This window comes from Spinacia oleracea, chromosome 3 (assembly GCF_020520425.1).
Source record: "Spinacia oleracea cultivar Varoflay chromosome 3, BTI_SOV_V1, whole genome shotgun sequence".
In the NCBI taxonomy this organism is placed as follows: Eukaryota; Viridiplantae; Streptophyta; class Magnoliopsida; order Caryophyllales; family Amaranthaceae; genus Spinacia; species Spinacia oleracea.
The window spans coordinates 4,580,424-4,637,836 of NC_079489.1; the positions used below are offsets into that span (position 1 = coordinate 4,580,424).

Genomic DNA, 57,413 nt, shown 5'->3' on the forward strand with positions numbered 1-57,413 from the left:
TTGTAGAAGGGTTTGCCAGAACCTCCCGTGTTCCTGCTGATATAACTTTTTAAGAACCCCTTGGTGGCTAGGCCATCCAATGCCCTTTTCAAGCTCTTACATTCATTGGTGTCATGCCCAATGTCACTGTGAAAGTGACAGTACAGTTTGGGGTCCCTACTTTCTGGTGGTGACTTCATGGGAAATGGACGATCAATGTCATATTTGGACCCGACGTCCATCAGGATTGTGTACATGTCTGTGTTATACTCGAAACGCTCCCGATCATAAGTTCTGGGCCGTTTCTGACCTGCCGCTCCGGGGGCCCTGTCTGATTCTTTTGCAATAGCCCACGTCCCGTTAGGCCGGTTCTTCTTTTCAAATTTCTCCTTTTTTGCCGCTAGCTCGGCGGTATCACTTCCTCTGGGGTCTTTCGGGACGCTGCAAATCTCTGTTGCATGAATGAAGGCCTCCGCCTCATCCAGCACTTCTGCCATTGTTCGGACGCTTTTCTTTACCAGATCAAACTTGAAAGAGCCCTTTTTAAGCCCTCGAATGAAGTTATCGAATGCAACACCATCTGGCAAATCCGGAATTTGCCCTGCCTCTAGATTGAATCTCTTCACATAACTCCTCAGGGACTCGTCCTTCCCTTGCTGAATCCTACTCAGATGCATGCTCGTCTTCTTCTCTTCCTTGTGAGCCATGAACCGAGTAGAGAACAATAGCTCGAGCTCCGAAAAAGAGCGAATAGTTCCGGCTGGAAGTCTCTCGAACCACTTAGAGGCTACTCCTTTGAGTGTGCCCGGGAAATACTTACACCAAGTTGAGTCAGTTGTTCCTTGGACATACATGTGATGCCGGTAAACCAAGAGGTGCATGTCCGGATCTGTGGTACCATCGTAAGCATCAATGTTGGGCGGCTTGACTTTGGGTTCCCTCGGGGCTCTCATGATGGAGTCTGCAAAAGGGGTGGTGTGCCCTAGGGCCATGTTGGACACCCCCTCCTGAATGTGATATACAGGGTCTTGACGCCTGGAGTAAGGTAGCCGCAGGGAGGACTCGCGTCCGCGAGTTTGACGGGTTGGACGGGTGGCCCCTGGACGTGCCTGGCTCAGATGCGTATAAGTTGGATGAGGGAGAGGTCTATCCGGCATGACGGGGGTTGACCCAGTGTCAGAAAGTTCCGACTCAGAGTCGGGCAACTGCTCTGCGCGTGGCTGCTCACGTCCTCGGGACGTTTCTCCGATCAGCCGCCGTGGCATTCGGCGTGGTAGGTAAGACATGGTCTGATTTGGCTGACTTGTTGGCGGCTGTCTCCTTAGGTCCTCGCCTGTCAGCCTGGTCCAGACATTTGGGGGGCGCAAAGAAAGTGTTGGCCTATTGCTTGCCGGCCTCTCATGATTTGCAGCCACAGCAGTGATGTAAATCAGCATACTCTTCTGTACCTCAGCATTAACTGTCTTCCCTACATCAGCTTGGAACTCAGCCAAAATAGCCCGAAGAGCACCCACAGAGACAGGCATATCAGGGTTCTCCTCTATTACCGTATCCACCCGAGGATCCAGGTGTCCTCCAGGAGGGGTGCGATTGGCCTGGTCGTCCTCCTCGCTGAGCACCTCTACCTCGGCAGTGTGACGAGGGGTGTGCCCGGCCGCAAATGTACGTGCGGCATCTTCAGTGATTCTTGTGGCCGGCGTATGATGTTCAGTCGGCATTTCTCTTTCGAGGGGTGGCCGCTCTACGCGTGTAGGCCGCCCAGCATCGTTGTCCTGTCGTTGATCTTCCATGTTACCGTACCTCCCCACAGACGGCGCCAAATGTTGTGGGGTTTTTCCGGTGAGATACCTTGGAGGTTTCTTGGTAACTTTTACAGATTAAACAAGATTGTATTTTTATAGAGAGAGAAAGTAGAGAGAAGGCAGAGCAGCAATTGCTCTAGAATGTATTGATTGTGACCCCTTTTTCTAGGGAAGTGGGAATATTTATAGTACTAGGTTTTTGGGGGAATGACCTAATATTCCCCTTACATGATTGGCTGGGGAATGGGAGGAGGACACGTGTCCTTTCTCCTTACAATTCTCTGGTCTCTTTTGGCAATAGTGGGCTGTTTGGGCCTATTGTGCTTAGTCATTCACTTGGGATACATACTAATTAAGCCCCTTTCCAGGTATAGGTTTTATACATACATTTATACACACTTAAATACATACATTGTAGATACCTAGATTAATACTCATGCCTCGGAGTAGACTTCGTATGATTTCTGCTTAGGGGGCGCAATACGTGCCATGTGTCACGTCCTCATTGGTACACGAAGGCACGGTAATTTTGCCCACAACAATTTTGATTTGCATTGTACACCATTTTATGGTTGAATTTGACTAAATATAAACTTCTGTATAAAATTTTGTTACATTGTGTGCATATTTTGTACTCCATCCGTATTTATTTAAGGGATACCCTTGTTTTTTCCGGCCGTATTTATTTAAGAGATACACTTGCCATTTTTAGTAACTTATCAACCCCACCATCTAATTAAATAATCTATCTAATATATCCTATGTCCCACCAGCCTATTAAATAAATAATTTCATAACTACACCCCACCCCCACCCTCTAAAATGATATGGTCCCCACTTGTTTTACTTATTAAAATATCTACCCAACCCTACTTGTTTTATTATTTTTTCATTCAATTTTTCTTCTTAATACCCGTACCCGACCAAGTGTATCCCTTAAATAAATACGGAGAGAGTATATTACTCCGTATTACACTACGTATTTTAAAATCTCTCAACCCATTGGGTCGACCCGAACCCTAAAATTTTGGGTCTTGAACAAGCATTTGTAAACCCGAACCCGAAAGTGAACGACTCGAATTATCCCGAATGCGAAAGTAATTTTTTATAATCCGACCAAAACGAGCTGTTTGACAGGTCTAGTTAACTTAAGACTGATGGTTTAGGTATCAGTCTCCCCTCGCTCATTTGTAATTTGTATTGCTCTTGTTAGTGAGTATGCCCATGCGATTGCCCCAACGAGAAACTTTCACTGTTCAATGTTCATATACTTGTAAGTTGTAACTCGGATCTTCAAAGTTAATTGCATGTATATATGTAGAATGAAGCTAAGTAGTACCAGCTGGGATTATATTCGAATTCCATCAATTCAAACTAAAAAATTAATACTTCTTACTACTACTATAACGCTATCCATGAGAAAGTAAACATTACAATTTATTGGTTGGTTGACATTGAATTAGCTTTCTATAAAAAGGATTCTGTCAAGATCATCAAATGATTTTTGAGTACGTCGAAGTTTTGTTCTCGACACAATGACAGAATATATCCGAATACACAGTCCGAATAAGGATAAGATCCGAATTCAACCCATCAAAGTCAAATATTATATGGATCATGGGACATATCAATATGGATCACACTATTGATCTTGAGCTTTAGGAATATAGCACGTTACGTTTTGTGGAGTGAGCAACTCATCAACGATATGAGAGGAATTAATAAGGATAAGGGGTGTAAAAAAGCCGAGAAGATTACTGACTAATGTTCATGTTCATTTAACTTAGGCGAGCTCAAGTACGAGCTTAACCGAACTTAAAATATGTTTAAGTTTGGTTCGATAAGGAACTTTTGTGTTTATAAGCGGTTCGTGAATGACTCGACATTTATTAATCGAGCCGAGTTCATTGATGAGTTTTTTTTCATAAACGATTTTTGGGCTTTTAACATTGAAAAATCTCAAAAGTCAAATCTACACTTCATTTTTGGGATGTTAAAAATCAAATATATGTGATTTTTATCTAATACAAAATTGTATACTTCCTCCGTCTTTTAATACTCGCAACGTTTGGACTTTTGCCACTATTCATATAATCCACTTTGACTATTCGTAGTGTTTTTTATATAAGATAAAACATAGTCATGTGGGATCTTGTTAGATTCGTCTCAATGTGTATTTTCAAAATATCAACTTTTTATAATTTTTGCATAAAGAGAATTTAAGATATAAATGATCAAAGTTGTGCATCGGCATGCGTGAAACTAACGAACGTTGCGAGTATTAAAAGACGGAGGAAGTATATATATATGCTAAATAGGAGATTGTATAAGGAATAGATTTTCTCCAAAATAGAAGTTTTGTTCATGAATATAATTAAATAGATCGACGAGATTTCCTATGTTCGATCATATTCAAGCTCATTTATTTAACGAGGTTCAAATTATGTTCAATATAATTAATTAGCTCGTCCCATGTATTAAATAAACGAACCTAATTAAACGAGCTTTATCCGTATGCAAGCCCGAGTTGTTTTTTAAGAGTTTCAGTTTATTTCCACCCCTAGATAAGATAAGATGCATCAATCGATCAAAGTCATGTACTCCCTATGGATCTAAGATACGTATGAATATGATCGCACTTGTATTTGGGATCAAATCTCTTCTACATCATCACTCTTGTGATTGTGACTTTCTCTACACAAAAATAAAATAAAATAAAAGTCAATTTTGCTACTAGTGAAAGTTGGGATTACTTCTCATGAATGGTACTTGTGGGCTTTGTGACTCTCTCTACACAAAAATAAAAATAAAATAAAATGATTGAACAAATGAAAGTCAATTTTGCTACTCGTGAAAGTTGGGATTACATTTCATGGATGGTTGTGGGCCTTGTAACTCTTTCTACACAAAAATAAAATGAATAAATGATAGAGCAAATGAAAGTCAATTTTGCTACTTGGTGAAAGTTGGGATATTACATTTATGAATGGTTGTGGGGCTCGTGGCTCTCTCGAACTATACAAAAATAGAATATAGCATATTAGATGCATTCATCTGCACTGTCCACCTGTTACATTTTCTCCTTACATATGAGGAAAAAATGCGACAGGGATCATTAATGAGCATAAAACTATCTTAGATAAACGGCACACCTAGGTGCACCTAATAATTTCAAAAGTAAAATAAAATGATTACACGTAGAACAAATGAAAGTCAATTTTGCAACTAATGAAACTTAATTGGGATTACGTTTCATGAATAAAAGATTATATTCTCAATTGAAAAACATTGGTCCGATTTTATTCCATTCCAATGATATCACCTGTCTAGATCGCAAATGATTTTAAGTCAAAGTTTTGGTCCATGCATTATGAAATATATTCTACTACGTATGAAACTTTAGTATAAAATTAAGATAAGGATGCAACAAACTAACAAAGTCCAATCAATGTCACAAAATAATGAATATCAATGAGTTTTTTCGCTCTATATATAGACTATAGAGAAGTGTACAATGGTATAAACAACTCAAGCAAAGCCAAATATTAGAGTTTTTATTGAGAGGAAGAGAGGCCTTACATGAAGTTGAGAGTTTTATGGTTTGGTAGCCAAGGATGACTTGCCTGCTTCTTTTTATTTCGAGGGCCTTAAATCTAAATACTCTATCTGTATTGATTCAATAGTCACGTTGATAGTATATATATAACGTGATAATTGAATCTAAACGGGGTGGTATAAGCTTTAGGGTTCTCGTGATTTGGTACCAGGCAGTCTCCTTGGCTATCTTGACAAGCTCTCAACAATTATGCTAGGCTTTCTCTTCCATGGATTCTGCCAATTCGTTTGATATATAATTGAAATTAATTGTTTTTTAGGGTGTAATGTAATGCAATAGATGAGATGATCGAGTTAAGGTAAGTGATATTAAGTAGAGATTAATACAGTTATGTTTTTATATAGTTTATTATAACTCTTGAATATATATCTACCTTAAGAACTTCTGTTTAATATTTTAATCCATGACTTTTTTTGGTTTGATGTAAAACGTTCTCAATGACAAATGATTTTTCATAGAAAACATTTTCCAAAAAAAAAATACAGTTCAAAATTAGTTTTTGTTTGTTTGGTTTCTTACGGAAATTCACAGGAACAAAAAATGGGGAGAAGATGGCTGAAGGATTGAAGATTGGTGGGAAAAAGGAGTAGGGAGGAAAAATGATTTCTCTTCCTTTCAAATGAATTTTTTTTTTCCACTTATAACTCTTTAAGGGAGTTGTGAATGATTTTTTACCCCTAACCAAATCAAAAAACATAAAATGATTGAAAATCAAAAAATCGTTTTTCATAAAATATTTTACATCAAATAAATTTATGTGTGACAGAATATGTGAAAATTAAGTACCCCGTATTAAATATGTATTCCAGTTAAATCTACGTTTATTGTCGGTGTACTTGTCAAATATGGACTAATTGATAATAGAGTGAATTTTTTGTGATACACCTGGCCTAGGATTGTTCAACACCCTATTCTTATTTGTAAATATGGAGGGGATATTGAAATTAAATAATTGACTTATGATTAGTGCAAATCACATAGTTTTTTTTGTTGTATTTTTCTTTTTTAATGCAAATTTTGTTGTTGTAATTAAGTCGGTAAGAAAAGCAAAAAAAAAAGGTGGAAAAAAAAACAGAAAAGAAAAAGTGAATGTTGAAACCCAATGTTGCTCATATATATGTAGCTAGGTAAGTTGGGGGTGTTACTCCCACTATTGCTAATTTGTGTTAGTGTGTAACCTCTATTTGACTTATAAGATCAAACTCTCTTCCTCTTTGTAGGGTTTCCCAAGCCTATTTCTTATTCTCTAAATTTAACAGTAAATTAAATTAATAAAAGTTGATCGTAAATGGATATCTTGGTTCCACTAGTAAGTCAGTTTATTTACGATTACGTTATAAGTCAATTTATTTACGTTTACGTTATATGATGTGCGCTATTTATACATCACGATAATTGATTTAGAATCATAAATTAATTTTAATGAATTTTGAAAGTTTGTTAAAATATAGCAAAATTGATCCCAACCCAAATTCATCAATCCAGGATTCGGTACAAAATATTTATTATACCTCGCATATAAAAAATGATGCACAACAAAATATTTTATTATACATTCTCGATGAGAGTATAAAAAATGATGCACAAAAGAAAGTCAATTTGGCTAAAATCTAGATTATGGGTGCGTTTTATTCACCTGATTTTCACTTATTTTTTTCTGAAGTTATCTGAAGTTATCTGAACTTATTAAAACTTATCAGAACTTCTTTTAGTTATAAGTTGTACTTGGTCAACCCTTATTTTTCCTGAACTTATCTTATCTGAACTTTACTGAACGGAACTGAACTTATCTGAACTTATTTTTCCTGAAATAAGTGAAAATAATATGAACAGAACAGGGCCTACATGTGAAAGTTGAAATTACAAGCTAGCTGATTAAATAAAAAATTACATTCCCAGTTGAAAAACATTGGGCCAAAAATAGTTATTACCAATGATATCAGCTATTTAGATTGCAAATGATTTTTAAGTCAAAGTTTTGATCCACACATTATAAAATATACTCTGCAAGGGCATTCCAATCACATGGTGATTTTTTTTTTTTTTTTTTGACATAGAGTAAATTTACAAAGAAAAAAAAAACTGAAAAAAAGCTAATCAGGTTCCCTAGCAAACGTTGATCTTCCAAACCCATCTTAAATGGCCGTTTTTGACAAGGTCATGTGCTTGCTGAACTTGATCGCGACTTACCTTGTATATAATGCACTATGAACTTGTTAAAGAACTACCTATAAGACGTCTCTTCTGAATTGTCCATGGTTGGTGATTATGTATCTTGCGCCTCTTGCTACTGTAAGTTACTCACCAAGATTGACGAATCTGTCAAGATTGTAAGCGAGTCAATCAATCTTTATGTGGCCCATTCCATTCCATGTAAACAAGTCAAAGCTTCCTCTCGCATCGTTCGTTCGTTGCTTTGTGGTTTTTATTTATTTTTATTTAGTTTTTTAAAACTTTTTTTTCGATATGCGTTCTCTGCATTCTAAATACATAAATGACACCTAGTTCATGCCTCACGTATCATGCATTATTAAGTTACTTTTAATCTTGTAGTATCATGTCATATGTGAATGTGATGGTTACTTGATTCAAGGATCGGAGAAGGTTACGATTCATATTATTGTGCAATCATTTTTAGTAGAACATATTTCTTATTGTTTAATTTATGCAAGCATGTGATGTGGAAAAGTACCTGAAATAAAACTATAAAGGTCCAAACATTTACATTGACAAGCGTGAAAAGATAGATTGTTCTCATCATTTCGAAACCAGGGGAGTATAAAACTTTGAGTTAATCTAATTAGATGATTATTTTCTCTCTATCTTAGCTTCCTCAACGGGAGATAATTCAGTAAATTCACACTTGGCTAACAAACTAACGATAATTCACATCCAATAACATTTCAACTTTACGTAAACTTTAGCAAGAAAATAATGAAGCAAATTTATACGTACAAATTGAAGTTCCTTTTCCTAGTACTTACATAGGTGAAAGTTGGACAAATTATGTCTTAAAACCGACAGATTGGGTATAATAGGTCACAAGTTTGAATCTCCTTCTTCCGATTTGTAATTTTTTATTGCTTTGTGGCTCATTCGCAACAAAAAGAAAAGAAAAAACATAAAAGTTGAGCCAATGAGATCTTGGCCAAGCTAGTGTTCAACACTTAGAGTTTATGTACGTATAATAGGTCGCAAGTTCAAATCTTCGTTACGTTCTCAACCCATTTGTAACGTGCATTGCCCTTGTGGCCGGTTCATTCGCAACAAAAAGAAAAGAAAAACAATTAAACATATGTGAAAGTTGGACCAATGAGGCCTTAGCCAAGTGGTCAACACTAAGGGGTTATGTATAATAGGTCGCAAATTCAAATCCTACTACTTAGCGCATTTATTATTTATACTGGCTTAGTGACTCATTTGAGGCCGAAAAAAAAAACATTAGTGAAAGTTGGAATATATTATTTATATTCCATTGATTACATGGCCAGTTGACAATTTGGTCTACTTTAATTCCATATCAGCTGTCGAGATCACAAATGATTTTTAAGTCAATACAATTTTGGTCTGATACATTAATTATTATGAAAGAATATATCCCAATCTGGAAAAAATTCTAGTTGCTAGAAAAGTAAGATAAGATGCACCAATGTCATATTTTAAGTCCAAATTATGAACCTTTTAGCTATATAAATAGAGGAGCTTATTTTCAATGTAGTGAGCAAATCAAATCAAATAAAAGACATGCACTTATAGCATTGAGAGGAAGAGAGGCCTTACATGAAGTAGAGAGTTTATTGTTTGGTAGCCAAGGATGACTTGCCTGCTTCTTTTTAATTTCGAGTGTCTTAAATCTAAATATATACTCTGTCCGTTTTGGATGATCAATAGTCACATTGTTAAATGTATGACAACGTGGCTACTGAATCTAAACGAGGGTAGTATAAGCTTTAGGGTCCTCGTAATTTGGTGTCAGGCAGTCTCCTTGGCTATCTTGACAAACTCTCCACTTTCATGTTAGGCTTTCTCTTCTGTGAATTGGTCATGATCTGAGTTTTACTAGCATGCAATCGGTACAATTAAGGTAATTTTAGGACAAATATATAGCTTTTGAGATTGAGGAAGAGAAGCCTTACATGAAGTTGAGTGTTCTATTGTTTGGTAGCCAAGGATGACTTGCCTGCTTCTTTTTATTTCGAGGGCCTTAAATCTAAATAATGTTTCCGTTTTGAATCAATAGTCACATTGATGATGTATAATTAACGTGACTACTGAATCTAAACGAGCTGAGGGTAGTATAAACTTTAGGGTCCTCGTGATACAGTGCCAGGCAGTCTCCTTGGCTATCTTGACAAGCTCTCCACTTTCATGCTAGGCTTTCTCTTCCATGCGTTTGATACGTGGAAAATGTTTACTCGATCGTACTAGGTATAAGTTTAGGGTGTACCGTGTACGTAATGCATGCCTAGTGCAATGAGGTAAACTAAGGTAAACAATTAATTTCAAGTGAAATTTTATGTTTTATGTAAAATTTAACCATATATGCATGTTTAGAACTTTTGTTCGTTGAATGGTGTAAATACGTTATTCAAGTAATTAAATTTTATGGAAAATGAGAATTGATCTCACATCAGTCGGACAAGTACGTGAGAATTGAAATGTTGGAGTACGAGTAAACCATCCATAATTTTCACTACCCAAATTCTTATATGAGACTGTCCTCACCATCAACTGATGATGAGACCAGTTCACACTTGCGAATTTAGGTATGTTACTTCTATAGGTTGGACATGTTACTTTTTTTTTATAATTTTAAAGGAGGTACTTTTTTTAGTTTAGGTATGTTACTTCTATAATTTATACATGTTACTTTTCTTATACGGAGTAGCTTTAGGGGAGATACCTTCTTAGTTTAGGTATGTTACTTCTATAGTTTAGACATGTTACTTTTTTTTAATAATTTTAGAGGAGGTATTTTTTTTAGTTTAGGTATGTTACTTCTATAGTTTAGACATGTTACTTTTTTTTATACGGAATAGTTTTAGGGGAGGTACATTTTTAGTTTAGGTATGTTGCTTCTATAGTTTAGACATGTTACTTTTTTTTTTAATTTTAGATGAGTTACTTTTTTAGTTTAGGTATGTTACTTCTATAGTTTAGACATGTCACTTTTTTTTATACGGAATAGTTTTAGGGGAGGTACATTTTTAGTTTAGGTATGTTACTTCTATAGTTTAGACATGTTACTTTTTTTTTATAATTTTAGAGGAGGTACTTTTTTAGTTTAGGTATGTTACTTCTATAGTTTAGATCGGTTACTTTTTTTTATAGTTTTAGGGGAGGTACGTTATTGGTTTCGCGCTCGTCTCACCATCAAGTTGATGGTGTGACTGGTCTCACAGGAGACGCGCTGTTTTCACTATCAAACTACCAAAAAAAAAAAAAACATCGTCGACTCGTCGAAAACAGTGTGAAAAGTAATAAAAAAAGACTAATAAAAGTATTTTTGTTGGACACCGAATTTCTCTAAGTTGACTTAGAGAAATTCCAGTAGCGGAGGGAAGGACTTATCTGTAAATATTAAAAATATTAAGCTATTACGGATAGGGATGGCAATGGGTCGGATCTGGACCGGGTCCGACAGGATCCAGACCCAGACCCGCTTTTTAAGAGGTGGATCCAGATCCGACCCAGATCCGTTGGGTCCAAAAAAATCAGATCCAGACCCAGATCCACTGGGTCTAATGGGTTTAGGGTCGGATCTGGGTCCTAAATGGGTCTAAGCGTATTTGTTTTCCAAAAAAAATTGTCCCTCATTTTTCTTATAATATGTAATTTTTTGCGCCCATTTTTTGTATGTAAACGTAACGTTGCTTTAATAAAACCACTAAATATGGAATATTCGTTAATTTTGTTTAGGAAAAAAAATCATATTAGCCTTGTGATACAATAAGTATTTAAAGTTTCTAATATTATTATTTATATGTCACATCAAACAATTTTTAAATAGTTTAGTATCATAAGAACTGAATAAAGTTTAGCACGCAAAGATTGAATTATATTTAAATTTTAATAATTTTTTTAAAATTATATATATGGGTCTGTGTGTCGGATCTGGACCGGATCTGGATCTTTAATTCTTGGACCCGGACCCAGACCCGCCCCATTGAACAAAGACCCAGATCCGCCCCAGATCCACAGGGTCTAATTTTTTTGGACCCAGACCCTTAAAAATGGACCGGGTCCAACCGGATCTGGGTCGGGTCTTGGACCCATTTCCATCCCTAATTACGGAGTACCTTAGTACCTATATCATTGTTGCACATTTTCTTAATAAGCTTTGTTTGACAAATTTTCTTTGTTGAGCTTATTTGCTTGGAAATATAAGCTTAAAAAATGTAAATTGACAAATGTGAGTACAAATGAATACGAAGTTATAGTCTATGCACATGTTGTTATTTGGAGCATCAAAACTTGACCCTAATCCTATGCTCCAATTGATTACCCAATTCAATAACCATGTCTAGTTACATTTAAATAGTCCAAAATTTTAGATTTTACCTCCAAAAAATTTACTAATAATAATTTACTAATACAAGTAATTTACTACTCCGTAATTTATACACGAAAAAGGCCTTGTGGGGCCTTGTGGCTTCAACTTATCTCTAATTATGAACCGGGATCTGAAGGTTTTGGATCCTCTAGAGTTCTAAAATAACTCTACATGGTAGAGTTTGAGCAATATCGACCATTGGATGAAAAATCAATGGCTCATATATTATCTTTCCAAAATCCCCTTTATTTTTTCTCATTAATATCCGCATACTGATTTTCCCTTCCCACTAATATGAGTCATTGATTATAAAATGTATGATTAAGATACAACTCTGCCTTGTAGAGTTTTATTAAAACTCTAGAGGATCCGGACTCGGATGGGATTTGAAAGGGCTGCAACTCTGCAAGTAGATATTGCAAAGCTTTACGTATAATCTTCTAAGGCTATTTTATAGCCCACTAATCTATCCGACCAAGAGATTAAAAGCCTTAAACGACTTTAAACCTTAAGCATAGTCCACGATAACAATATCTACTTGGTAGAATCGTTGGCATAAGGTCATAAGGAGAATGATGAGTACAATTAGGGGTGTGTAAAAATCGGTTCGGACGGAAAAATAGACCAGACCAGTCCGACCCAAATCGGACTGGACCAGACCGAAGGCAATCGGTCCAGTCTTCTGGTCGAGAAATATCAATTTTCGTTCTTCGGTCTGGTCCGATCCGGTCCGGTCAAAAATCCGATTTTAGACCGAACCGATTTTTCCTTTACAAAATAAAATATAATCTATTTAAAAAATTAATTCTCTCCTTTAATATGTTGTAAATATTACTATACTAGACTTTAGCCCGTGCGATGCACGGTTTCTATTAAATTGTTACGTTAAAATAAAATTCTTACATATATCAACTACTATATTTTATACAATTTCATTAAATTGATTTTTTTTATTTTGGATTGAATTTCATTTTAGATTATTTTTTTAATTATTATAGTGTTTGATTTTTGATGAAATTGTATATAAGAAATATTAATAATTATTTAGTAAAAATATTTACTTGGCACCTAATTATTTATCTACGCGGCATTCGACTTTTTAATTCAAAATTAATTTTGAAGTCTTATTTTTCATTGGCTGAAACCATTAGATTTCCTACATGGCGCTCTAATATTGGATTAATGTTTGATTTTGGATTGAATTTTATTTTAGATTAGTGTTTGATTTTGGATGAATTTTATTTTAGATTTATTTTTTAATTATTAGAGCGTTTGATTTTGGATGAAATTGTACTACGTATATATTAGTAATTAATTAATTAATTTAAATATCTACGTGGCACCTAATTAATTATCTTACATGGCAATCGATTTTTTTAATTCAAAAATAAATTAGAAATCTTATTTTTCATTGGCCGAAACCAATGATTAGCAAATATGCCTCCTTTATATATGTATATTAGATAGATTGTGATATATTTTATTTTAGCTTTCAATTGGCTTTTAATATATATATATATATATATATATATATATATATATATATATATACTCTTTTTTTACCATAATTTTTAGAAAAAAATAAAAAATATATAGAAATAGGTCTACAACCGGTCCAAACCGGTCCGATCCGGTTCGGGTTCGGTCCAAGCATAATCGGTTCGGTCTTCGGGTCTTGAATTATCAAAATTTGTTCTTCGGTCTGGTCTGGGTCGATCCGGTCCGATCTGGGTTTAGACCGATGAACACCCCTAAGTACAATAGGTCTCGGATTGGAAATCTCCTACCCCATGGTCCCATTTATAGTTTGTTTTATTCTTGTGACTTATTCGCACTAAAAAAAGTTGAAAGGAAATGATTAGTTGACCTTTTCTTTATATGGTTAGTTTTGGGATAAAAACATAATTTTCCAGTTGAAGTTTATAGGGACTTTTTTTGAATGAAAACAACATGGGAGTTTGGGATTTAGATAGTGGCCATATTGCCCATATTGCCCATTTAGTACGGAATATAAGATTAGTGGGCTATTATCTATTACCAATCCATTTCATGATGAAAAATTACCTAACATACGTAGTATAAAACTCGTGGACTCGATAAAGATCAAGTTGCTATTTCGGCCACTATTATTTTGTTTAGTCACAAAAGAAAGGGTCCATTGAAACATACAAAATAAATAGGATTTGAAGATCTGTTTAGAGCAAGAGTCGTAACATGATTGATTGCCTCAACGGCTCTTAAGTTAGTGAATGGGTCGTGAGTCGTGACATATTCAAACTGCAAAAATTAAATACGGATTAATACTCTACGTATTATCTACTAACTACACGATGAAACTTTACTTGCATTATATGTAATCAAACTCTCCTTCAAAGTGATAACTTGTGTATGAGACATCTAAAATTCTACTACGAGTATACTTATCTCTAAATACACATTACCGCATAATAATTACGCTTGAGCTTAATTTGTTTTCTTTAATACATACTCCATATTGAATTTATAAACTAGAAAACTATTTTCAATTTAAAAAAGAAGAATAGATAGTGGAGTAGCAAATATATTGAAGATCTTAAGAAGCAAAAAGGTCCAATTAAAATTATGTACCGACCTCAATAATGGTCCAAATTCAATTGCCAATCTATCTAGTGGTTGTTGCTAGTTGTAACTTGTAAGCCTGTAAATTGTAACTCCTTCTAAGCTAAGAAATTGGTTCCCCAATATCACATCTTTTTATTTATTATTTATTCATTTATTTATTTTACATCTTTTATTAATTTATTTTCCCTCAAAAAAAAAATAGTTTCATGCTTTTTTCACATTGCTCAAGATCCTAATCTACAATCTGTGTGGCCGCCCCTTAAATCTGACATTGTCCCAATTGTGGAATATATTCCATGTTTGGCATACTACATTGCCATATGATTTGTTGAGATGAGAGGTGGGACAGGAAAATATATATATATATATATATATATATATATATATATATATATATATATATATATATATATATATATATATATATATATATATATATATATATATATATATATATATATATATATATTAAATAATATAAGGGTAATAAATAAATAAATAAATAAATAATATACAACCAATTTTTACATAGTCCATTGATTTAATATTAAATTTATTATAGAATTAATACTAAAGAAGGAATTGAATCAAATTAGTATAGTCAACAAACAATAATGTAAGAAGATGCTTAGAATATAGTCACCAATTAGAAAATAAATTGAAAGTATTTGGATATTGTTTGTTCAAATGCTTTGGCATAGAATATCATAATGTTACAAAATTTATACTTGTATATTTAGATTGGAGAAAACATATATAAAGTGACTTGATATTATTTTTAGGTTAGATCAAATTTAATAAATTTCATACATATTCGTGTTTTATTGCTGACAGTTACATTACTGTTTATTATTTATATACACCTATTCAGTGATCTATGATAAGGAGAAAGGTAAGTGATATGTTGAAAAAGGAGTACATGGTTTAGAATGTATATTCTTCATGTCTTTTTCATACTACAAATGTTGAAATATAATTAGTTATAATAATGCATATCTTTAAAAAGCTTATAGATGATGTATGAGTCAAAATGTATTCCCAAGTTGACTATTTGGATGGTTAAGTTTACAAAGATTGGCATATAATCTAATAATATTTCAATTTTTCAGAAAAAATAAATAAAGGGCCAATAGCCTAATAGTAGTACGTACTTGAATACATTTGTAATTCCACACTAGTAGATCTAGGGACCATAATACATACTCCTTATATTAAGTGAATGAATATTGCATTTAGGTCGGACCAACCATTTAATAAATCTCATACATATTCGTATCTTATTACGACAGTGACTTTACTATCTTATACATATTGGAGTACATGGTTTAGGATGTGTATTCTTCATGTCTTTTCCATACAAATGTTACAATATAATTAGTTGTAGTTATCTTTAAAAAGCTTATACATGATGTATGAGTCAAAATGTATTCCCAAGTTGACCATATATTTGGATGAAAAAGTTTGCAAAGATTTTATGCCTAACAAACTTGGGTTGACCACATATAGTCCCTCTTTTGTTTATCATGGTTTCAAATCTTGGACCCAATAATTTTGATAAAGACTAATGATAACTTTTATGATTTATGTAGACCATTTTTTAAAAATATATTAATATATTTAATTTTAGGGGGGAGGGGGGACAATGCTAAATTTGATGGTAAAAGGGCATAAAAATCAAGAAGATATGGGTGGAGAGGGATATTATTGAAGAAAGGGCCTAAAAATATGGGCAACTCAGAATCTCCCATTTACTACATGTCTAAATGTATTTCCATTGGCTATATATAGAGGGAGATGCAAGGCATTGAAGGGTATCCATCCCAAATAGCTAAGGGCAGTTTGAAGAGGTGTCCTAGAAAAGGAGGGCCTTACATGAAGAGTTAAGAGTCATGGTTTAGTAGCCAAGGATGACTTGCCTGCTTCATTTTGTGAAGGTTTAATTATTATCAAGCTAATTACCATGCAATTATGCTGGTTAATTAGAGCTTTCGAAAAGGTTAGTCAGGCGGTCACCTTGGCTATCTTAACATACTCTTCTCTTTCATGCTAGGCTCTTTCTTTTCTGCATTATATTGTTATTATTATTACTTATTCTAATCTAAGATTGTGTTCTTTTTAATTTGTTATATATTGCTAGAGGTTAGTCTAATTTACCTAATGAAAAAAAAATTCCAAAAAATATAAGATTTCTAAATGAAAATATGTAGAATCTAAGCTTGTATTTTCCTTCCGAATAAATCCAATTAATAGCAAGATACAGTTTATTGTACGTAATTTGTAACCTAATGCATACTAATAAATGTATCCAAACTACGCTAATACTAGTAAAATGCATTACTATTCTCTTACATTATTTATTTATTTTTTATTTTTTTATAAATCAAAATGTACAATTTTGACTATTTAGAGTAGTGATATTGGGTCTATTTTAAGGAGTATACCCAAAAATAAGGATTGCTGATAAGAATTCAAACATTTTTCGGTTGCTAACAATGAAAGTGGATCAATTTTGATTCCAAGTTTAGTGTTTAATTATGTGTACAAGTTTAGTGTTTATTAGCTTTTACTCTTAAAACAGTTTCTCTTTGTCAATGGCTGCTTCCCAAGTTTAGGCAAATCCGTAATACATTTATCTCCTTGTGATTGTCATAATTAGGAATTAGGATCCTATTAAGCTTATCATAATGATTAGTCAATAATACAAGTACAACTTTAAGGCATTTCCTTCATTTTACGGAGCAATTTTTTTTTTTTTGAAAGGTTAGGAAAAAATACATTAGGAATCCTCCGCTTGTGGGTCACTCCTAAGTCCTAAGTAATCAACTAATCACTACTGTAACTGATATTTTTACAAGTGTCTATATATATTCTATTAATTGCTAATCAGGTGTCTGACATTCTCTATCCAGTCTGCCGCTCTGTTTGTTTCTCTATAGATATATTTGATTTCCCAACTATCAAAAAAAGAAGGAGGCTTTTGATATTTGCAATGATGTTGTGAAGCTTCCATGGAATAGACCTAATTCCTTTGACAGAGTTGATAACGAGGAGATTGTCACCTTCAATGAGTAGTCTTCTAATGTTGAGATGTTTGGCTTCCTGAAGACTTTTGTGGAGAGTCGTGACTTCAGCCACGAGAGCTTGACAGTTGTTGAGGTTGAAAGTGCAAGAAGAGAACACTTGTCGATCACTGTCTCGGACAATGATTCATGCTGCTGCTGAAGATGGTTTTACAAATGACTTGCTAAGGAGGCTTATGTGTACTGTTTTAGCTTGGAATGAAATTTTAGAACATTACTAATATCCATTAGTACTCATATTCTCATAATATCCATTAGTACGGAGTACTTGTATTATTGACTAATCACTATGATAAGTTGTACTTGTACTATGATAATCACTACTCATATAGCTATCCTTCTCAAGGCTTAGTCCATTGGGCTTGATCCAGTCTTTTATTTTTTTTCATTGGGCCTAAATCAGTCATTTATTAGTCATTGAGCTTGGGCCGCCACCAACTTATTTTCCTGTCTTTCTTTTTTTCTTTTTTTAACAAGGAAATAAAAAGGGAAATTTGCACAGGACGCATGCACAATTGCACACCTAATTTTATACGAAGTACTTTGTATTATTTTTTTGAACACCCTTTTATTGATCAGTTTCAATTTTAAAAATGTATGGGAATTTTTATTTTATCAATTATTTTTTCTACATGTTCAGCCAAAAACTAAAAACAGATGTCATCCCGAACTTTCTTTATTCTCTTTGTTTTCCGCTTTACTTTTAAGGAAAATAAATAAAGGTTTTGATTAACGTTTTATCTATATATTCATGTATGTCATTATATGCGTATTTTATCAAGTAGTACTTGGTGTAGTTTATGAGAATTTCACCTTACGATCTTAAGATTAGAGTTCGATTTCCACCAATTACGGTTCTCGGAATAGAGGATTCCAGACCAAGGTGTGCACGCATATGGTGGAATAACAGGCGGTAAAGCGTGACTCGGGTTCATTACAAGGCAAACTTTTTACACATACACACATTAAACGAGATTGTTTACTAATATCTAGCTAATGGGGTAGGATCTTAGGAAAGCTCATAGCTTCATTCTTTTGATTAGGACTCAGGACATCAATATACATATAAAAATGTTACATCGTTGACTTACTGATATAAAATGTTACATTGAACTAGTTTTTAGTCCGTGCAGTGCACTAGCTGAGTTGTAGATTTTTAACAAATCTACATAATGGTATACGTTGATATAGAAATTTAAAGGGTAATGAGCTAATCCATTATTCCGCATTGCTGAATTAAGAATTTTAGATGCTATTAATATGGAATAAAATTAATTTAAAGTATATGGAGAATCAGGCAAGATTTACATTTAAACAAAGCAATTAATAAAGAACATAGAAAAGCAAGAAGATAATATGTGGCAAGCAAAACATTGTGTTTTAAAATAGTTTATAGATACATCTGTATTCAGTAAAATGTTGAATTTTCAAACATTGTCCCCTTGTAATTTTTCGACCAAGATCGGCCACTACCGTTATTTCCGTAGCCGAAGCAAGACCTAGTCCTCTTAACTTGGTCTGATTTAGTCTATCTATTTTATGGTTTGGTCTGGTCTGATTTGGTCTCTAAGTGTTGCATTTTTTGGTCTTATCTGATCTGATTTTTAATTTAATTTAACAAGTAATAAGGATAAGGTAAAGTAAATAGACCTAACTCATCTACATTCGAAAATGATTGGATATACCTACCCCAAGCTAAGACTTAAGTAAGAAGTTAGAACTTAGAAGTGGTGAATTGAAATATTGAAATACATATTGGTGGATGCAATATATGTGACATCTTAAAACCTACGACATGGAGTAAGTGCAGCCGTAAGTATTGATTCAACAATATGAAATTATAAATGCAATGCCACGGTATTGATTTAATTAATGGTCAAGAGTTTGCTAATAATAATAATCACAAATTCTTATTTACAATGGGTGTACGATAAATATTGTACACCAAAGTAAAAGTTAACCCAAAATGCTTAAAAGTTAAGCTTATATATGTAAAAGTTATCTATTTTTAAGTGATAAATTTTTTCATTTTAGTAAAACTTATTTCTTCAAAATCACTAATAATGTATAAATTAATCATTTAACCATTTAAAATATTTATCTATCAATTTTTTTTTACTAATAAAAAAGTTAATCAAAATTAGATTAAAGTTACAAAGAAAAGGGTTAAAGTTATCTTAGTGTACAATAAATTTATTGTACACCTTATGCGCGCAAGACCTTTTGAATAATAATAACTGTTTGGGCTCCCAATTGATTCTCAATTGGGCCACTAAGTCCAAAGCCCAATGGCTCTAAACAAACAGCATCAAACCCACCAATGGCTAGTCAGCCATCCATCAAGGCCCAAGGCCCAAAAGCAATAAATGACCTATGGGCATTTATTATGCAAACACTATAAATAGGCCGCCAAGGCTCACACCTCAAGGTACGTCCAATTTACCGCCTTAAGACTACTCTTCTAGAGAACTTCTCTCTAGAATCCGAGCATCATTCTTACTTAGGCATCGGAGGGGCTTTCCTCGGAAACACCCCCGAGGCTAGTAACTTTGCTATTGTGCAGGTGAATTCGGACTCCACTCATTCAAACAAGCAAGATCTTCAACACATACAAAAGGGCCTTCATTCGAAGCCCATTGTTTCCATCTTTACAACACCGGAACAATTTGGCGCCGTCTGTGGGGAAGAACACTTCAAAGCCTTTGGAAGACATCAACCACCTCTTTCCGCGAAAATGGTGAATGATGTTGTTAACAATGACGACGATATGATGGTGCGGTCAGATTCAGAATCTGACCAAGAGGGGCACCCTCAATCGATGGCGAGGTCACAGCCAAGCAGAGCTACGACCGCCACAAATGCAGGACCTCCGATTCCAACTAGGGAAGAGCTCACTGCGGCCATGACCATCATGCAAAACTTCCTCTTCAATGAGAAGCAGCAAGGACTGGCAAACGACCGCAGAGAAGAGAGGAGGACCAGGCGAAGGCTGAACGAGCCACCCAGTGCGGAAGTGTCCAGACCCGAACGAGAACTCCTTCCCTTGACAGGAACACACTTGACGTCGAGGTGGACGGAAAGCACGTGGGACACCCAAAAAAGGGCACAACAGCAACCAGATTGGTTTGCGAGACCATCGCCTACTCCAACAGCTCTCCAAAGCGAATCAACTACTCGTAACACTCGGATCCGAAGCTCGGTGCTCAGCAGGTTGAGGCCCTCGGTCCACTCAAGGTTAAGACCTTCGATCCACACGAGACTCGGGGTAGGTGAGTCGAGCAGATCTGGCGAACGACCCGAGGTCAGTAGCCGAGAAAGAAGAAGAGACAGGAGGCATGATCGAACCCCTAGCCCCCATCGTACGCCCGAACGTTCTAATCATAGAACCTCGGCAAACGAAGGCATCAGGGCTAGACTCGGGAAAAGAATCATGACTCCTACGTCATCCCCTTTCTCGGACGAGCTGATTATGGAAGAAATACCGAAGGTAAGACTGCCAGCTCACCTAACCTACAGCGGAATCACAGATCCGAGGGATCATGTCATCTCCTACGAGCAGCAAATGTTCTTGAGTCCCTACTCCGAAGCATGCTGGTGTAAATACTTCCCAACCACGCTAACCGGAGTGGCGGGAGAGTGGTTTAGATCGCTGCCGAAGGGATCGATCAAGAGCTGGAAAAAGCTGAAAAAGAGATTCTGCACACAGTTCGTGAGCAACAATCGCCCCGAGCGAACCACAGCAGAACTGACCTCAATCCAACAAGAAAGAGACGAAAGTCTGAGAGAATTCATGGCCAGATTCATGAAGGAATCAACAAACATACCAAACTTGCAGCCAGACGTGGCCATCTTCGCCTTGAAGCACGCGCTCCAGGAAGGGAAGTTCCGTGACGAACTCTCAATGAAGAACCCCTCCAGAATAGCTGACGTGCTCCAAATGGCTGACGCGTTCATCAGAACCGAGGAGTTCAACAAGGCCGCTGCAAGACTGAAAGGATCGTCGGATCCGAGAGACACAAAGAATACCCAGAGCAAGCCCGAGGGTAGCTCAAGGAAGGGGAAAGAGAAAGTAGGAGCTAGAGAGATGAGCCCGAAGAAAGACGGGAGAAGGGGTGAACTTCAACCCAAGTACACCAACTACACTCCACTAGCTCTGCCCCGAAAGGAGATATTCAGCCTCAACAGAAATGACGAAAAGTGGAAACTACCTGGGAAGCTCAAGTCCAACCCAGCTCGGAGAAACAAGAACAAATGGTGCGAGTTCCATGATGACTTCGGTCACCATACCGAAGAATGCAACTCGCTGAAAGACAACATTGAGGACCTCGTTCGCCGAGGCTACCTGAAACAGTACTTGTTAGACCGAAGGGAGGAAAAAGAAAAGGCCGCAAGCGGCAAACAACACGAGCAACCCCAGAAAAGGGTCTACGAAGCAACAGGGCACAAGAAAAATGACATCCTAGTGGTGTTCGGGGGACAGAAGTCTGGCCAGGCCAGCAAAAAACACCTAAGAGCCCTCTCCCATCGGGTCAACTTCAGCGCGGTGGGAGACAACCAGCCACACCCCCCGAACATGACCTTCACTGCTGATGATTGCTTCGGAGTCCAGTACAAGCATGATGATCCTCTGGTCATCTCCATGGACCTCAATAACCACAACGTACATCGAGTATTAGTCGACGGAGGAAGTGCCGTCAATATCATCTTCAGAAACTGCTTCGAGCAGCTGATCCTCGAAGAGCCAGAGGAAGCACTGACGAAAGTCAGTTATCCTCTGATCGGATTCAACGGATCCGCAGCTATCCCTCGAGGAAAGATCACCCTGCCAGTCACAGTGGGCGAAGGCCAGGCAGCAAAAACCCTTCGGGACGAATTTTTGGTGATGGACTGCGACTCCGTATACAACGTAATCATGGGGAGAACCATGATTCACAAGATGCAAGCAGTCCCCTCCACATACCACCAGCTGATGATATACGTCTCGGATGCAGGATTCGCCGAACGAATCAGGGGTGATCAAGAAGTGGCGAGAAGAACCTGCCACACTGCTGTCCGAAAGCCCAAACTAGAGGACGGCCCCGAGGAAGAAAAAGGAGCTAAGGGAGAAGAAAGCGAGGCAAAAAGAAGAAGAGCAAGCACGAGCAGCTTGTCTCCCGCAGAAGTTGATGCTCGCCCCGAAACCCTATCTCCCGAACCAGATCAAGAAATGGAGGATATCTTCCTCGAAGATAATTCAGACAGGAGCGTCCGAATAGGCAAGGGCCTAAGCTCGGGGCTCCGAATCGATTTGATCCGACTACTCAGGGATCACAAAGACATCTTCGCATGGTCAGCAGCAGATATGCCAGGGATAAATCCGAAGCTGATTTGTCACAAGCTGGATGTCAACGCTGAAGCTCGGCCAATCAAGCAAAAAAAGAGAAATTACTCCTCGGAGAAAAACAAAGCCATCGCCGAGGAGGTTAAAAAGTTGCAAGAGGCCGGATTCATCGAACCATGCATGTATCCGAAGTGGCTGGCCAACGTGGTGATGGTCAAGAAAGCGAACGGCTCATGGCGAATGTGCGTAGATTTCACAGATCTGAACCGAGCCTGCCCCAAAGACTGCTATCCCCTGCCAAGGATAGATCAACTGGTTGACTCCACCAGCGGCCATGCACTGCTCAGCTTCATGGATGCCTTTTCAGGCTACCACCAAGTATTCATGCACCCCGATGACAGAGCAAAGACAGCGTTCATCACAAGCGCAGGAGTGTTCAACTACAAAATGATGCCTTTCGGCTTGAAAAATGCCGGAGCCACCTACCAGAGGCTAGTTGATCACGTCTTCGCCGACCAGAAAGGGAGGAATGTGGAGGTCTATGTGGATGACTCCATCGTAAAAAGCATCAAGGAGGAAGACCACGTCAAAGACTTGGCAGAGACCTTCGGAAACCTGAGGAAGCACAGCATGAAGCTGAACCCAAAAAAATGCGTCTTCGGGGTGAAGTCAGGTAAATTCCTCGGATTCATGGTGAGCGAAAGAGGAATTGATGCGAACCCGGACAAAGTCCAAGCGGCATTGGATTTACCCGAGCCGAAGACCAAGAGAGATGTGCAGAGGCTAACCGGCAGGTTAGCCGCACTAACAAGGTTCATATCAAAGGCCTCGGATAAGGGAGCCCCCTTTTTCAAAGCACTGAAACCAAAGAACCTCCCCGGAGGAGAAGCAGAACCAGTCAAGAAAAAAGGGGGCCCGAGGAAAGTGGATCCCGAACTGATATGGGAACAGGAGCAAAGAGAAGCTTTTCAGCAACTCAGAGCCCACCTAGCTCAACTGCCGACACTGGCCAGACCAAAGGAGGGGGAAACCCTGTACCTATATGTCGCAGTTAGCCCTGGAACCGTCAGCGCAGTGCTTCTTCGGGAAGAAGAAAAGAAGCAACAGCCAATCTACTTCACCAGCCGAACACTCACAGGGGCCGAAACCCGGTACCCACTCATCGAGAAAGTCGCATATGCAGTAGTGGTAGCTGCACGAAAACTGAGGCCATACTTCGACTCCCACCAGATCACAGTGCTAACTGACCAACCGCTCGAAAAAGTACTCGACAAAATAGAGAGGTCAGGAAGATTGGCTGCCTGGGCCTTCGAACTATCAGAGTTCGGCATCAAATATCAGCCGAGGACAGCAATCAAAGCACAAGCATTGGCAGACTTCTTGGCCGAGTGCTCATACCAGGAAATGTTGGATGATACGAAAAGCACTTGGGAGGTCTTCACTGACGGATCTTCCACAATAAACGGCTCAGGGGCAGGAGTTGTACTGATTCCCCCGACGGGGAAAAGCATAGAGTATGCATTGAAGTTCGGCTTCAAAGCAACCAACAACGAGGCCGAATACGAGGCCGCAATCGCAGGGATAGAGCTTTGTTTATCCCTGGAGGCCGAACATGTTCGCCTCAAAACTGATTCCCAGCTTGTAGCCAACCAGATCCGAGGGGAGTATGAGGCCAAATGGCCCAGCATGACAGCCTATTTAGCAAAAATTAAATCCTTAACGTCAAAGTTAAGATCCTTTGAAGTCATCCTCATTCCCCGAGGACAGAACACGCAAGCAGACGCACTGTCAAAACTCGCAAGCTCAACACTCATCGACCTAAACAGGTCGGTCCACGTGGAAGTTCACCAAGAGAGAAGCATCGACTTGCTACCCACCACAGTATGCAGCTTACGTACCGAACCTAGCTGGATGGACGCAGTAGTTGCATACAAAGAAAGGGGAGAACTCCCCGAAGATAAGCTGCAAGCGAGAAAACTGAAAAGATTCAACAGATGGTTCATCATCAGCGCCGAAGGAGAGCTCATGAGGAAATCATTCTCTGCTCCGCTGCTAAAATGTGTGGGTCCAACAGACGCTGACTACATCCTAAGGGAAATCCACCTCGGGATATGCGGAAACCACATTGGAGGTAGGACATTAGCACATAAAGCCCTTCGGGCTGGGTACTGGTGGCCCACTATGGTCTCCGAGGCAAAGCAGATGGCAAGGAAATGCGAGAAATGCCAAAAGTTCGCACCAGCCATCCATCAACCAGCTCAAACCCTACAATCAACACTGTATCCCTTACCATTCGCACAGTGGGGGTTAGACATCATTGGTCCCTTCCCCTCAGCGACGAACCAGAAGAAGTGGTTGATTGTAGGAGTCGACTATTTTAGCAAATGGATCGAAGCCGAAGCTGTCTCCTCCATCACCGAACCTCAGGTCCGCAAGTTCATATGGCAGAACATCATCACAAGGTTCGGCATACCAAGACTGATGGTCTTCGACCACGGGAAACAGTTCGACAACACCCCGTTGCAAAAGTGGTGCAAACAGTTCGGCATACACCTAGCGTACTCGGCAGTCTGTCACCCACAAAGCAACGGGCAAGCCGAAGCTGCTAACAAACTCATCCTCAACGCACTCAAGAAAAGAGTCGAGGATGACAAAAACAAATGGTTAGAAGAGCTACCCGGAACGCTATGGTCCCTTCGGACCACTGAAAAAGAAGCTACCGGACAAACACCGTTCCACCTTGTATACGGATCCGAAGCTGTAATTCCTGTGGAAATCGGAACAGAAAGCCTGAGGATCCAGGCATACAACAGGTATGATGGGCTCCAAGGAGAAAGCAACAATCAACTTCTATCCGAAGCTCTCGATCTACTGGACGAAGCTCGGAACGATGCAAGGACACTCAACGCAGCCTATTTGCAGAGGGTCAACAAGCATTACAACCGAAGAGTCAACGCCAGACCCCTAAAAGTCGGTGATCTAGTACTCAGAAACGCCGCCTCGGTTCAGAAAGGACGGATCCATGGCAAACTCTCAGCCACTTGGGAAGGACCATACATCATCCATTCCGAAAAAAGGCCAGGCACGTATATGCTGAAACAGTTAGATGGAACAATTCTGAAGAACCATTGGAATACCGATGTTCTCAAGAAATATTTTGTATGATCTCTGTCTGTAAACCAAGTAAGTTGTTTAATGAGAAGAGGAAAGCCATTGGCACCATGTGTTTCATTAAACTTATCTCTATAATTATTGTCCCTTTATATATATATGCAGCCTCGGATCTGATCAATCCGAGACTAAAAACAGGTTGACTTTGCCCATTCCTTGATAAAATTCAAGAAATGACCAAATCATACACTTCAGGGAATCGTCCAGAATCCTCGGATTCGCGGTACCCTAATAAAATTTGTTCGCAACAAACAGTCGCTCGAATCAAGTTATAAAACTCCGGCTCAGATCCACGGATCGCCGAAGGCATAACTAAAGAGGCAGACTAGCGATCTCTTGCCCAGGTTTCCGAACCACAAGAGATCGGAAGAACAATCCAAACCTCTGAGCAGATCGACGGATTTGAAGAGTCTGGAAACTAAAGAGTCTCTTAGCAGATCTACGGATTTGAAGAACTCGCAAAACTAAAGAGTCTCTTAGCAGATCTACGGATTTGAAGAACTCGCAAAACTAAAGAGTCTCTTAGCAGATCTACGGATTTGAAGAACTCGCAAAACTAAAGAGTCTCTTAGCAGATCTATGGATTTGAAGAACTCGCAAAACTAAAGAGTCTCTTAGCAGATCTACGGATTTGAAGAACTCGCAAAAGTTAAAAAGTCTCTTAACCGATCTACGGATTTAAAGAGCTCGCAAGATCAAAAGGTTTTTAGCAAGTCTACAGAAAGAGGAGCTCGAGAAATCTACGGATTTAAAGACCTAAAATTGCGAAAGAACAAGTTGAAAAGAAGCAGCCAAGTAACAAACATTCATTTTTTATTCAATATTTGGGGGAAGTACAAATACATTGAAAAACCTCAAAAATTGAAAACAAAATGAAACAGTTAAAATCGGCAGCCATCAACAGACAATACCGGCCTACCGAAGTACTAAGAAAGCAAAAAGAAATGAGTACAACGCAGCGCCGAGGCAAAAGGGGGAAAGGCAAGCACATGTTCGGAAGTCCTCAACTGGAACCGACCGACTCTGAAGAAGACGACTGCCCGAATCCCTAACTCTTGGGAGTCTCAGGAGCATCCCCCAGGGGAGCATCCTTCGAAGAACCCCCAGCAGTAGTATCACCTTCGGAAGTCGCCTTCTGGGCCCGAGCCTCTGCAAGAGCAGCTTGGCGCTCAGCTTCGGCCTCGTCTCGATCGGCCTGGCACTCCACCAAGTGATCCTGGGCCCTCATCCAGAGCGGAACCTTCTCATTCCAAGGGAAATGAGGCATATGCTTCGCGAACATCCGCCGAGCGCCCAGGATGCCATTCCAGTATTGCTCCCTACACTGATCAGCAGTGTAGAGGTCAACTCTCTCTTGCTCCAGTTTCCGAATGGCAGCATCCTTCTCTCGGATCTTCAGCTGGAGAACGGGCACCTTGTCAGCTTGGTTCTGAACAATCTCCCGATGCTTGACAAACTGCTGAAGCCTCGCCTCCGCTTCCTGGCTCTGCTTAATGGCCGCCTCAAATTTAGAAGTCATCTCCTTGAGAAGACTGTCTTTTTCTTCAAGTTCGCTCGCAAACTTGGCAGCCATTTCTTTCCTCTCCTTGTCGAAGGAAGCTATCTTTTCAGCATCCTCCTCGACTCGGAAAGTAAGCTTCCCAACTTCGGCCCCGATCTGCTCAGCCGATTCCCTAGCCTCACGACTGTACTGAAGGTACAGTAGCTTGAGGTCCACCATCTCGGCCATGAGCTGCCCAGCCTTCTGGTCCAAGACAGGGATATCACGAGCATAAGCCTCCTGATACCTCCTCAATTGCCTCTCCTCAACCGAGCTACACTCGGAAGCGAACGAGGACCAGAAAACAGCCTGGGAAAGAAGAAAAGACAAGAAAAGATGAGGAAAGAAGACAACAACAAACCAAAAACGGAACTCAATTTCCAACACTTACCTCATTCAGATAATACTGAGCCATCATAGCTGGGTTCCTCTCCTCAGCTCCAGGAACCCTCCACTGCGGGTTGGCCCGAAGAAGATTCTCCCGTGCAGCTTCGGGACCCACCAAAGATCCCACGTGAGCCATGGGATTCTCCCCCAAAACCGGAGCCCTAGCATAGCGAGCCATCGCCTCCCTTACCTCCTCGGGGATCCGTTTCAGCGGAACATCCGAGCAAGGGTCAGCGTGGATCAGTCTATCCAGGGCCGAGGTCGAAGTAGAGCCCAAGGTCGAGTGGCGCCTCTTCCTCGTCAGACCCTGCTCGGGTTGCTCCTCCTCAGCAGAAGGGACCTCCTTCTCAGCTTCGGGAACCTCCATGTGAGCCTCGGTGAGATCCACCATCTCCTTATCTGGACTTCTCTCCCTTCCGAGAGAAACGTCAGCAGATTCTTCCTTCCGCTCGGCCACAGTAGGGACATCCGAGCCAGGAACAAGGTCGGCTTCAATTGCCTCCATCACCTTGGTTATATCCTGGATCTCGATCCCCAAAGCAGCAGACGGCTTCAGCGGAGAGGGGATGGTATCTTCCTCGGCCAACGGTTGGTCCACGGGCGGCGGTTCCGCAACCACCACACTCTTCAACTTCTGCCCTGGCAAGGGCATGAAGTGAAGGAGATTTTTGGGAGGAGGCATGACTTCCGAAACTTCTTCCTACAGGGCAAACGCTCAAAAGTCAGTTTCAGAAAAAGAGAGAACGGACCACAAAGGCTCCAAGTCAGAACAAATACCTTCTCCGAAGACTGAGAAGCTTTCGCTTTCTTCGGATGCGCAGAAGGCCTCAAAAGAGTGCTGCCCTTCCTCTTGCGCTGATCCTAAACAGAGGAGACCAAGGGTCAATAAATGTAAAAGAAGACAAAGGAAGGAATAAAGAAAAAACGCGAAGTACCCGGTTCCTAGATAAAGAGATATCTATCCGAGCCGGAGATGAAACCGAAGGAACGGCACGCGGCACAGCGTCAGTCCCAGGACCCTAAAAAGATGGTCCAGGACCAAGACGTTAGCCGACGGCCAACCAGAAAGAAAGACAAACAAAAGACTTCGAGAAATAGAAACACTCACCGGATCCGAGGTCGTCCTCAATTCAGGGAGCACGACTTTCACTGGAACAGCTTCGGGAGAAGAGGCAGAATCCCACGGATCAGCTCGAACTTCAGATATCCGAGCGACACCCGACGGAGACAGCACGTAATCCTTCAAGCGAGGATTACGAGGATTCTCCTTCCCGAACTTGTAATCAGGGGCCGAGTCGTGAACGGTCTTCAGATCCAAAGAAATGCCCAAGACCACAGGATCAACGCAGCTAAAGCCGTACTCTGCAGAAACAAAGCACAAAGCAAAGTCAATAAAACGAGACAAAAAGGAGGAGGACAAACTTACTAAAGCACGGTCCCAGCCGAAAGACACCTACCCCTGTCAAAAATCCTACTGAGACCGGCAACAGCAAGAATGTCCTCCCGCAAGATATAGTTGAGGTTCGGGAGCCAGTTGGACGGCAGTTTGTAGTTGTCCTCCCGAGCCAAAAACCACTGGAGGAGATCCACGTAGTGGTGATGGTTCCGATCCGGAGCAGCCACGCTTCGCATATCAGGATCAGGAGTCACAAACCACTTCGGAGGGCGGTAAAAATGTGGATGCTTCGGATCTGTCGGCACACGAACAAACAACCACTCCGTCTTCCAATTATGATCAGAGCTGAGGTAAGGGTAGGCCGTAATATAGTTCGGCTCCCCCTTCCTTCGGGATCTTTTGTTTATGATGGTCCACCAACCATACCCATCTCCCTTGGAAGCATGGTTGAAAGACAGATCGTGCAGATCCCGAAACACGGCAACAGAGCATGGAAAGTTAATAAAATCGCACACCCATCTAAATCCGATGATGTGCCTCATAGATTTAGGGGTAAGCTGGGCCAAACTGATGTTGTACGACACCAGGAGCTCGGAAACGAAGGGATCCAAAGGAAAGCGGAGACCGTTCTCCAAATGATGAGTATACACAGAGATGAACCCCCTCGGCGGATGAGTCACCCGAGGACGCTCCTGGTCGGGAAGCTCGCACCAGTACCCCAAGGCGTGCTGGATTCCATATAACTCTTCGGCTCTCCGATGGTAGTTCCCCAGCTTCGCCTCCACCAACCAGTCACCACTGACCGATTTTTCCAAGGGACCATCGATCTTAGTGGTCTCATGCAGAATCGGGGCATACTTGCCCTGCGGATCAGCTTCAGTCCAATGAACTGGAAACTCAGGGTAAGAGCGGCGCACACCCGAAGAACCAGCTTTCTTACCAGAAGTTGCGCGTTCAGACACGCTAGATCCGCCAACAACATCATCTTTTGAAGCATCCCAACCAGTCGAACGCCTCTCCACCGGCCTCTCCGAAGGCCGACCCCTCGAAGTTTTCGGTAACCTTCCCGAAGGCACGTTCTCCCTCTCACTAGAGGAACCAACGACGAACTTGCTCTTGCCCCTATTCTTTGCCATGGCCGCGAATTCTCGGTCTAGGGTTGAGATTGAGGGGTAGAAGGGAAAACGAAGAAAAAAAAAGAGAATTCAGAAACAAATTACCTTTTTCCGAAGCGGAATTCGCCGATAAAACGAACAACACAAGTTCCCGAAGTCTAAAGTTGGCCGAATTTCGTAGATCTGAAGAAGCAAATTGCACTGCGATCGCCGGAATTTAGAGAGAGAATGGGTTTGAAAGAAGGAGTAAAAAGTTCAAAAAGAGCAAAGCACCCAGTATTTATAGAAAAGAAAAGGGCGCATCAACTTCCTCAACCCACGATCTCCACGACACGGTACAACTCCCAACACTTGTCATCAATGCAAATCATCTCTTTTCAAAAAAGAGAGGGAACTTTCGGACTTCTGACAGCTGGAAACCCACCCATTTAATTCTAAATGGACCGGGTCTGGGGGGCATGTTGTTTGGGCTCCCAATTGATTCTCAATTGGGCCACTAAGTCCAAAGCCCAATGGCTCTAAACAAACAGCATCAAACCCACCAATGGCTAGTCAGCCATCCATCAAGGCCCAAGGCCCAAAAGCAATAAATGACCTATGGGCATTTATTATGCAAACACTATAAATAGGCCGCCAAGGCTCACACCTCAAGGTACGTCCAATTTACCGCCTTAAGACTACTCTTCTAGAGAACTTCTCTCTAGAATCCGAGCATCATTCTTACTTAGGCATCGGAGGGGCTTTCCTCGGAAACACCCCCGAGGCTAGTAACTTTGCTATTGTGCAGGTGAATTCGGACTCCACTCATTCAAACAAGCAAGATCTTCAACACATACAAAAGGGCCTTCATTCGAAGCCCATTGTTTCCATCTTTACAACACCGGAACAATAACTTTGTAGGAAAAAGAATAATTGTCCACCTCAAAGGCCAATCCTCTTAAATTGGCTTTAGACCAAGACACGTATTTGCCGACTAATTTCAATTTTTTCAGGTCCTGTTTTGCTTGCCCATTCACATCATCAATAAGATTCAATTATTCAAACTACCAAATCTAATTTGGAGAATCTGAGTCATAACCAATTTTGATGAGTGATACACGTATTTTGGAAGTGGATTTTTGACACTCTAATTCAATTAGTTATTTAACAACGGAATCATGTGTAGTGAAAAGTATCAAAATTAATATGGGGGTATCCGGGTATAAGATAATTTCTCAAGTTTGATGTTGGCTCATTAACATTTAAGATTATGATACGTAAATGAATCATGAATGCAATCAAATATAATTGAAATTGGTTTTACAATCAAAACAGAATTGTAACAACCAAAGAAAGGTTTTGTAGTGCTCAAATCTAGTTAAAACAATAATGCAAAATAACGTTTTAGTGAATTAAACGTAGAAGTCTTAAATAGAGAATAAGAGTTTCGTTTTTTTTTTTTATTAGAAGTGGGAAACTGGTCATTCAATTCGGCTATATATTTCATCACTTTTAGCCGTTTAAGTATATTGCCAATCAATTTATTATCACATAAATCAAAATCATTCATTTTCTGATCAGATCGAGTTGATTCAGATCAAATTAAGTCGATCATCTAATTTAAGATACGATTTATAATTCTAAATAGATTTGAGTCGACTTAGTTTTGGCCAATGCCCCTTTCTTGGCTTCTTCCACCTTCAATTTTCATCCATTTTGGACCATATATATTCTCCCAAACTTTTCTTGTGTACCAATTTTCCCTTCAACAGAATTATTGACTAAGGAAAAAACCCAAATATTTGACTTTCTCCCAATATTATAGGAGAAGGCAATTTGCCGGAGGCCAACAGTCATAAACCACCTTTGCGCGGCTGCCTGCCCTAGAACCTTCTTCTTCTTCTCTCAAGGGTTTTTCCGCTTTCTCTCTCCTCTTTCTGGTAACTTCTCTCTCCTCCTTTCATGTTGATTGCAAATTAATATTGTTAATACTTTCATGTTATGATCTCTTTCCTAATATTCGCATATATTCCTGCTTAAAATCAACCATAAAATTTTACCCCTTTTCCCCTCTTTAATTTCAATATTCTCTTGCATTTATTCCATTGTTGTTCAATTTGATTGAGTTTTGGTTATCTGGGTATCAAATTCTTGCAAATTTAGAGTGACCCATTTGCTAATTTTATTTGTGGGGTTGTAGGAGGAAAAGAAGTGGTAAAAAGCAAGAAAAGGAATGGTGGAATCTGAAGAAACCCACATCAATAATAAGCCATGGATGAGGTCCGAGGAATCATGTGGAGATAAGAACGAGTTTTTGAGTGAAGAAATTAATACCATTCTCATGTCTGAACCTGTGATTAATGATGTGTTATTGAATTCACAATCTCAAAATCAGTCTCAACCTCTGAAGAAGAAATGGTCAAGTGATTCATGTTCTTATAATTTAGCAGCAAATGCACTTTCTGCTGCTGGTGCTGCCTTCCTCTCTGCTGTCATTGTTAATCCTCTTGATGTTGCCAAGGTCTGCTATTATCTTAACTTGTTGGTTTTAAGTTGAGCTTCTAATTTTGTACGAATTCAATTTTTCGGAACTTTTAGGTGATTAACTATGTATATTGATGCCATTGTCAATGATTCAATTGGGTGTTCTTTGTGTTGTTTTGGGTTTGGGGTGGAGAAATTGGTTTGAATGGATAGTTTGGCGTTGTATTGTTTCGATTCTGTGTGGAAATGATTATAGATTTCTTTAGGGTTTTGCAGTGGAAATAACAACAATAACCGACTATGAATTTTGTTTTCGGTAGGGCATAAGGAAGAATTGATAGATGTAGAAACGCTGAGCTCTGACTAGGTGGAACCTGAGTATCATTCTAGGGTTTTTGTGGCAACAATTTCATGTAGGCAATGCCAAGTAGTGTGGGCAGCTTAGCTTGGCTTGGCTTCAATTAGTTTAGTGTACCTTTTATTGTTCAGTTTGGCATATTTCACAAAGGTAGTTAAAGGACTCCTCAAAATTTGGGTTCGGTGTATGCTTACCTTTGTTTGGAGAATTTGATTAACAATTTGGAGGGGAAAATGGCTTAAGTCAGTATCTGATCTAAGAGTAAGATTTGACTATGATATTGAAAGCAAGAAAGGTCTTGAGGACCAAAAAGTGTACTAGTGAGGGGCTTTGGAGGGATTTATAGTGCGTAGTCTTATGGTTGGCTTACACAAAGGTGGTTAGCGTGTATTATGCTGCTATTACTGAGTTGTGCAGGGAGTATCTGCTTTAGAATGACGGTTTGGGAGGGGATATGCCAGCCTCTTAGCATATCAGCTACGATTCTTGGCCACCCAATACAACTTTTAAGTTCTAGCCGTGGAGTCTGTGGAGACCTGTGATAAGTGTCCTTTTTAGTGAAAGATAATCTTCACTTTATGTTTGTCACAAGTGATGTGGGTTTGTTGATCTCATGAATTCACAACATTTCGATTGGTAAAAGAGAGATGTCAGGTTGGATGTGTTAGACATTCTTTGTTTTGTTGAACTTTATTAAGGTCTTTTTTGTTATCGAGATCATATTTGTCAAGTGTGGGCTATGGGGCAGTCTTTGACGAGTGATTGTAATCTAAAAAAGTTGATGCATTCTCTGATTTTTCCAAATACAAAATTGTGCTTTATCAATGTGAATAATTTTCTAATCCTCATCCGCATCTCTCATGTCTGACAGACAAGGTTGCAAGCACAAGCTGCAGGAGCTCAATATGCACATCCGTTAAGTAACTCCCTTAGTCGTATGGCAGTTTTTGGACCAAATATGGTATGTCCATGACCTTTAAAGGACAGGATAGTGGGAATGCATCATTGCCGTCATTTGGAACGTTTATATTTAACATTCTAGCTAATCATGTATATCATCTTTTTATTGATATCTGTTTATATTCATCAATTGCAGCTGTTTGCAGATTTAAGGTGTTCCCCTTCATGTGCAAGAGGTGGTATTCAGGGAACAGTATCAATGTGTCCACCTGATTGTTTTCAGTACAAAGGAACACTGGATGTTATGTATAAAATTGCCAGACAGGTCGGTGACTTGTTGTGATTTGTTCCTTTTGTCTATTAAGGGGGTTCCATCTTTATCCATTGACCCAACGAGCAATTAGGCCAAAAAGGTGGTGATAATCCACTTTTGTTGCATTTTCAGCAGGGTTCAGTCGTTAACCTGTTGTTACAATAAACAATAATACAACTAGTCCACATTTATACTTTTTGGCGATATACCTCTATTCCACATTTAGACTCTCAGCCAGTTGTCTGTGATTGATCTGCCTTGCCAAGTTCTTGTATGCTTGTCTGTGTCAGTTGGTCATACGTCTATGTCATTCAGCAATTAATTTATTACCTGCAATTACAATCCTCTAAAATCAACAACTTTATTTGTTGTATTCATCTGCTTTTGTTTGTGTCAATTGCTTCAATTTCGGGATTTTAACTGTTACAGTTCTGCAGGAAGGGATTACAAGACTATGGAGAGGAACAAATGCTGGTTTAGCACTGGCTATTCCAATGGTAAGTTTCCTGGAGATAACGGGTTCTCAATTTTTACGCGCTTAAGTAGTTAGTTTGACAACGCAAGTATTGTTCTACATTTCAGGTAGGGATATATCTCCCCTTTTATGATGTATTCCGCGTACGCATGGAAGAATTTGCAGCTGAAAATGCTCCAAGTTTAGGGCCATATGTCCCATTTGTCGCCGGTGCTTTGGCACGATCGTTAGCTTGTACCACATGCTATCCAATTGAACTTGCTAGAACTCGGATGCAGGTACTTATCCTATCATGTCTTGGTAGATTGGTGATGCACACTTTTTTCTTTCTACTTATTAACTGCTTCGTGTGAATTGCTGTAGTTATACTGTTTTGGCATTCTCAATTTTGAACTGGTCTTTTTATTTAATTGTAGGCATTCAAAGAGACTGGAAAGAAGCCTCCTGGTGTATTGAGGACCCTAATTGGGATAGTTTCGCATGCCAAAAGTACAACCACTTTTCAAAGCAATTGTAAGTTCATCTTGGCTGTCACGTAACCGTTGTAGTCTCTTCTTTGCTCGACTTGATCTTCGTTGAAAGTTTATTTGGTTGATTGTAGTACTCTATTGAGCCTATGGGTTTTGTATTGAAAAACACTGCGTATACACCAATGGTTTTGCTCAGAGGCATATGTGCAACAGTCCTGGAGCATTTTGGCTTGCATTCTGTTGTTCTGATGCTATTGGTTTTCCAGGAATTTGTGTTGTTTACCCCCCTCCCCCCCCCCCCCCCCCCTCCCCGTGTAGTGTAATGAATCAAGTGTAAGGGAAGGGCATAATTGGCAGTGAGTAATATTAGGTAGAAGACAAATTAGGTAGGTGTAGAAGAATAGTTATAAATAAGTGCATATTAGGTTATGAGAGGCATGTTGAGAATTTGGTAAAGGCACCGTAAAGCTTAGGCTTTGGAGAGTGGTGACCTCAAGTCACTAAACCAGGCCTCAACTCACTACCTTTTGTATCCCTTTTTGTGTTCCTCATCTTTTCAAGCAAATTAAGATATCTGTGCCATTAATTTTCTGCTTAAATATTCAGTTCATCACATATAGGTGTGGAAGCCCTTTGGGTTTTAGGTCTTCTCACTCTTCTGAGCACAGTGCTAGAAAGTAGAAGTAGAAAGTTAATTCGACGTGTTACACTTGGTCATGTTTTGTCTTTGGATCATATAATGCTGTGAAAGCTGAACTTTCTATCAATGCGATATTATTTGCATCCCTTAGAATCTTATTTCTTGTTGAATTCCCAAGGGAATTGATATGTTGGGATTGCAGTAAAGTCAATGTATGTTCTTTTGTTCAGCTTATCTTAATGGCTTTTTGAGTTTATGACATATACTTTTTTGGACAGTGCATAGTTACCGTGTTCTCTGGACCGGCCTTGGAGCACAACTTGCTCGTGATGTTCCCTTTTCCGCAATCTGCTGGTCAACCCTTGAACCTGTAAGACCTGTTTCCTGTTCTGTAATGCAGAAGGTTTTTGTTTTGTTTTGTTGGTTTGGTGCTTGCGTTTATTGTTGCTAATTTGTACGTTGTCATAACAGATGAGGAGGAAACTTAGTGCTCTAAGGGGAGATGAAGCAAGTGCAATCACTATTTTGGGTTCAAATTTTGCTGCTGGATTTGTAGCTGGAAGCTTAGCTGCTGGTGCTACATGCCCTTTGGATGTGGCTAGAACACGCAGACAAATAGAGGTAATTCGAACTAAATTACCTTCTTTGGTTGGATTTGGCTTAATAACTCAACCTAAGTGGTGCTTTGATTAAGGTTGCTTCCCTTAAATGAAAAACTACATGATTTTACGCCTAGATCCCGGTTTTGTTCAACTTAAAATCACTTAAATAATTTCTGACAGTCAATCGTCAGATTTGACATGAATGTTCAAATATACCCTCATTTTACTGCAGCCCCTCCCCCCTGTATGTACATATTCATAAATTTGTACTATATATTCAAAAGGTGTTTCCTTGCATGAAACTCTGAATGAACAATGAGTTACCAGTCCTCTAACCAAAGACCTCTCATTTCAGATAAAATGCTTAAATAATTAATCCTATTGGTTAAATAATAATGTTAAATAATCAGTATCAATAAGTGCGTTATCATTTACAAAGGAAATTTATAAACTAAGGCTGGCACACCTAGCGGGCTGCTACAATCTTGACATTGCTGCTTCTGTAATAACTTGACCCTCCAATAAGTCCGAGCCTTTCTAAACCCCTTTTGACGCATTTCTAATATAATATTGTTTTTATGATACCTTCCAGACACCATTTTCCATCATGCATACTGACATCGTAGTTATATCGTTGCCCATTATTTGGTCCATTACTTGGCCTACTGCTTTCACCTCAAACCATTACAATCGTATAAAATATAATAAAGAACAGTGACGCACGGGATCAAAAAGTAGCTGGCTTTCTCAAGGAAGCAATTATCTGAGAAAAGGGGATAATTACTGAGGGTAAATGTGGATTCTCATGCTAAATTTAACATTGACAAATGGGGATCATTGACAAGTTATCTTTGCACTTGGATGATTAAGGGCTCAAAAAAAAAAAAAAAAAAATTCTAGTAGACAGTAGCTGTTTTCCTATTTACCTTATTATCTCAATTCTGAATGCTGCTATTCTTGAAATTCCAGAAAGATCCTGTCAAGGCACTCAGGATGACCACGCGGCAGACTCTAATAGAGATCTGGAGGTAGTTCTTTTCCCTTTAATTTAAAGTCATTTCTTGAATGTTGACATCTGAATGGGCTGAATGTTGGTTAGAACAAAAAAATTCATTGGGTTCTTTCTCTATTGTTGGTTAGAAGTGCAATTGTCATTTGTTGTAGACAGGTAGAACCTGCACAGGATTAGAAAATAAGAGTGTTCATTGTGGTTGTGGACCGTGTGGAGTTGTTATTTCCTATTGGATACGATGCCTAATTATTATTTTTTCCTTTACCAACGTGGGATGTTTTCACTACCCTTTCACAACACGAAAGTTTCTGAAATTAATAGGATTTGTTACTGTCACACAAATAAATTGTGAATAATCCAGGTAAGATGATTATGTAATATGAAAAACAAAATACAAATGGATCTCACATACTAGCTCAGACTCTTTAAGATCTTAAGAGGGATGTGTTAGCCAACTTAAATGGAACATCTTCTAGTATGTTTTCTGATGAATGAAACTGCATTTTTGTGGAAATTTACTCTTTCCTACCTCTATATGTAAGCCAACAAAGCTGACATATGAAAGACGTTCTTGAAGAAATCCGGTATTGACCTTTTAAGAGTTTCCGCTCACCCCATGTTGTTTTTCATTTCTGTGTTGCTTTTGGCCGTTTTTTACTGTTTCTTTTGCTCGTGTTCCTTTCTGCAGCTTATTATTGTTACATTTCACCAATGTGTGCACCCATTACTGATTTCTGTTCTCGTATTATACTGAAACAGGGATGGAGGAATGAGGGGACTCTTTGCAGGTGCTAGCCCTCGAATTGCTCGTGCAGGACCTTCTGTCGGGATTGTGGTTTCCTTCTACGAAGTTGTAAAATACGTTGTCAGTACTAGGTTAACTTAATTTTGCAATTAACAACAGAACTAGGTTTTAGAATGAAGAATGCAGTTTTTTGGAGATTTACAGTCTTGTCTTCAAAGTTATATAAATAATACCAGATCAAGAAGTTCGGACCTTGAAATGTAACCACTTCGAGGTCGGTTTAGCACAGGATTAATTAGAGTTATGTCAGGTTCACTTAATACAGTTAATTAGGGTCTGTTTCTCAAAGATGAGCAACAAATTTTGTTCGAGTACAGTGTTTCAGAGAAATGAAATGTTTTTGCTGAGAGATTCTCAGTTTTGCCTGTACGTTTTGTCGCAGTCGTCTTTTGTTTATGTTTCTGTACTTGGATCTTCTCTCTCAAACCCTAGTCTCCATTATTGATTGTGAATAGGCTTTTATTTATTTTTACGGGTGGAAAGCCTCAATCTTTGTTTCCTGTTGCTGTTGTCTCTGTTTTATTTGTCTTGTTGGTTTGTCTTTTCTCCCTCAAGGGACAGGGTTTTTTTTTTCTCGACTTTCTCTTGTTTTTCTATTGTCCAGGGTCGTAGATCTAATGGATTTCGTTGGTAGAGAATTATAGGATCGAAATTTTTATTTGATTTGATTCGATTTATTGTGTATTTGTTAGATTTAAATTTATTTAGTAGATGTCGTATGATGTTTTATTGCTGGTGATTTGGTTGATTCGAAAGAGAAGCAAGTGGCTCGTGTGGACCGTGTTGTTGGCATATGGCAGTTGGCGCGACCCCCTTGGTTGCAAGTTGCAACCGCAACACCCTGTTATATCTTCTAGCATGGTTTTTTCATGTCCTGATGTTAAAATAAGGTGACTTATTTGATAGCTACGTATATACAAGACTGTATATACAAGATTGTGGATGTGAACTAGCTTAGTTGGTAAAGTCTTGAGGGGATGAAACCCAAAATTTGAAATCGAATCCTGTCTACATCATTTGTCGCATTGGCCCTTATGACTCTTTTTACACAAAAAATAAAAAATATGTATACAAGACTACAACAGCTACAATTACATGGATCACGGCTTGGGTCCATTAATTATATTTCCTTTTTCTTTTAATTAATCATCTTTTATTTGTCGCAACATTTTTTACTAGGAGTATTATACTATTTATGTTTGTCAAATAACACGACATTGTTTCCTACTGGTTTAAATCGAGGGTTTTGTACGATTAGTCATAGATTTGGATTCCCATCCGAGCCATCATTCATTTGTAGTTTTAGAATTATCCTGGTGGCTCACTTGCGCGAAAAAAAAAAAAAAATTGTTCTAGTTTAACTAATTGATAACGATGGTAAGTTATTAATGATTAATTCTTGCCCATTGAGAAGCATGAAAATCAAAAAATAATCATGAATCATGCTAGCGTTAATTTGTGTCGGGTGCTTATTATGCTTAATTCACGCCTTCCTCCCACGGCCACCCCTACTTTTCTCAACAAAAAAATTATGTAAATTATATCAAAGGTGTTAGTGCTAATTTTTTTTAATAGATAAGAAAATTGACTTTACTGAACCAACACTTATCACAGGTTAATCAGTTCAGTTACGCAGGTTTTTGCTTGAGCCACTCCTAAGCATTGCACAGTTGATGGAGCTCGACACTGTCACCTCCAAGTCACAAGGTGAGTTTTCCACCGACTCCACCAACTCCACCAACTTATATTGATTCAAGTCTGTGTGCTAATTATTTAGCCCAAAATAACACCATATTTTGTTCAGCATAGTTTGGCATTGCGCCTAGTGTCGTTGAGGATGTAATAGCTTCGGTGAAAATCACGTATAATAACATCTAAGGCCTTGGGTTGTTTACCTCAAAACAAAACTAATGACATTATTTGTACCTAAACCTAATCAACATGAGTCACATGACAATCACTCTTCACATGTTATGCTAGGCCACAAAAAATGTAGAACACGGTACAATGTACCAAATACATTAATACGTCAATAGATCTTTTTTTTTTGAGGGAAACCAAACAACTTCATGTATATCGACTAGTTTATAACCAAAACCGGTAGAAATTCTAACTAAAAAATGCTTGAAATTATCATGTTATTAGAATGTTAAAGAAGAAAATCGAATAAATATAAGAGGGGCCTGATCGACATGAACCCAGCCCGACCCGGCCTAGATCGATAGTATCAAAATCTTTCATTTAGTTGGAATTTTTTAGTTAGACGCATGGAATTAGTTAAGCATTTTATTTGAACAAATATATAATGTTTTTTGCGGGTTTGGGCAGGATTTTCCGGCCAGAAAGTTTTTTCTTTTTCTTTTTTGGCGGGTTTGAGCAACGTAAAACAACACTTTTTAGTTATAAATTTGGCACGGTCCGAAAAGGCCGGTATTTCAGGCCCGAACAGCGGGGTTGGGCATAGTGTTTCAGCCGAATCTTAACCCGGCCCAACCCGACACAGTGGCCTGATTTTTATGCCTCAACCCAACTCGAACCTGGCCAGACCCGCCATTTGATCAGGTCTACCATGTTGGCTGTTGCGGATTTTCGGTAATGAAGGTGAAGAAAAGCACGGAACACATTAATTTATCCTTTTATTTCAAATTGGGAGGGTTGGTGGTTTGTAATTGTGGCACAAAAATCACCCTCAATTCTCTTCTTGTCATTAAGTACTACACAAGTTCACAATGTACTTCGAGACTGTTTGTCTGTCTCAATCATTTTATTAGTTTTGGGATAGAACAATAACATGCACAAGGACCCACAATTCAACAAAGGGGAGACCGGGCCTGTGCCTTTTTTTGGAAAAAGCACGACAGGACACGACACGACAAAACACGCTAAAATTTAGTAAATTTGGCCTTAGGCACGACGGCCTGGCCCAGCCCTGCATGCCCATGGGCTTGGGGCAAGTATGGGCCTTGTTTTGAAATTTCAAGCCCGACACAATACAACATGGACATATCATGGGCCCAGCCCAATTAGGTGTGGGGTGGGGGGGGGGAGGATTGAAAGAGAGAAACAAAGAGATAGATAGAGGCCACATCAAATGCTAGATGAGATAATTAAAATTATGTGCAAATAAACTCATAAACACCCATCTAACACAAATTAGATGTACATAAAACCATATCTAAACGAGCCCAAAATACACCTCTTCCTAGTCAATCACAATCAATCATACTCTCTATAATAAGCATCAATTAAACAAATTTGGAATAGTAACAACTAATCCACTCTTAACAAATTTTATCATTTGAAAGAAAAAAAAGACACCAAAAATCACGAGCATTTCCGTCATTTTAAGAGCAGGTGAGATGTTACTGATGATGAGGCCTCCATTGTTGCTCCTTCTTGTTCAATGGATGAGGTATGTAAGCGCCAAAGCGACCAGCATCAACGCGTATGCTATTCCTTGATCAATGCTTGTTCCTGAAATTCCACATTTGATACACAAAGGTTCAATTGAGTACATAACATACCAAAAACGACAATTACATGGAAATGATTTTGACACACCCATCGTGGAACACAGTTTTCCGTGCTCTACTCAAAAGGCGGTGTGCCAGATACAGCACCAGGTGTGTCAAAATCAGTTTCCCGATCAACATTCATACTCGATGAAGGGGATGTGAGTGACTTAAACATGGTTCAACTATGACATAATTCAAATTTGTTGGTATGGTATGGTATCAAAAGACAATTGCTATGACAATGTGATAAACTAGGGTGAAGTTTCATTTTCAATTTTGACACACCCATTGTGGAACACAATTTTCCGTGCTCTACTCAAAAGGTGGTGTGCCAAAAACAGCATCAGGTGTGTCAAAATCAGTTTCCCGATCAAAAGGTGGTGTGCCAAAAACAGCATAAGATGTGTCAAAATCAGTTTCCCGATCAACATTCATACGCAATGAAGGGGATGGAAGTGACTTAAACATGGTTCAACTATGACAGAATTCGAATTTGTTGGTATTGTATCAAAGGACAATTGCTAGGACAATGTGAAAAACTAGGGTGAAGTTTCATTTTCAGTTTGAAACTAGTTTAGCAAAATAATAAGTGGAGGTAGATAAATCTTATCTTAAATCAACCACCTTTGACAAACATTCCATCTGCTACTTTCCCAATTCCAATCATACTTGTTTCTGTAACCTTTTTCTACAATGGAATCTCGTCTACATTATTGCCCTCTTTACAATGAACAAACTTATTACATTGCCATTAATCCCCTTTATTTACTTTTAAAAATTCAATCAATTAACCTCCAAACCCTCTGTAAAGCAAACTAGTGAATATTATTCAAAGAAAAAAAAACACAAGAAGATATTCAGCAGCTCAAACTCGGCTAATAAGATGCTAAGATTAAAACATATTTACAATTTTGGAGACAAATCTAAAACCTAAATAAATTATCCTCCTTTTTAAAGCTAGCATTTCCATATTTGCTCCATACAAACACAATTACACCTATTTTAGAAGGGGTAAAAATCAAAACTTTCCTTAAATTAAATTAAATTCTGAGGTACCCAGATTCGTTTTCATCAGTTTTGTGTGTAATGCCATAGATCTACAACATGGGTACTCCAAATTAAATGCAGAACAACAATAAAATCTTGATTTTGGGGAATGAATTCCAGGTGTTCGATGAAATGTCTGAAAGAAAACCCCATTTCAAAATAACAAAATTTCTTGGATCTGATCATAACCCATTTGTGCATTTTCTCCATAGTTTATGAAAATGCAAAAAACAAACATACCCATATACAGAAATTCATACAAAGTTCATCAAATTCAAGGAAATATTCAAAGAAATTAAAAATAATTACCGTCACTGGTAGGAGCAGGTGCAGGGCCCGCAGCTTGAGCCTGAGCCATTGCAAAGATGAGAGAGAAAACAACCAAAACAATGAACGAAGCCTTAGCAACCTCCATTGTTGTTAAACTCAAACTCTCTGTTTCTTTATTTTCTAATCTTTTTTTAAATTATTCTGTCTAATCCAAGAAAAAAGAATGCAGGGATCTCTACAGCCCCTCTCTCTCCTTTAAAGAAAAAGGAAGAGAGTCGTCGCTCAGAGAGAGAGAGAGGGCGTAGAGAGAGAGAAAAAATGGGAGAGAGAAGGAGAGCACACAAAGTGTTTGATGAAATACGTCAATGAAGAGGCAGAGCAGCATGTGCTGGGAGGTAGAATGGGGGGTCTTATAATTGTCTCTTGTGTCGGCTTTTTTACTGGGATGCCACTAATTATTTGATTTTTCAGTTTTTATTTAGAAAATTTCTTAAGTTTTTTTTTGTTTTGTTTTTATAATTTGATTTTTTTGGAGGGTTGAGAGTTGCAATAGAGGAGAAATTGATGGAGCTCCATTCCTCTTTCATGGGTTCACATAATCTTATTTTAATTAGCCCTCATTCTCTTGGATTTTATTTCATTTTTATTCGGTTCAGCTTAATTATTTTATTCGGTTCAATTTAACCAAATAAAATTCAGAAGAACAAGATCTTAGCAATAGGTTGTAAAAAAAATTATTCCTTATGAGGGTTTTCAATCAAATAACCATAATTTTGTGTTTTAGAGTATATTTTGAGTCTTTACGACTAATGATACTTGATTTAATTCGATTAATATGGAGTACTCTTTATACTCTAGTATAAATTGAACTCTTTACTCAATTTGCAATTTTTACTTAACCAAGTTGGTAAAGTTGGTGGAAAACTCATCTTTCAACATGGAATCGGGACACATTAGTTGTGTTATGTTTGAGAGCAGTTTAAGTATTGACCTACCTAGTTTGGCTGATTAACCAGGAATAGGTGATGGTTCAATCCGTATTTTGAAATTTACTTTCTTTTTTATACTTTATCTAATATTAATGAAATTTCTTATTTAGTGAATTCATGAAAATAGTTTAATTAGACATATTATTCTTGTTGCATATCTTTTAATTGTGATCTAATTGCATGAAAAATCGTAGCCCAATTTTTTCAATTACATAAAATAAAATTTTAAAAAAATCACTTGTCAATATTCATAAGACTATCCAGGTGTTGGTATAACGGGAGAATTATTCCAAATAGTTGCGGCTTCCCGTTGCAAGTGAAGCAAACGGTTACGGAATTACGGCTTACCAACTATTCTAAAATATTCGTACAACTCATAACCATATTATTGAACTTTTGTGGAGTTGGAATACTCCTTTAAATAAAAAAAACAACATTTGTGAAAAATGGAAAACTACATGATGATGGAGAATAAAATGCTCTTAAGATATAAATTGTACAATTTTAGTCACATTTTAGAGGTAATTGGTACTCCGTATGTGCCAATGTTGTACATCGGTGCATGATATAATACATGTTATCGAAGTTCATACTTTATTAAATCTCAAATCAAACTCAACATTCAGGTTGTGAATTCATTAAACTTGCAAATTTGTATAATCAAGTCATTTTCTCGTTTTATAATAGGTTAGAAAAGCCTAAGATATACCTAATTCAGATATACGGATATAAAATATACGTTTTAAATTAAACTCATTACCAATTTACAACCTTTGATAATATTTTCTTGTTTATTTAGGGCTATGGCTCTAGATGCCAAGAAACAAAAACATGTTCATCATATTTGTTGTTTTCTCATATTCACTCTAGATACTACTCCGTACTCCGTATGTATTTGTAATAGGTTGTGTTAATTGAGATGTCATTTTAAAGAACTGACAAGTCCAAATTTTAACTAATTATCGTTTTAGACTGATGACCTGTATGTGATATATTCCGGATTTAAATATACCCTGTCTTTGTGACTAATTTATGAAAATAAAACCAATTAATCATATGACTAATTTATGGAAATAAATACCAATTAATCATATGGTTTATTTCAAGAGGTATGTGGTGTACAAATAAGAAAAAGGCAAGAATAGCCAGAGAAATTTGCAAAGGACATGTGATAAGGACATTATTGGGCCATGTGACCGTTTGGTACCAAATATTTTGTTTGAGTTTTTTTAAAAGATTTTGGCAATAATCTTTCATAGTCATCAAGTAGTAATCCTAATTGCTTTGTTGTCTCCAGGATGGATTCTTTCTTTATATTCGACCATTTTACAGCTCTATATACTCTTTCAACCGAAAGGAGAATTTCGTTTATAATATACCACTATAGTTTTCTAAAGTTTGTTCCATTATAATTCAAATTTAAAGGTTTCTCTTTTCGTGTTTGATCCGTGTTATTTTGTTGTGTCGTGTCAGATTTTATCCACTTTAATTCTATCGAGTTAAAGTCTAAAACGTCGTACAGATTAACCTGTCCGAATAAGCGACCAAAATTCTTTGAGAACGGGGAAGGAAAAAGAAATTTCCACCTCAAAACGCTCCTTTGAAATCTGACCTCTATCTTAACATGTAAATTTACTATTTTACCGGATAGTTTAAATCTAAGTCAAATTCTCATTAAGTTGGGGACAAAATGAAAACCCCTTTACCACAAAGTTTAAATTTGAAATTCAATATTAAAAGTCAAAATTTCAACGGCTTAAATCTAGAAACATTGATATTGTTTACGTTAAATTCAAATCAGATTTTGTTTAGTATTGTGTAAATCAGTTTCGTCCTTTGACACGTTTTTTATGAAGTAAGCAACATTACACATCAAAGTACACATGTACTCCTTACTATGTACAAAAATTATAGGAAGCTGTTAATGAGGGAAATTTGTTAATTAATTTACGTGTTAGGATTCTTATTTATAATTAAAATTTCAATTTTGAGCTATTCAAAAAGTGGATGAATTTTTCAAAATCAGGCCTGACCCGAAAGTTTGCCACAAAAATTTAGGCCAAGCCCACGGGGGGTCGTGGCAAATCCCAGTCTGCATCAGACTGGGCTGAAAATTTCAAAATAGGGTCAGGGCTGAAACGGGCCGCTTACTTAAGCATAATTTTATAAAATTTAGCGTGTTTTGCCGTGTCGGATGTGGACATGCCGTGTCTTGTCGTACTTTTTTAAAAAAATGCGGTTCAGATCTGACCCACAACTTTGTGCTCGTACCGAATCGCTATTTTTTCGTGCTCATGTCGGGCCTCAGGTCTACATGAACCCATTAATATTGATCGAAATTTACATCTCTACCTCTGGGCCTCTGGCTCATCTCCATCCTTGGTTGTTGGGCTAATTGAGTATTTTGCAGGTCTGGCCCAAAATTGCATAGCACAACATGCAGGCCCGTCTTGGTATAACCCGGCCCATTGCTTATATTTCAATACCTTTTCGAACCTATGTCCAAAGAAGTGTTTGCTTACAAAAACAACTTTCAATGTGACTGACTAAAGCACCAACACTTCGTATATTCTTTTACATGCCTATTAAGTCATAGTATTGATCAACTAGTTTTAGCATAACAATCACTAGTATAGACTTAAAAATGATACATACTTGTATATATTTATATTTCCTATAAAAAAGATCATTTTTTTGGTGCTAGTAATCCCCGAGGACAATATAAATTTTAAATAGGAGTAGGGGATTTAAACCTGAGACCTATTATATACAGACCCGCAGTTTTAACCACTAGGCCAAGACATCATTGTTTCCTATCAAAATATCTTATGTACCCAAAACATCGAGAATGATGCTTAAATAGGAGCAGGTGATTCGAGCCTGAAACCTATTGTATACAGACCTACAGTCTTAACCACTAAACCAAGACATCATTGCTTCTTATAAAATATCTTATGTACCCGAATCATCGAGAACAATGCTTCTGTATATTAGCATGTGACACAACATTTTGCAAGAGAACGTCACACGTGTCCCTCATGACGTCGTGTGTGCGTGTAACACGATCCACGAACAATACAATACGTGTACGTCGTTGCACCGTTTGTGTCGGGATCGTGCCAATTTGGTGCTCCCGGGTACATGATACACTATGGTAGAAAACAAGTGCAAGCACATATTGAAAAAAGATGTGTACTTTATTAGCAAGGAGTCTTAACAGTTAACACCAAACATTAGAAAACCTAAACTATAAAAGTTACCTCCTACATTATTTAAATGACAAAATTACCCTTTTATAGTATTATCTTATCTTGAACCCTAAAGAGCCCAAAGGAAAGCTCCCATGGCAAACATCCTCTTCTGTTTAGCATTTCCGACGACCGGAAGCCCGTATTGCTTAAGCAAGAAGTCAATCCGCCATTCCGGCATAACCTCGTAGTCCGATTTCGAGTACCTTGGATAATGAACCGGCATTTGGAAATTACCATGCGTTTCCATTATGAACAATTAGTTTAAGGAGAGTTTTGTGTATAGTATTGATTTGTAAACTTGGAGATTTAAAATGGCATGAGTAGTTAGGCCTTATTATTTATAATTTGGAGATCTTTTTGTTAGTTTGAGTAGGTTAAACTTAAATGAAAAGGGTAACAATTTATGTATGAGTTATATCTTTCTTGTGATCGATACCAATTTCTAGCTCAACAACCAACTTCACATGAGTCACAAGCCACTTGTGAACTAGCTAAAAAAAAAGTAAGAAAGAAAAGGTTTTTAATGGTGCGAATAATCTATAAGGGCAATATTAGTAGTTACTAGAATGGAGGAGGTAAGATTCGAACATGTGACCCAGTGTTAACCACTCAGCAAGACCTCGTTGGTACGTAACTAATCCATGTAACTTGAACATTCATGATAGAGTTATGAGAAAGATTCAATATATTGCATTGTATGAATTACATTATATGGCTATAATGGTAACAACTAACCTAGCTTAATTCTAGGAATTAGAGATATTCTTTGACTAACAATTAGGGATTTACATTGACAAATAACCGAGTAATATTAGGAATTATAATAACTACAATATTGACTAAGATATACTATGTATATCTTCCACAATTCAAACATTTTGCATATTTAACACACACAAAAATGAGGGTAGCGACCTTTAAGTTTAATTTATCACAATGTTGGAGAGTTTAAATCCAAAGATTAAAAAAAAAATTGGTAATCCGATTACAATTTGGAGACTTTGTCTAAGGCAATGAAAACGGAGAAACAAGACTCTCCGAATAATCCAACAAATCAAATAACGTAGAATCATCTACTATTGTTCTTAGTCGCACCAGAACAGGTGGATCTTTATTCGGGTCAACAAGCACGAGCTCTTTTTCCGCCGATGTTACTAAAATTCCCCCATTAGATGTGAATCCCAAAAGAGAAACAACGGGCGATTGTGGTAAACCCAAATCGAGGCTGGACAATTTGTTCCAAGAATCCGACTTGCTATATTTATCCAACTTCCACGCGTCCATCACCCACATATTATAGTTATTAGACAGATTGTAGATCTTACAAATGCAGAGACTTGAATCTTGAAGGATACCAATGGATGGATGATTATTATACCTAAAATCTTGATTATCATTCAAATTAATCGGCAAAACCTCGATAATATCTTGGATTAAATCATACTTAACCATGTAATTGTTTTCACGGTTTCCCAACCAACAATGCAAAGACTCATTCTTTATAACCGCATTCTTTCCCCAAAATATATCCTTCTTCATATCGATCAATCCAAAAGCGTTACTCGTATCTAATTCTCTCCATTTATTATCCCTAATTGAATATACATGGATTTTTAGGGTTAGTATTGGTGTGCCAAATACTAACCAAATCATGTAGTCATTGATCGAGGGAACGAACCCGAACCATGAAACACTTTCAAGTTTGAAAGGGTTTATAGGGTATGGCGTTGAAATTCCCTTGATTTCTTTGGTGAGAGGGTTTAAGATGTAGATACGTTCTTCGAGTTGCGAATACGTGCATATAAGCCCATCACATGATCCAATAAGTTCACAATCAATTCTTACTTCAATGTCGTTGCGGAAATAAGGGTTTACTTGTAACACCGTAGGGTTTAGGTTGTCGCTTTCACGGTGGGATAGAGAATAAAGTAGGGTTAAATTTTTATCGTATAACAAGGTTAAGGGACGGTTGTTTGAAGTGCGTGTATAGGATTTTACGAAATCGAGACTGGAGATTAGGGAATTCCATGATTTGCACACTAATTTGACGTTAACCAATGATTTTACCGGTAATTGAAGAAAGATTTTATGTATTAGCTCCTGAGGAAAGCACCCATCAATTGTATCATATTTTGCAGCAAACTTGACGGCAGCCATATTTGTTAATAGGGTTTTAAGGATATAAACGATATAGTAGGGCTTTAGGTAAATATTAGGGTAAAGTTTTGAGATGATATATATATACCAGATAAGTATTATAGGTTTAGAATTAGGAATCAACTTCCTAAACTAATTCAACTACACTAGGGTTAATGTTATCTTGGGCTGCAATTTGGAAGATAATTATTAATTAGAGTCAATTTGTGTTGTGGGCCTTGTGGCAAAGGTACGTATATTTATATACCTTCGCGAAGTGAGTTAGGAAGAGATTTGAAGGCATATTTTTAGACTTTTAGTTGATACATTTTGAAAAGTTACAAGGTTTTTAAGCAATTAATTCATTGATAAAAGTCATATTCATGTGTAAAGACATTTGAATCTAATAAATAAATAGTGCATAATAATTGAATCAAATTAGAACTTTATTTTCGTCAAAAGTACGATTCAATGTTGCATATCGAATATTTTGTATACGCTCTTTCGTATTGCCGTATTTTTATAACCTTTTTCGATAAGGCATAACAAAGTAAAATGATTTTTGTCTGATTCGGTCATTGGATTTTAGTCAGATAATAGACCTCTTTTTCGATCACCCGTCAATCTTTTCAAGGAAACGTATTATACTAGACTAACTAACAAAACTTAATTATAACAAAATTCAGTACAGGAAGCTAATTCGATATACAATAAAGTTTTTGTATACGATGTAGTTTTATTGAAATAACCAACAAAAATAAGACGAAAATAAAGAGAAAGGGTCGGAAATAACCAACCGGCCTTTTGATTTCTTTTTGCTATTTTCAATCTGAAAAACTCTAAGACATCTTGGTGTTCAAACTTAGTTAGGATTATTAAATAGTTGGTTGAGATTGTTAGACTAAGTACATATTAGGAATTAGTCTTTGATATTTAAATTAATCTTGTAATTTAAATGTTTTGCAAAGATACGGCTACTGCCTTCCTAAATTCTAGGCCTAGGTTTAGCTACTGACTTCCTAAAAATCTAAAATCTAGGAACTATATTTGTATATATTGATAGCTGACAATCAATAATATTCACGGAATCAATATCCTATAAATATCAGTACAAACTTTTACATAAGGTGGTCTTACAAGAAAGACCACCTTGTTGTCATATTACCTCCGTTTCAGAAAATTCTTTATGCTTTGGAAAATGTGTCCAAAGTATAAAATTTTTGACCGTAAATTCTCACCGTTATATACATCAAAGCGTTTCATGTATGATCTTGTTAGATTTGTCTCGGGATGTATTTTCATAATATCAAATTTTTATAATTTTTTCACATACGAAATTGGATATATTAGTAGTTAAATATTGCATAGGAGTCCGTGCAAATAGTAACTGTAAAGATCTTTTTGAAACGGAGGTAGTATAAGTTAAACATTGAAATCAATTAGTTAAGCATTGTAACTAATTAGTTAAACACTGGAACTATTTAGTTAAACATTAGAACTAGTTAGTTAAGCACTAAAACTAATTAGTTAAACAATGAAATTAATTAGTTAAACAATCAAAATGGTCTTTCCGGTAAGACGGTCTTACACAAAAGTTGCCGAAATATCAGAGACTAATTCCTAATATGTACTTAGTCTAACATAGATTGAGCGCCTATAATCTCAAATTCGATTTTCCCATCCATTTTTAATTTTCTTTAGCTTATGAACTTTTGTACCATATATTAGATTATTAGATTATTAGCAGACTCGTTTTCAGCACCTTAAGTGACGAAGTATTAGATTATTAGCGTGTGACCCCACGTAACACATATTTTTGCAAGGGTACATGACCTCCAAATCACGAGATGAGTTACTATCCGCTAGTGTTGTTTAAGTACATACACCATACCACATAACAACAGAAATATTAAACTATAAATTTTTTTCTCCTACATAATAAGACCCTTTTACTCAAAACCCATAGAAACTTGAACCTTAGAGATCCCAAAGGAAAGCTCCCATGGCAAACAACCTCTTTTGTTTAGCATTTCCGACGACCGGAAGCCCGTCATTCCGGCATAGCCTCGTAGTCCGATTTCGAGTATCTTGGACAATGTACCGGCATTTGGAAATTACCATGCATTTCCATTATTAACGATTAATTTCAATTCTCTCAATATACATATTAATTGTTTCTTTCTTTACTAGAGTATTGTGGTCGAGAGTTGTAAGGAGATATTTGTGTATAATTTTGATTTGTAAACTTGGAGAATTTAAAATACTATGAGTAGTTAGGCCTTATTATTTATAATTTGGAGATCTTTTTGTTAGTTTGAGTAGGTTAAACTTAAACGGAAAAGGCTAACAATTCATGTATGAGTTCTATCTTTCTTGTGATCGATACCAATTTCTAGCTCAACAACCAACTTCACATGAGTCACAAGCCACTTGTGAACTAGCTAAAAAAAAAAGTAAGAAAGAAAATATGTAAATAAGGTAGTCGGTATAAATAAGGAAACAAATTAGAATATTAAGATTTTCCTAGCTTTTTTTGAAACATTTAAAATAGGATATATAAATTAAATATTTTAATTTCCAGTTTAAATCATGACGCATAAACATGCCATGTCATCATTGTGACACGGCTTAAAGGTCGCATTTTGCGACCTTTATCATTTTCGTAACAAGTAAACTAAACGCACTAGTTGTATCTAATTCTTTCCAATTATCACCCCTCATTGAGTATACATGTATTCTTAGGTTTATTGTTGGTTTGCCAACTACTAAGTAAATCTTGTAGTCGTTGATTGAGGGAACGAACCCGAACCATGAAATGCGTTCAATATTGATACAACCATGGGCTGGTTCACTGTACGGGGTTGAAATTTTCTTGGTTTCTTTGGTGAGAGGGTTACAAATGTAGATACAGTTCTCGAATAGAGAATACGTGCATATAAGGCCGTTACATGATCCAATAAGATCACAATATCTTTTCTTATTGTCATGGAAAACAAGGTTTATTTGTAACACGGTAGGGTTTATGCTGTCGCTTTTAGTAAGGGGTAGAGAATAAAATCGCATATAATGTGGATCATACAACAAGGTTAAGGGACGGCTGTTTGAATTGTGTGTATGAGATTTTATGAAATCGGAGCTGGAAATTAAAGAATTCCATGATTTGCACACTAATTTCAAATTTACCAATAATTTTACCGGTAATTGAAGCAAGATTTCGAGTGTTATCTCACGAGGTAAGCACCCATCAATTATTATATCATAATTTGCAGCAAACTTCCATCTTCCTCCTTCGATGATCTCTGCCTCGACGACCGCCATAATTGATGATATAGGGTTTTGTGTATATATATATATATATATTTTTTTGACAGGGTTTTTGTGTAATTAAAAATATAATCGATGAACTAGGGTTTTGTGTAAATATTAGGGTAAAGTTTTGAGGTTATATATATACAAGTATTATACGTTTAGAATTAGGTAGCAATTTTCTAAACTAATTCAACTTCCTAAAAAGATAATATTCCACCCAAAGTAACACATTCCTAAACAAATTCAACTTACTATAAGATAATATTACACCCAAGGTATTTGATCTCTTAATAGTTACCATACGTTCATTTTATCTTGTCTTGTGCTGCAATTTGGAAGAGATTTGAAGGCATACTTTTAGTTGATACATTTCGCAAAGTTGGTAGTGTTTTAACGATTAATTTCATCCATAAATTGTCTGCGTAATAATTGAATCAAATAACTGAATAAGAACTTTATTTAATCCAAAAGTACGATCCAATGTTGCATATCGAATGTTTTGTATACGCTCTTTCGTGTTGTCCGTATTTTACGACCTTTTTCGACGAGGCATAAAAAGTGAAAATGATTTTTGTCTGATTCGATCATTGTAGTCGAATAATTGATCCCTTTTTCGATCACGCATTAATCTTTCCAAGGAAACAATTATACTATACTAAACTAAGAAAGCTTAACTATAACAAAATTCAGTATAGAGACACTCACTACCATCAAATTAACATTGTAGTTTTATTGAAATTACCAATTTAAAAAAACAAAATTAAAGAGAAAGGGTCTAAAATAACCATTATTTTTTATTTTTGGCTATTTTCGATATGAAAAACTCTAAATTTTTGTGAGCTATTTCCGATCTGAAAAACTCCAAAAAGTGGATGGATTTTTACAAAATCGGCCGGACCGAAAATTGGCCACAAAAGTTGACGCTGAGCCCACAAGGTCGTGGCTTGAACGGGCCCGTTTCACGCCAAATCCACTCTTTTTCGGGCTGGGTCGATAATTTCAAAATAGGCCTAGGACCGGAACGGGTCGCTGTGATTAAACATTATTTTACTAAATTTAGTGCGCTTGTTGTGCTTTTTCTAAAAAATTACGACCCAGCTTGGCCTACGACTTTGTCCTCATACCGGGTCGTGCTTTTTTCGTGCTCATATCGGGCCTCAGGTCTGCATGAATATTGATCCAAATTTACATCTCTACCTCTGGGCTTCTGGCTCATCTCCATCCTTGGTTGTTGGGCTGATTGAGTATTTTGCAAGTCTGGCCCAAAGTTGCTATATGGAGACCCTGAATAATTAATAAACCCAATAACAACAACCCCCATGGCACAACATGCAGGCCCGTGTCGATATAACCCGGCCCATTGCTTATATTTCAATACCTTTTGGAACCTATATCTGAAGAAGTGTTTGCTTACAAATACAATTTTCAATATGACTAACTAAAGCACCAATACTTCGTATATTTTTTTACATGTCTATTAAGTCAAAGTATTGATCAACTAGTTTTAGCATAACAATCACTAGTATCGACTTAAAAATGATACATATCGAACATTTTGTAAACGCTCTTTCTTAATGTCGTGTTTTACAACCTTTTTCGTCAAGGCGTAACAAGTGAAAGTAATTTTTATCTGATTTTGATCATTGTGTTGTTGTGGAATAATTGACCTCTTTTTCGTTCACACGTAAATCTTTCTTTCTAGGGAAACAAATTAATTATACTTGATTAAACTAACAAAACTTAACTATAACAAAATTCAGTATAGGGCACTACCATCAAATTCGATTTTCACATCCTTTTTAATTTCTTTTATTTTATGAACTTCTGTAGGCAAAATGACTTTTCCCATCCGTAAAATTACAAATAGGGGGGTGGGTGGATCAAATCACCTCATTGGTATGAGTTCATCTTAATTTCTTGTGATTTCAATTTCTAGGTTAACAACCAACTTCACATGAGTAATGCGATTTTCACGAACAACATTTTGGTAATGCGATTATGTAAATTATTATTGAAGGGAAAAAGGGCACCTTACAAACTTTTTTTTTTTTTTATAAACTGCCCACCTTACAAACTAGATATCCTACAGTTTGCAGGTTTCTTAAGTCGTATATAGTTAGACTTACATGTTATAGCTTAAATATAAGCTAGCTAACTCTACCAAATATGATATTCTATCCTCCAGGATAACTACATTATCCTCAATAATATTGCAATTTGGAAACTTGTCTAAGGCAATGAAAACGGAGAAACAAGACTCTCCGAATAATCCAACAAATCAAATAAGCTATTATTTTTATTAACTAAAGTTCCTAGTCGCACTTGAAGAGGTGGATTTTGATCCAGGTCGACAAGCACAAGCTCATCGGAGGATGATCTTACCAAAATTCTCCCATTAGATATGAATCCCAGAAGAAAAACCCAGGGCGCCTGCAGTAACCCCAAATCGAGGCGAAACAATTTGTTCCAAGAATCCGAGTTGCTATATTGATCTAACTTCCAAACATCCATCACCCCTTTCAAGGCATGAACCTTACAAATGCAGAGACTTGAGTCTTTAAGAATACCAATGGATGGTTTATTTTTATACTTAATATCTTGATTATGATTCAAATTAATCCGCTCGAGCTCGATAATGTCTTGGACTAAATCATATTTAACCATAAATTCGTTGTAATCATATTCAAACGAGCAATGTAATGTCTCATTCTTTTCAACCGCATTCATTCCCCAAAATAAAATCCTGGCATCATCGATGAATCTAAAAGCACTAATAGTATCTAATTCTCTCCAATTATCATCCCTCATTGAGTATACATGGATTCTTAGGTTTAGTTTTGGTATGCGAACTACTAACCAAATCTTATAATCATTGATCGAGGGAATGAGCCCGAACCATGAAACGCCTTCAATTTCGAGAAAACAACGGGCTGGTTTATGGTACGGGGTTGAAATTTTCTTGGTTTCTTTCGTGAGAGGGTTAAAGATGTAGATACATTCTTCGAGTGGCGAATACATGCAAATAAGCCCATCACATGATCCAATAAGTTCATAAAACTTTGGTTCGTTGTTGTGGAAAGAAAGGTTTTCCCGTGATACGGTAGGGTTTAGAGAATAAAGTTGCATACAATATCGATCGTATAACAAGGTTAAGGTCGGGTTGTTTGAACTGCGTGTACGAGATTTTATGAAATCGGGACTGGAGATTAGGTAATTCCATGATTTGCACACTAATTTGAAATTTACCAATGATTTTACAGGTAATCGAAGCAAGATTTCAAGTGTTAGCTCACGAGGTAAGCACCCATCAATTATTATATCATAATTTGCAGCAAACTTCCATCTTCCTCCTTCGACAATCTCTGCCTCGACGATCGCCATATATATATTTGCTAAGAAGGGGTTTTAAAAATATTATGTATGAAGGAGTGATAAAATATATTATTGATGGGGAAATATATTGTTATATTGTGTTGTGGGCATACGCCTCTATTTATAATATAAACTAGATCTCCTACTCTTCATAGGTTTCCTAATTCATATAAACTTCTATCTTATATCATATAACCTAGTTATAACATAATTCGATATTGTATCATATAGGATAACTGCGTTATCCTCAATAAGTTGCTTTATGTAAATATTAGGGTTAAGTTTTGAGATTATATAATTATATATATACAAGACAAGTATTATACATTTAGAATTAGGAAGAAATTTCCTAAACTAATTCAACTTCCTAAAAGATAATATTCAATTCCAACCAAAGTAACACATTCCTAAACAAATTCAACTTCCTAAAAGATAATACGACAACTTTTGTGTAAGACCGCCTTACCGGAAAGACCACTTTGGTTGCTTAACTAATTGGTTTAACTTCTTAACTAATTGGTTACATTGCTTAATTAATTGATTCAATTTCTTAACTAATTAATTCTTTTACTTAACTAATTGATTTCAGTGCTTAACTAATTAGTTCAAGTGCTTAACTAATTGGCTCCATTGCTTAACTTATATGATACTAAGGTGCTCTTTTATGTAAGACCGCCTTATAGAAAAGTTTGTAACGATAATATCCCACCCAAAAAAACTTTTGCCAATAATTCTCGTGATGGTCAAGCACCAATTACCCATTAAAAACAAAAGATGAAACAGATTCAATAACAAGATTTAGCACCCATAACTATGAATCCCAATTTTTTAAAATAGAAGTTGCCGGAATTGAATTTTCCAGCACAGCACAACACAAAATTAACAAAAGAAAACCAAATTGCAACAATGAAGAACAAAAGGACATA

General features: G+C 37.5%; 5 protein-coding genes and 1 long non-coding RNA gene across 6 annotated transcripts; 2 read left to right on the plus strand and 4 right to left on the minus strand.

Annotated features, from left to right (window-relative positions):
* The first annotated feature begins 16,216 nt into the window (after nt 1-16,216).
* On the plus strand, nt 16,217-18,001 carry LOC110779451 (uncharacterized). Its single transcript, XR_002531131.2, has 2 exons — nt 16,217-16,547; nt 17,461-18,001. It is a non-coding gene; the product is annotated as an uncharacterized lncRNA (long non-coding RNA).
* A 5,769-nt stretch (nt 18,002-23,770) lies between these two features.
* Nucleotides 23,771-28,181, minus strand: LOC130468917 (uncharacterized). Its single transcript, XM_056837970.1, has 3 exons — nt 28,054-28,181; nt 27,270-27,971; nt 23,771-23,809 (listed from the first exon to the last, which is right to left on the minus strand). The coding sequence occupies exons 1-3, from the start codon at nt 28,078-28,080 to the stop codon at nt 23,771-23,773; spliced, it is 768 nt and encodes a 255-aa protein (XP_056693948.1). The 5' UTR covers nt 28,081-28,181.
* Nucleotides 28,182-32,279: 4,098 nt separating this feature from the next.
* On the plus strand, nt 32,280-38,967 carry LOC110779998 (mitochondrial carrier protein MTM1). The gene is made up of 11 exons (XM_021984439.2): nt 32,280-32,479; nt 32,740-33,060; nt 34,253-34,342; nt 34,478-34,606; nt 35,032-35,091; nt 35,177-35,347; nt 35,486-35,582; nt 36,458-36,549; nt 36,651-36,800; nt 37,751-37,809; nt 38,553-38,967. The coding sequence occupies exons 2-11, from the start codon at nt 32,773-32,775 to the stop codon at nt 38,677-38,679; spliced, it is 1,263 nt and encodes a 420-aa protein (XP_021840131.2). The 5' UTR covers nt 32,280-32,479; nt 32,740-32,772; the 3' UTR covers nt 38,680-38,967.
* Nucleotides 38,968-41,702: 2,735 nt separating this feature from the next.
* LOC110780009 (arabinogalactan protein 41) lies at nt 41,703-43,852 on the minus strand. The gene is made up of 2 exons (XM_021984448.2): nt 43,470-43,852; nt 41,703-42,072 (listed from the first exon to the last, which is right to left on the minus strand). Exons 1-2 carry the CDS (start codon nt 43,573-43,575, stop codon nt 41,999-42,001), a joined length of 180 nt encoding a protein of 59 aa, XP_021840140.1. The 5' UTR covers nt 43,576-43,852; the 3' UTR covers nt 41,703-41,998.
* Nucleotides 43,853-48,675: 4,823 nt separating this feature from the next.
* LOC130468919 (F-box/kelch-repeat protein At3g23880-like) lies at nt 48,676-49,827 on the minus strand. The gene has a single exon (XM_056837971.1). The coding sequence runs from the start codon at nt 49,825-49,827 to the stop codon at nt 48,676-48,678; it is 1,152 nt and encodes a 383-aa protein (XP_056693949.1).
* A 5,517-nt stretch (nt 49,828-55,344) lies between these two features.
* On the minus strand, nt 55,345-56,496 carry LOC130468920 (F-box/kelch-repeat protein At3g23880-like). Its single transcript, XM_056837973.1, has one exon. It carries the CDS (start codon nt 56,494-56,496, stop codon nt 55,345-55,347), a length of 1,152 nt encoding a protein of 383 aa, XP_056693951.1.
* Between the last annotated feature and the right edge of the window lie 917 nt (nt 56,497-57,413).

What these genes read in the sequence shown, in the direction of transcription:
- LOC130468920 (XM_056837973.1), bottom strand. Translation starts at nt 56,496, where the DNA reads ATGGCGATCGTCGAGGCAGAGATTGTCGAAGGAGGAAGATGGAAGTTT.
- LOC110779998 (XM_021984439.2), top strand. Translation starts at nt 32,773, where the DNA reads ATGGTGGAATCTGAAGAAACCCACATCAATAATAAGCCATGGATGAGG. An exon ending in ATCCTCTTGATGTTGCCAAG is followed by an intron (nt 33,061 to 34,252) that starts GTCTGCTATTAT and finishes CATGTCTGACAG; the next exon opens with ACAAGGTTGCAAGCACAAGC. An exon ending in AACCACTTTTCAAAGCAATT is followed by an intron (nt 35,583 to 36,457) that starts GTAAGTTCATCT and finishes TTTTTTGGACAG; the next exon opens with TGCATAGTTACCGTGTTCTC.
- LOC130468919 (XM_056837971.1), bottom strand. Translation starts at nt 49,827, where the DNA reads ATGGCTGCCGTCAAGTTTGCTGCAAAATATGATACAATTGATGGGTGC.
- LOC130468917 (XM_056837970.1), bottom strand. Translation starts at nt 28,080, where the DNA reads ATGATGGCTCAGTATTATCTGAATGAG. An exon ending in CTCAGTATTATCTGAATGAG is followed by an intron (nt 27,972 to 28,053) that starts GTAAGTGTTGGA and finishes CTTCTTTCCCAG; the next exon opens with GCTGTTTTCTGGTCCTCGTT. An exon ending in GCCAAGCTGCTCTTGCAGAG is followed by an intron (nt 23,810 to 27,269) that starts GCTCGGGCCCAG and finishes CTTTGGTTTCAG; the next exon opens with TGCTTTGAAAAAGGGGGCTC.
- LOC110780009 (XM_021984448.2), bottom strand. Translation starts at nt 43,575, where the DNA reads ATGGAGGTTGCTAAGGCTTCGTTCATTGTTTTGGTTGTTTTCTCTCTC. An exon ending in ACCTGCTCCTACCAGTGACG is followed by an intron (nt 42,073 to 43,469) that starts GTAATTATTTTT and finishes GTGGAATTTCAG; the next exon opens with GAACAAGCATTGATCAAGGA.